Source organism: Zingiber officinale, chromosome 11A (genome assembly GCF_018446385.1).
Source record: "Zingiber officinale cultivar Zhangliang chromosome 11A, Zo_v1.1, whole genome shotgun sequence".
Classification (NCBI taxonomy): Eukaryota; Viridiplantae; Streptophyta; class Magnoliopsida; order Zingiberales; family Zingiberaceae; genus Zingiber; species Zingiber officinale.
In genome coordinates this window covers 80877022-80949110 of record NC_056006.1, presented here as the reverse complement: position 1 = coordinate 80949110, position 72089 = coordinate 80877022, and the positions used below count along the sequence as shown (strand labels likewise).

The following is a 72089-nucleotide window of genomic DNA, read 5'->3' as shown; positions in this document are numbered from 1 at the left end:
GATCAAGGTCTTGGAGTAAGAGTCTATCTAGGTTCCAACCAAATAACCAAGCAGGTCATTTACTTTCCACCGCATATTACGATCGTCTTTTAAAACATGAAAAGAAAGTTTCAGAAGGCGATTCACCCCTCTCTATCGACTCATTTGATCCAAAAGTGACTACCAATCAAAGTCAAGAGGAGATGACAATCAAAGTCAGGAGTACGTGTCCAAACCGACCATCTTATCCAATTTAGTTTCCTCAGACCGCCTAGTCTACTTATTGGTCTTGTTGGAACCCCAAGGCTCGGCGTCCCTAACTTCAACTACTCTCAACCAAGACAAGCACCGGTTGGACCCCCACTAGTCGCTTCCCACTTACGCCTACCTCTACGGCTCGGGCGGACTTCTTCACTTTTTCTGGGCACAACTCCCTCTATTCTGTTTGGCCCAAGTGTTGGGAAGACTGGGGCTCAATCCCCATCGGGCATAACTCAGTCTACTGCCTCACCTTCATGTCGGTCAAACCATCGCATGTATGGAACAATATTGTCGGAATCACAACTACTTGGGCGGAAATAACACCCATTTGTTACCACATGCATGTTGCGGAACCTTCCTTCACCCAATGGAAGTTCATTGTACATCTTCCATCATCTGAGATATCCTAATATCCAACATTCTCTAATACCTTATTATTACGGAGGTTATGAGAGACGGTATAAAAAAGGGGGTCTTCTCTGTTGGTCAGGTATATGTGTACACACGCATCTACTACAGTACTACTGTCCATCTGCTTCCTATACTTTTTGGCTATGTTCTGACTTGAGCATCGGAGTATTTGTGTCAAGGACTCTTTCCCTGGTTTTTGGCCCTAACGCTCTTCTGTGATTTGTCGGTGGTGTGCGCAGATCCATGGGTACCATCCTTGATCGTTTCCCCTTGCTTGGCTCGAGGATCTAAAGCCTACCACGTATCCTCGGGTCATAGGGCCTAGTCCTCTTTCTGTCAACACCCTCACCCTCGTCACCGACCCCCCATCCGACTTAACTTCCAGATGGGATCAAGATATATTTATTTGTTTATAGTTTTTAGGACAATTTAGTGATTTTTCCTTTTCTATTTAGGGTTTAGGGTTTTTTAACTTAATTAGTTATATAAGACTTTATACTATATATTTCTAAGAGGCTTTTTGGATTCAATAATATGACAAGTTTTTTCCTCTTCTTAATTTCTATATGGTATCATATCCAAGTTCTCATTCTTTGACCTAATTTTTCTGCCACCCCCTATTGCTGCTACCGCCTCCTAGATGATATCCTTTTCTACCGATTTCAACTCCAACTCCAACGCTGACGGCCGCTTCCTAGACGATGTCCTTTGCTGCTAATTTTGGAGCTAACTTTGACGTTGACTGCCGCCTCCTATTGCTGTTGTCGACATAGGTGATGATGTCCTTTTCTATCGATTTTGATGCCTACTGTAGCCTCCTACTACTATTGTCAACTTCAACAATGATGTCCTTTCTTTTTTTGTCAATTTTGGTGCTGACTTTGACGCCAACGTCCTTTTCTACCGATTTCAGCATCGACACCTTATGTTGCTAATTTTGGTGTCGATGCCCTGTGCTGCTGATTAGCATCGACGTTTGGCGTTGACTTCAATGCCGACATCCTTTTATTTATTTATAACTTTTAAGATAATTTAGTCTTTTCTCTTTTCTATTTAGGGTTTAGGATTTCTTAACTTAGCTATATAAGACCATCTTTTTGGATTCAATAATATGGCTATCTTTTTCCTCTTTTTAATTTCTACAAAGAAGAGTAGCAACATTATCCATCACAAATCGAGTATCTGATTCGTTTGAAGTAATTCCATGGTCAATGAACTGATGTGGAATGGGGATAGACAAACGTTCAGAAGTCGATGAACTAACATCCAAGGAACTTTAGAAGTGAGTATTGGGACGATATGATGCTCGTCCACTACCTTCATATACAATTGGCATCATGCTGACCAATATGCAAGTGTTCATTTCCTTCAACTCTTTTGCCAACGGTGCATCCATCGGAGAAATTCTTAGTGTTCAAAACTTGTAGCATACCGTCACCAACTTCATCGATTTCATCATCATCATAAATTGGATCATTAGTCACCTGCAGCATACCGTCACCAACTTCATCGATTTCATCATCATCATAAATTGGATCATTAGTCACCTGCAGCATACCGTCACCAACTTCATCGATTTCATCATCATCATAAATTGGATCATTAGTCACCTTAGTCTCATCTCCAACATCTTCCTCAATCAACAAATTATTGTTCTGCGGTGACGGCTAGATAGAACATGAAAATTGAGTTGACCAACAGTTCTATGACTTTTCACCATCTAGGACATGTTAGGAACTTGCTATAGGATTGAGAAAGTGCTAGAGGGGTAGTAGAAAGTAATACGATATTGCATTATCAACTACTGAAATAGAGTATATAGTAATGGGGGAATATATAGTTCAACTATGGATGATGTATACACTAAAAGACTTTCAATTAAACTACAAAATACCAAAGTCTTAATTGACAACATAAGTTCAATTAATTTAACAAAAAAAAATCCAATACATCATTTAATAACTAAGAACATAGAAGTGAAACATCACTTTGTAAGAGATTATGTAGTTATGAGTGATATTATATTTGACTATGTTAAGTTCAAGTTAAACCTAAAAACATCTTCACTAAATCTTTTCCTGAAGCTAAGTTTAACACACTAAAAAAAATAATTAGGAATGTACACAATAGAATAGGATTTTTTTACTAATATTTTTCAAATGTATACTTTTTTCAAAATTTATATTCTTCAAAAATTTATATTTTTCAAAATGATGCTTTTAAAAAATTGAAGGTTTTCAAAAACTTATTTTTTTTTTTAACTTATGAGTGGACTTAGCCTAGATTTTATTATAGAAATCATGAACTTATAAATTTAAGCTACTAGCATTTCACAAACACGTTAGGATTACCTTGTTTATATACTAAGATACTTAGAATGATGTGAGATGCTTATGATCAAATCTAAATTTTAGATTCTTATATCAGTACTGATCCGGTAGTAAGAGCGGGCCCCCACCTTTTTTCTTGCCAAGTCAACGCCGTGGAAGTCACCGGAACAGTCACCGGAACAGTCACCCGCCCAGAGGAGAGTGTGGTCCGACCGGACGGACGGCTGTAGACGGCCGGTCCGACTGAATTGCTGGCCCACCATAAGTTCAATTAATTTAACAAAAAAAATCTAATACAATATTTAAGAACCAAGATCGTAGAGTGAAACATCGTAACCGAGCTTATGTAATTATGAGTGATAGTTATATTTGACTATTCAAGCTCCAGTTAAAGCTAAAAACCACCGCTAAATTTTTTCCTGATAAGTGAAGTTTACATGCCAAAAAAGATAATTAGGAATGTACCGATCAGAATAGGATTTTTTCTACTACATACCTTTCAAATGTATACTTTTTTCACAAGTTATACCTAAAAATTTATATTTATGCACGGTGATGCTTTTCAAAAATTGAAGGTTTTCAAAAACTTATTTATTTTTTTAACTTATGAATGGACTTAGCCTAGATTTTATTATAGAAATCATGTACTTATAAATTTAAGCCACTAGCATTTCACAAACACGTTAAGATTATCTTGTTTATATACTGAGATACTTAGAATGATGTGAGATCCCCATGTGCAAATCTAAATTTTAGATGCTTATGGGATCAAGTACATTATTATAAATTTGAGCTAAAATATAAATTACAATTAATCAAGTTAAGTAATCCTTTATAGTAAATAACTAGTTGGATATTTTTACCTAACTTAACTAATTGAGTGAAAACTATTATCTTCTAATAGTTAGCTAGTAATAAAAGTGAGACACTTTGATAAGAGCACTTTAATTGATGATTTATGTTTTTCACTTTAAATTCTACATGCTTAGACTTTAGGGTTCATGTTTATTTATTTTTAATATTATTGCAAGTATTAAAATCCTAAATTGTTATTTAAAAAAAATCTTTGACCTGAATTTTTTTTCATTCATGGTCAAAAGTTATTTAAAAAAAAAATTAAAAAACTTTCTATTTCAAGATTAATTTTCAAAAAGTCATTATCAAAATTGTCATCTTAAACCTAATAACTTCCGTATTCAAAATTCTCTCTTTTAAAATTATTTTACTTCAAATCCCTCTTTTACAACTTTTAATGTTAAATATATATATATGTTCTCTATTTTTTTTTATATACATGTGAAAAGGGGAGAAAAGTATAGTTAAAAGTGTAAGTACAATCAAGTTATAGTTAAAAGTTTAAGTACAATTAAGTTATTTTTTCAAAACTGCTTTAAATATTAATTTCATGGGGAGAGTTTAAATTAAGGGGCATTTTTGAAAACTTTTTGCATGTTGTTTTTAACTTGTTAAAGTGTTTGTTTTTAATGTTCTCTTTATCTTCTTTTTAACTTGATAAAAATGTATTTAACATTGTCATCTAAGTATTATGTTTACTTAACTTTGAACTAGGTTACCATAAATAAAAAAGAAAGAGATTGTTGATATTGAAAGTACCAAATAATCAAACCTATATTTTGATAATTGATAAAGGTTCAAAGTTAAGAGTTATTATGATCTAATGAAGGTTGACTAAGTATGCAATTATCTCAACCAGAAAGTGTTGGATCGAGATATTCGCTAGAGGAGGAGGGAGGGGGGTAATATCGAAAAAATTTTCAGTATGAAGCGGAAAGCAAACACTACTAAGTTGTTTAACTTTTTCGGAAGTGACCTACTCAGCAGGCAACTCATTAGTACATTCGGTGACATTAGCGAGACAACAATAATTAAAAGGAAACAAAAGAATACAGAATATATCGGCGTATTAGCATAACCGTGTCACGGGGCGAAGTAGCGGAGAAAGCGTTGGAGGACGCTGAGGACTGTGTTGTTGTTGACCTTCACCCCCTTATATATAAGGCGTGTGGCATACAGATAGATTCGTGGCCAGCTGCTCACGTGAGCGGCTTGTTGTAAACTTTGCATACACCGATCCTTCCGCTCGGATCCTCTTTTTCGGATCTGTCGGCGGATCCGCCAACCCAAACACTTCAAGCAGAAAATGCAAACTACCGCAAAATAAAGTGTTAGTTACAAAAGTTAGAGGTAATTAGATTCCGCTCCTCGAGAGTCAGAGACTAGTCCGAACTTAGATCTAAGTCTATCACGCCTAATGTTCCTTCACGAATGGTCCTGGCACTTACTTCACTTAACGTCCAAACGTCCTACCGGCTCCGGGTCCGTGCTATCTATCCGTTAATGCCGAGCCAGTCCGGTTAATGTCCAGGAAATTGTATCGACTATCATGGTCGGGCGGGCCTAGTCGAGCTTTCGTGCTCGGAGACTTATACTTACCCGGTCAGAGTGTTAACATAAACTAAACTTAACGTTTTCATTCATCAAAACTTGAGTTAAACTAGTGATTAGCAACAATCTCTTCCTTTTGATGCAATGACAACTTTCAAAGTTAGTGGCTAAGTAAAGCATGTATAAGAAGTTAGTGATTGTCTTTAACTTAAAAACCACCTAACCCTCCCCCTTTGACATTCATCAAAAATAAATACAGAGCAAATTATAACTTAAAATGCAAGGAAGACTACAAATGTAAGTCAGATTAACTTAGGAGAGTTTTAAGTTTAGAAACATAGAAAGATAATTTTTTTTTAAGCTTTTATCTTTTATCTTTTTCAAAAAGTGTTAAAAAATAGTTAACTGTAGAAAGATGAAAAAATAGTTAACTTTAAAATTTGTAATTTTAACATAATCTTTCGAAAATAATTTTACAATTTGAAAACATAATTTTCAAATATAGCATTTTTACAAAAAAAAAAAATATTATTAGGGCTAAGTCCAATTTTCAAATCAAGTTTTCAAAATTGAGTAAAATCTGGTTACAAACTATGTAACCTTCAATTTTTAAAATAAATTTCCAAAAATATATTTTTAAAATCAAGTAGAATATAATTTTCAATATCTAAGTTACAAACCCGAATAAAGTTTATTTTTCAAAATCAACTTTTTAAACCAAAGTTTTGAAGATCATAATTTCAAAAACTAAGTTTAAAAGAATATGAATTTCAAAATTAAATTTGAAAAGTTTAGAATTTGAAAATAAAACCAATTTTCAAACCTAAGTTTAAAACAATCCAATTAAGGATATCTAACCTTTAAAACTAAGTTTAAAAAAATCCAAACAAAATTTTAAAACACTTAGTTAGTGTTAAATTGATTTAAAAAGAGATAATTTTTAAAAAATTAATTTCAAAATAAAAATAATTAATCCTCCCCCTGAACCGAACATTACAAGAACTGTTTAACCAGTTAGCTACTTACTGATTATTAGAGGATAGCAGCTTTCACTTAGCTAGTTAGGTTAAGTCTAACTGTAATCAGTTAGTGTTTGACTAAACTGAATGGCTTAACCTGATTAATATCTATTTGGTATTTAACGCCCAGACTTATGTCGATGCACTGAAATAAACATCTTAAGTCCAGGCATTTTACCTATGCATCTCACCCCGTTCTATGTTCGGCAATCACAAACAAAGGAATCCTAGGGTGTTGGTGAGATGCTCAAGTACTAGCCCTAAGGGAACATGCTTTCTAAGGAATTTTTCCAATCTAAGGCTAAAATTGATTTAAAACTCTAGAAATGGAAGATTTTACAAAAAAAATAAAGATTTTATCAATTTGAAAGAACTCTTTTTGAAAACCCAGTTTTTGTAATTTTAGTATTCTAGTCTATTAAACACATCCCTAATTTTCTACGTAGATTGCTAAACTCACTTTCAGGGAGGGGGTTGGTAAATATGTCAGCTAAATTAGATTTGAACTCAATATACTTGAGTTCAATGTCTCCTTTAGTGACATGATCCATGATAAAGTGGTGTCTAATTTCAATGTGTTTGGTACGATTTTTTGTTAAATTAATTGAGTTAATATTGTCAATTAGTACTTTTACATTTGTAATGTTTAAGTTGAAGTCTTTTAAGTGTGCATCATCCATAATAGGCAACAATTCCTATAGCTATATATTATTACGGTTGTGAGCGACACGTGGCAGTTGCTTTCTACTAAACGGTGACAAGTGATGGACCTAGTTGACATCCACCACTTGTGCTTTAGATCTAATTGCACCAGATTAAGAGTCGTAATACCTATTAATTCAAAATTGTTACTTGTAGGATATCAAATTCCTACATTTGTTGTTAAGGTATCTAAAGATTCTTTGACTTGAGTCAAATGAGATTCTTTAGCAGATTTTGATACTCAAGAAATAAAATAAAATATTCGACTTGCATTTAGATGAGGCTACCTATGACACTCTGTAGTATTTTAAATCAATTGGTTTTCTATTTGGGTCATCAGTCTAGTTGTCATGGGTGTGTTTATTTCTTTAGTATTTTCCATCTCGAATTTTTTAAGTAATTTTCGATAAATATAATTTCCCTCATTTGTTTGTTTGATTTACAATCCTAAAAGTAAGTTAATTTTCCTACTAAACTCATTTCAAATTCTTGTTCCATCAGTTTGTGAATTCTTCTAAAATTCCGAATTAGTTGAGCAAAAATTATATCATCTACATAGATTTGGGTTATAAATATGTCCTCTTTTATTAATTTAATGAATAGGATTATCAATTTGACCTGGTTAAATTTTATTAGGTAAGAGGTTAACTCCTTACGAAATCCACAGGTGCGCTTAAGTCAGTATAAGGTTTTCTTTAATTTAAAGACATAGTCAGGTATTCTAGACATTCAAACTCTGGTTGGCTTGGCTTAGACTTCTTCTTTTATCATGCCATTTAGAAAGGAAGATTTGGCGTCCATTTGATCTGATCCGAACCTTTATTAGGCGTAATCGAGTAACATTTTAATGGACTCTAACCTAGCTCTTGGCATATTCATCATAGTCAAGTCCTTGAAACCCCATAGGTGATTAAGCCTTAGCTTTATTTCTAGTAATTTTCCAGTTTCACTTAATTTATTTCTAAATACCCATTTTGTTTCTACTATTTTCTTATTTTTGTGTGGTGGTACTAAGTCTCAAACTTCATTACGCTCAAATGAACTAGTTCTCTTGCTTGCACCGGTCTGGTCCAAGTAATGATTCAACTATGATTTTGGGTTTAATTTTTGAAATCAGGAAAATTTGACTTAGGTTTCTAAAAGATGACCTAGTCTGAAACCTTACATGGATCACCAATTATCTAATCAATTGGATGATTTGGGTTTACTCTTATGGTTCTAGGAGGTTGATTCTCTAGATGTTCTTCTTCTTTGTGACCATTGGTTCCTTTATTATTATTTTCTTGAATAAATTCAATTGGTTGAAGTTGGGTTTGCTCTTTTTTTGATTCTCAAATTTAACATTAGTAGTTTCTTCAATTCTTAGTGTAACCTTATTATATATTACGATAGATCGATTGAGGGGGGTGAATATCACGCCTTTAAAAAACTTTTACTTTGTGAAATCGAATCGTGTACGTGCCGGAAAGTAAAGAGACAAGTGTTTACTTGATTCGGTCTAGGTCGACTTCACTCGAAGGCGCTCATGATCCTGATCGCATGGGCAAATCACTATAACTTCTTTAAAGATCCTCGGGAAAAGAACGTACAAATGAGCAAGATAGTAACAACCTACTATCTTGCTTAAGTGAATGCAAGCATGAAAATATAAAAATATCAAGTAAATTTGAAGCTGGTTGGTACTTAGGATGGTGTGGTTTGTTGAAGACTTGAAGACATAGCTTGCTTGCAGAACAAACTTGTGTCAATAAGAGAGTATCTATTCGAGACTTGAGCCTCCTTTTATAGGTAGTATTTGGACGTTGATTGACCTCTGTTTGGTCTTCTTTGACACTCCTTCCTTCCTAGGGTGAGTGGCCGATGCTCGAGCACGTGGCTGGTCTTTAATGGTTGATCCGATCCATCTTTTGATCAGCCAGAACAAGCTCTTTTCTTCCTTGTTAAGTGAAATCGAGATCTTTATTTAACGCCTTTAATGTTGATTGGATCGGTGGTCGATCCCGATTCCCTCGAATCGACTCTACTTTGCTTAGCCGATCGATGATGAGTAGTTGGCTACGGTCAACTTGGTTCGATTGGTCGTCTCTACGTTGGATTGACCAATTGAACACGCAACATAAAAATTAAACAAAGTATCCTACGCACACAAAGGTTAACACGATAATATATATAATGCATGAGTAATATTTATCTCCAACTTGATCTCAACCAGAAACCTCAGCTTCTTTGGATGATCTTAAGTTGTTCCTAGGAACCGCTGCTCCTTGATTGTTTACTCAACTTACACATGAAGATAACATCCTCCGTGTTTGGACTTTACTAGTCGATCATCCGATCCACTAAGACCTTTCTGCAATACTATATTAGCCAACAACAATAATAACAATATATAATGGTAAACCTAATCCTAGATTCTGAGATTATTTGATGCAGTCGAGTCGATCGTGCCGGTGTGGAAACCATCCGATCAACCTTGCTTGGAGTTCACTTCTCCAAGACTTCCTCTCATACCTAAGGTTAACCCACCGACTCACTCACCAAGACTCGGTATTCGGCCACGGATCAAGTCCTCAAACCTATCCACAGCTCGATATCTGAGATTTCCCTTGCCTCAAGGGTTCTCACCTAGGGATCAAGTCCCACGAAACCTAGAGATTTCCCTTGCAGATTCGACTACTTAGGGATCGGAGGTCATCCGACCTATCCACGGCTTTAGTGATATACCGAGTTTCCTTGCCTAGCCTACAACTAGGACTTCCCTAGATCAACCTCCATACTTAAATATATTTATCCGACATTAAAACCCTTGGGTCGAATTGCACCAACAACATATTCTGCCCCTTCATTTAGGGAGTATCCTACAAAGATTCCATCTTCCACTTTAGAAGTGAATTTTTCTAAGTGTTCTCTTGTGTTTAAGATAAAGGCAAAGAGACACTAGGTCATCCGAGGCCCCTGATGCAATTTGGGAGGCTTGGAGAGCCATTTGGGTTGCCTAGCATTGTCCAATTTAATGATTGCTTGAGGCAATCTCAATTTAGAGTCTACTGGGCCAAGTACTGGATCCACAAAGTATATTACTAGATCACGTTCTATCGTGGAGCATGCCTTTAACTTAGTAAATTTAAAATTAAGTTATATAAAAATTTATTATATATGTTTTTTTATTAGTTTTAATGTACTTGCATTCTATATACACATGCTATTGAATTTCGTCATCTGTGTTATGCAATATTCCTAGTTTAAGGTTGGTGAGCTTACTTGATCGGTTTGTTCAAGCTCGAGTCTTGATGTTTGTTTCATTTTGTTTGAAAATACATAGAGTCAAGACATGGGAGATTGTGTGCAATTGCTCATGTGGTGAGATTGTGAGGAAGGAAGTCAAGTATGTCAAGGTTGTGATTGGATACTTGGGTGAAGTCCTAACTAGGAGGTGAAGATATGGGAAAGTGAGGTGACGGCTGAAAATCTTGGTGGGAGGCTGAGAGCGGAAAGTCCTGGTGAGCTGGAGCCAGTCTGGTGAGTGAGGCAGGAAAGTCCCAGGAAATGGTAGAGAGTCGAAGGTGAAAGACCTGAGTGAGTGAAGCAAGATGGGCGAGTCTGGCGTCTACTAGTGGTGAAGCTAAGTAAGAAAGTCACAGTGAGTGAAGCCGGAAGGATCGGATCATCGAGGATCGGACATACGGTGTTAGCCAAAGTCATCAGCGTTAGGAGTCCAAGTAGTGGATTGAGGGAATCGGACACTTGGTGGCGATCTAGGTCAACGAGGTGTCTAGGGGCACGAATGTACCACAGTGTGCGGATGTTGGTTTAGGTTGGAATGCAGGAGCCGGATCGATCGATCGGCTCAAATCGATCCGGGACGATCGATTGGGTGAGTCCTCACGACAGCTTCCTCCCAATCAATCGGTGGATAGATTGGGAGGCTGGCGCACGACGCAGTCACTGGATCAATCGATTTTAGTTGAAGGCTCCCGATCGAGGGCGATCATACGTGGAGCTACAGCATAAGATCGATGGGTGGTCGAAGCATTTCCAAGAAACGCAAGTGCTGCGGAATCGATCACTCGATCCAAAGCCCCAATCGATTGGGAGCAATCCGAAGATCCGATTGGGATCAGCTGGCGCCGTCGTATTAGCTCGTTACCGGTTCTCTCGATAGAATTTCTGACTTGATTCTTCTCTTCGCCGATCTTCTGACAGAACTCCACAAGTTCTCACAGATCTTGAGGGTTCTTGGGTATTTCCAAGTCAAGGCGGGAAAAGAAAGAAGAAATCTAGGGTTAGGGTTTTGCTTATAAGCTTTTAGCTTGTATTTTGTTCCCTTTCCCTCTTCTGTGTGAACTTATGGACTTTTCCGTGTAGTTACCATAAAGGAGTGTTTTCATAGTGGAGGTGCGTGATGGGATCCTGGATCGGCCACCTCATCTTGAGGTGGATACCGCAAATCCTTTTTGTTAGCGTTGTATGGTTTGTTTCTTGTATTTCGCATAAAGCATACAACAGCGTCAAGCACGCAGAGCTATTCACCCCTCTAGCTCCATATTTGGTCCCAACAAGTGGTATCGGAGTGAGCTCTTCACCGATGTCGCAACAAAGCTAGAGGGTATAGAAGTTGGAGCAAATTCTATCAAGTCAAAGACTTCATCATCAAGCTCAACTTCAAATGGAATTCCAAGATGGTCTTGGATTCGACACAAGGGTGCCTCCACCATATGTATCTACAAGCTTCGATTCTTGGAGATCAAGAATCAAAAATTTCTTGATGATGGAGATAGAGCAATGGTTTTACTTCGAGAGGAGAAAAAAGACAAAATCCTCAAGAAGAGCAAATGGAGCCAAGAACAAATTCAAAGGTGTGAGACGAATAATAAGGTAACCAAATTATTGGTTAATTTATTGCCAAGCACCATTCTTTGCAAAATTGGAGATTTTGAAGATGTCAAAGAGCTATGGAGCAAAATGGCAAAGATTCATAAGATCCCCTCCACTATACCAAATCAAGATAAATCCAAAGAGGGTGACTCATTAGAGCAAGACCAAGAGAAGGAGTTGAGATGCTCAACTTCCAAGAAGAAGTCAAGTCATCAAGAAGCCTCATCTTCAAAGGAATGCGAAAAGCAAAGAGGTGCATACTCTTGTTTCTTGTAGAAGATGAAGATGAAGGAGCTCACCTCTAGGATTGAGGGCATTCATGACACCGGATCAAGAAGAAGGAGAAGTCTCCACATCCGGGTCAAGAGAAGAAGAGGATGAAGAAGCTTCCACCTCCACAAAGCAAAATCAAATGGAGGATCTAGTGTCATCTCTCATGAAGGTATAAATGTTTCAAATAAAAATAAAAATCATATCATATGTTTTGAGTGTGAGGGAGCATGGCATTATAATGAAGCCAAATTGGCGAAGAAAATTGCCAAGTGGCACCAAAGGGCAAGAAGCCCAGGCTGTCCTCACACACATTGTGTGCTTCTCTTGCAATCAAAGGACATTATAGGAGCCAATGTCCCAAGGGAAGAAAGCAGTCAAGGCTCATGGAGGAAGCAAAACTCAAGGGGAGCCTCAAGGTAAAAAGAAATGTATCATTTATTGAGCCTACTCCCTTGAATAATGGTAAAAAATGCTAGTTCTAATTTTATCATTTTAATGCTATTTACCATAAGAATAGAAAGCATGAGAGCTTTAAAGAAAAACATGTGGCTCTACATGCTAAAACTACCACACCTAGGTTTAGAAAGGTAGATAAAGAAATCTGAGACAATGAAACTAAGAAATTTTAGTTGTGTCTAAAAATAAAAATCATGAATTTAATGAAAACTAAGGACTTAATGGAGGAAAATCAAGTCTTGAGGTCAAGACTTGATAAATTAGAAAAAGACCTTAAAAAGGATGGAAAATATCCTAAAAGGGCAAAATGAGCATAACCTAGGTTTAGGACAACAAAGTCATCCAATGGCCATAGAGGTTTGGGATACAAACCAAAGGCTGAAGGATGTAATTTCTTACCATAGTGTTCCATATAGTTATGGAACCACCCTAGGTCAAATGGTCAAGTCAAAATACTGAGGAGGTTATCCTAAGAGCATTTTTGCAACAAATGTGAATAAGACTTCTAAGAAGAAAGTCACAGAGGTCAAGGAAGAAATCCTAGAGTTGATTTAGAAAATGTGACTTCTAAGAAGCCTAACAAGGTCACTAGGAAGGTATCTAGGAAGTTATCCTAGTGAATACCTAGAGCATCCAAGGAGCACCAATAGGTTTGGGTTCTAGGGCATTTTCTCTACATTGAAAGGGTAGTTAACCTAATAATGATGAAGTTGACACTTAAGGAGCATTTTCAAGGTTATTATTAACCTTTGAAAATGAAAAAGATTATCATTTACTCTTAATTGGAGTAATATGTGCTATGAGTTTAGAAGTTTTGATGTATTTTCAATGGCACAACAAAATATGAGTAAAAGAAATGCCAATTTGGAATTTTGGCATTTTCTTAGAAAGTTAAGGGCAATTTAGGCCTTATTTTCAAATGGTTACTCTTGGAAGAGTAGATTGTGCTATTATTTGAGGAATATAGTTAAGTTCAATTGGCACAACAAATTAAGAGTAAAAGAAATGTCAAGTTGGGAGTTTGGCATTTTATTAGGGACTTAAGGGCAATCTAGGACTTAAATTTTAAGTTAGCCAAGGTTTTAGGATACTTAGATAGGTAATCTAGATATTTTATTTATGCTAAAACTTGCCATGATTGTTTGCCTTTTATATGTCATGACATCATATTTATTTGCTTTGGCATTCATACCTTATTATGAAAAATACAAAAATATCATGTCATGTCATACATACATCATATAGTCATAGGAAATTTTCTTTTGAAAATTATTTTTCTTTGATGTATGCCATAACATTATCATGCATTAGTTTATTCCTTGCAATTAAGGACTAATGACATTTATTAACAAGTAACATCCTTGGTGGATGTTCATAACCTCAAAATGCCTAGGTAGATATGCATGATCCCTAGATTAGGGTAAAACCAAAAGTTTACATCTCACTAAGAACTATAAGATGACTTGTATGTGGTTTCGTACACATTAAATACAAGTGAGATGTTAGGATGATGAACAAAACTCAAGATGTTGAGTTAGTGCATTCTTGTGAGTTTTAAGTTCATCAAAAGACATAGTTATGTGTTTTCCAATCATTGGGAAAGCTAATGTACAAGTCATGTGCATTGAGCCCAAGGAACATGGTTGGATATTGGTTTTGAAAATCATTTTAAAATGCTTTTGGAAAACCTTGGTGAAGACTATCTTTTGATAGTAATCATCATTGAAGAAAACACTAAAGTGTTTACAAGTTTTCAAGTTTGTGTCAATCTTTGAAAAATATGAAATATTTTCTTAGAAAACTATTTTTCTATGATACTATATGCCCTAAATAATGTCTACAATAATTTTTATGATTTTTGGAATTTTTGTAGATTTTTCTAGGGGTTTCTAAAATTGACTGAAATGGAATTTCAACTTTTTCAGAGCTTCAATCGATCACTCGATCGATTGAAAGGTCTCAATCGACGGCGATCGATGAGAACAACTTCTCCGCGAGCAGGCTTCTAGATCGATCCACCGATCGATCCAGCCTCTTGAATCGATCGGTGGATCGATTGGAGGTTCAAGCTCGATTGGGACCAGACGACCCCAATCTGGGAATCTATGATTTTGGTGGTAAGCTGATTTGACATTTGGACCATCTTTAGTCTAGGTAACCATTCTTAACCCCTCAAAACATACTTATACTTTTTAAGGGGTTTCATGGAACAAGGATGGATTGGTTAAGGAAGACTAAGTCGAAGTTTAGGTTGAGGTTTGGTTTCATTATTGAATTTATGAACCTCAAAACTTCTAAATTTAGGTTTCCTAAAAGGTTTGAGGATTCAAGTCATTGTTGGTGCAATGCGGAGTTCGCAATGCATGTCTTTAGGGGAGTTCCTCTTTAAGGACATGACAATTTAATTTTTCATACACCTTGGAAGGTGGTTAACCTTCTTTTAGCGAAAATGCTCAAGGTTAGGCATTTGAATATAATGGAGAGTGGATATCTTCATTATTGGTCTGCTCGAGGATGAGCATTTAATGATAATGAAGGGTATGGACCGTTATCGGGTTGTGAGCAGTGAAGTTGTGGTTGTAAACCTTCTTCAGGAAGAATTTATTTTTTTCTTGATGTGTGCTAATAGGGGAATGTGTGGTTAAGTTAGACCTTCATTACCTAAGGAGAATTTTCCCTCTAGGAAGAGAATGAAGAAACCATCATTCTCATATGCATGAAGGAAGTTCATGCTAGGATTAACCTAACACAAGTGGTATTGTCAAACATCAAGGGGAGATTGTTGGTGTATATTGAGGTCCAAGTCAAGGGTCGATTGGTGAGCTTGAATTGGTTCAACGCTTGAGTCTTGATGTTTGAGTTTCGATGTTTGAAAATACATGTAGTCAAGACATGAAGATTGCAGATTGCTCGTGGTGAGATTGTGAGAGGAAGTAGGTCGAGGTTGACTGATACTGATACTTGGAAAATCTCGTAAGTGAGATGTGTGAAAGTCCTAACTAGGAGGTTAGCGGTGATCTTCTTGGTGAGTGAAGCCGTAAGCGGGAATAAGCAGAGTGAAGTCCCCGGAAGGAAAACCTAGTGAGTTGAAGTTGGTTTGAAATCCAAGAGCGAAGCCGGAAAACAGTGAGTGGCCGTGGAAAGCAGTGGGAAGAAGATGGAGTGAAGTCCGTGAGCTGAAGAAATGAAGTGAGTGAAGCTGAGCGGTAGTGATTGAGTGACGGACGGAGAAGGAAGTCTTTATTGAACAGAAACCGGATGCCGGTTAGGTCAGTTAGAAGTCCACAGGCCGAAAAGTCCACTGGCACGAAGGAAAAGTCCGTGGGGTCAAGGTTCTAGCGGTCAGGGTGGATGCTGTGATGCAGTCATAGTGCGGATGTTGGTTTAGGGAGTTTGGCTTGATGGGCAAAATCATGTGAATCGATCATCACCGATGCCCATCGATTGGGTGGCGCGACAAGCTTCCTTCAATCAATCGATGGATCGATTGGGAGGCTCAATGATAGGATCCTCGATCCAGAGCGGACGAGGCGCGATCAAGGCGTGCGCAATACGGATCTGAATCGATCGATTCCAGATCCGGATCAATGATGCGTCCGATCGATCCGATCGATCCATTCCCCCAATGGGGAGCACCCCATCCGATCGATTCGATCCGCTGGCATCAGATGAAGCGATCAAGTGTTCTCTCAGTAGAACAGACCGCCTTCGATTTCTTCTTCGCGATTCTCAATAACTAAAGTTCTCACTGCTAGATCTTGAGGGTTCTTGGAGGTATTTCCAAGTCAAGGCGACAAAGAAGCGAGAAGAAATCTGGTTAGGTTGTACTAACATAAGCTTTAGTATTTGCTCTTTCTTGTAGTGAACTTGTAGGGCTTCTCCATCTTCGTAGGTAGTTACCATAAAGGAGTGTTTTCAGTGGAGGGTGAGTGTGTGATCCTGATTTAGTCACCTCATCTCGGTGTGGATACCAAAAATCCTTTTTGTTAGCATTGTATGATTTGTTTTGTGTTTCACGTACATATCTTTGAAAGACAAAAGCAACGATGATGCGAGCTATTCACCCCCTCCTCTAGCTCCATATTTGGTCCCAACACTTGCCACTTGTTGGGAGATATTTAACAAGACCCATAAGAAGAAGGATAGTCATTTGTCAATTGACGTTCCTTAACAATTAACTTAAGAATATTAACTTTCGTGAATATATTTGTAGTCTTTATATTTAGATTAATAAATCATTATTTTTACATAAGAAGTAATGCCCACTAAAGTTGTACAGACGTCTCTGCCTGGTGCAGAGGGAGAGGGTTCACAACCTCTTTCCACTGATGAGGTTAATGACATGATGTCATCGGTGGAAGGAAGAAGACCTCCCTCTATGAGTTTGGCTCTCAGGACAAAGTTGTCTTTTACCGGATGAGAGCTCCAAGGATTATGGGGCATCCGAGTTCCTCTTCCTTATCTAGTGAGGTACAAGAATTGCGGGAGGAAAATCAAGATTTGCGGACTTGACTCTCGTCATTGGAGGAGACGATTGTTGAGAGGGGCGTAGAGGCACTGGAGATGCGCGAGCGACAAGCTGAAACTATGGAGATAGTTTGCCATATGCAAGCGTTTATAGCATCATTCACTTCGAATTCACAAATGTTGTGTCCGATATCATTTGGAGTCTTAGGAGATCGAGAATTTCGACCATTCCCCTATTGAGTTGATCATTTTGAGATATGTTATAATTTATCTTAACTTTTAAATTTTCTCTGTATTTCAATCAAAAATGTAGCTATTACTTTTTTTTTTAAAATTATATCCATATTTAATTGTATTATAATTTTCCACGATAATTTTTAGATTTTGCATACTTCTATCACTATATCCAGATATCCAAAATCTAAAGTGAAGTATATTTTTTGATTTTGTATTAGAGTTTCATTGAGATGTCTTGTATGGATGATATAAACTTTGTGCCCAAATTTTAGATGTATTATGCAATAGATTTCATTTTTGGTTGTTATCTTTTTGTGTATTGATTGTATTTTTAAGTTTAATGTTTGTTAATGTGATTTTGTATTGTGAGCTTATTGATATGGATTGTAGTATGAGTTTGTTGTGAAAATCATCATTTGTAATGCTTTGTATTTGATTATATTTGGTTGTAAATAGGAAAAATAAATAAAATTCAGAAAGTTTTTTTGGAATGAATATAACAACGGATATTAAAATCCATCGGTAATATATCGATACGTTCCGTTTATCAAATCAACAGCGGATATTAATGTTCAGGTGTTAATTAACGATGGATTTATATAAAATTTTCACTAATGTATTTATGGAATCTAAATTCCATTTAGGAAATCAGTTATGAATAATAACTTATCATCACTAATTAGCGACAAATTTAAATAAATCTGTCGCTAATTAGCTTACGGAATATAGCAATGAATATATATAAAACCATCACTATTTTTAGCAACAACATATATATTCTGTTGATAACAGCGAGGACGTTGTATATTTCATCACAAGATACATCAGGGGCAGAAATCTAAATGATGGACTATATTTCATTGTTGATCTATTACTAATGGCATTAGAGATGGAAAATGTTCATTGCTAAACGTAGTATGTTTTGTAGTGACAAAGATGCCCACTCTAATAGAAACATCATAGCTGAGTTATTTTCTTTAACCTCAACCTCCGATCGATCCTGGCAATCACAGCCGTTGTACCCTACAGTCCATAACTATCCCTAATAGGACAATCTGCATCGAATGTGACACCTAGCCAATGCCCAAACCAAGTTAGGCATACGACTCAGACATTGTCATGGATGGATCTAGGAATTAAAGGAGGGTTAGGTTGATCCTGAGTCCGTCGAGTTCGCCAAGTCCTTCTAGTCCGCCGAGTTCACCGAGGACGTTGTAAAAGAGATCTTAGCTCACTTAGTGTGAGCAATTACCATCTCACATTTTCCTACATTTAACCCAATGTTAAATTTTGATTGAATGATTTTTTTTTCATTATTTATGAAATTGGCAGAAGGCTTAGTCATTGATTTCGACATTAGAGATTGTTCCCCCGAAGGTGATGTAGAGATAGTTGGGGGCGAATGTAGCACAAGGTCGTGTTTAATTTGAGCGTCTCACGTAAGGCCTTGCTTGAGTGTCTCGCATAGGACCTCAATCCACATCGCCGTCGGCGTCGACGTAACTCATAAGGTACACCAACGTGGAGGACACATCAATTCAGTCATGGCAGTTGTGGCCAAGGGTGGTCATGTTGACGACTACGCCTTGAGGGCCTAGAGTGCAACAACAATACCTATTTGAGAAAAAATTGATCAAATGGACAATAAGATAGTGATCCGATGGTAAGGATCAGGGGCCCACATAGGAAGGGGTCAACGACACGGGAGAGTTAAAATTCCGGCTGAGTGGGGAGGAAGTCACCGGGCGACTAGAGAGTTCCCTGAGGCCTCGGGCCTCACGAAGACAACACCCTGGTCTGAGCTTACAGCCAAGCTCTAGCCGCTTGGCGAAGTGGTCAACTGCCTACTAAAGCTCAAGCAGTAATAGCCAGCTTGTACCTCGTCCCATTATGTGCGAGCTACTCTCTCGCCGGTCGGTGCACACCGACTGGAGGCGAGCCACCAGGCCGACTCCAGCCCGTCATTAAAGTAGACAAAACTTGAAGAAGTTATTATTAAAAGGGGCAGCTAGTGATATGTCTCAGACACCGCCGTGACAAAAAAGCATGGTCCCGGGCCGCAGGATCGCACGGGAAGTTTCCGCCGCGGCGCAGATATGGACACGCGCAATGCGTCGCATGCTTTCGACACCACCATTCGAGAGGTATGCTTGAGGAGCGCGCATGCTCTCTGCGATGCTTCTGAGTCCTATAAGACCCCTGTATCACTGGTATGATTTTTCTCCTCATCTATCGTGGCTATAGTCTTCTATTCTCGGCCTTTCTATCTTCTCGCCATCACCGTTTCTTGATCATCTGAGGGTCCGGAACCCTCTTCTGACCCGACTACAGGTCCACTCGTCGGCTTACCAATCGCTGGAGAGTTCATCCCGAACTGCAGAGCGCCACGATCCCCGCTTATCGATTCAACGACAGACATGACGATAGTAATAATAATTTCGCTTAGCATTTCTTATTTTTACCTTTGAACATGATCTCTGCCTTTCAAACTAGGTACAATAGAAAAATTTATCAAGACCTATACTAAGTAGTGATGGAGGGCCCAGAGGAAAAAAGGATTAGAAAGTCCGAAGGCTATGGCTAAAAGTCACGAGGAGGTGGCGGGTCACAGTCATACGACTTAGGCGCAAAAAGGGGCCGGGCAGGTTCAATCGCGTAAGCGTGGGAGCGAGAGTCAGAGCGGGTTCCACGTGCCCGCGAGCCCGGGTTACAGAGTACCCGGAGCCGCATAGGCCGCCGTGGCCTGGCAGAGCTGAGCTGAAGCCACCAACCACAGACTGCGGAGGTCAGAAGTACAAAGTGCAAGGGATGCTGAGTGCTAGCGGCAGGGCAAGAGTATAGGCCAATGGGTCGCGTAGCTGAGCAAGAGTCAGTCCGGCCAGACCACGAGACTGCTGCTGAGGGCCGAAGTACAGTGCGGTCGGTGCAGAAGCGAGGTAAGCCAAGAATCGAAGTATCGGCCAACGTTGTCATTGGCAAGCTGGAGCGGTACAAATGAGCTATGAAGTATGAGGCCGTGAAGTACAAAGCGTTACTATGGCAAAGATAGAAGTGCTATGCGCCACTGTAGCAAGTCAGAAAGGCCGGCCAACGTATGTTTTGAGCAGTCGATCGTGCAACACCGTGAAATCGCGCCGTTGTGTAAAATCGAGCCGCTAGTGTAACGGCTTAATTTTACAGAGGGCGTCGATCACCGCATGTTTAGTAGCTGATTGGGTAGGCGGGGTTTCAAATCACGGCTTATAAAACAAAGCTTGGGAGCTTGGTTTGAGTTACCAAATTAGACTGTTAAGGTCCACTAGTAGCCCGCTATGCTCAAGAGTTTTCTTTGTGTCCAAGAGGTCTTGTGAGTTTGTGGTGAGGTTTCTCCACCCACAAGGAGTTCCGGGAGTAATCCACCGAGGGATAGGGATCGGATCCACCTTATTACGCCGTGGAGTAGGAGTTTATCTCTAACCACGAAATGATCGTGTAGCTCGTTTGCATTCTCTTGTGTCTTATATTTTGTTTAGCTTGTTTATTTTTTATTCTCAAGCGTAAGTAGGAACGAAAGTTAGCGATTTGGGTGAGCCGCTTATTCACCCCTCTAGCGGGCACATCGGTCCCAACAATTGGTATCAGCTCTTCTACTTGACTTGAAAGAGAAGCTGGGAAGAAGAAGATGGAGTCAGGACCGGCCGGATTGGGATATCCGAATCTCCCTCCGTTACAAAGAAGACTTCAATTATCGAGGAAGCGGAGACATGGTTCCAAATGATCGAACCAATGGGTTGTCTTGAGGACCCATTTGAAGCTCCTACGGACAAGAAGGTAAACACCTCGACTTTCGGCATTGGACCGAAGACACTTGAGAGCAATCGAGGCGGCAAGGAAATCTAGTAATTTTGAATAATTTACTACCTTCTAATATTTTGTTGGTGTAGTGTAGGTGAAACTATTAAATGCAAGTGATCTTTGGAAAAGATCATTGCATCATGAAGACCCCATAAAAATCCAAGAAGTGGAAGAGCCCAAGGAAATGGCCTTTGGTCCAAGAAAAGAAGGACTAACTGATGCTGACAAGAGGTCAACATTCGAGGAGGAAAGGAAGGAGGAGGAAGAGACAGCAGGGGAAGAGGTGAAGAGAGAGATCTTCCATCTCAAGAGATGAAGAAGTGGAAGAGTCCATCTTCAAGTGAAGAAGAAGATATAACCGAGGAGGAGATTTGGAAGTTCAACCCTGGTTCAACTACCAAGAAGACAAAGGACCACATCAAATGTTTTGAGGTGGTAAGATGGGGCACTACAAGAGTAGGTGTCCTTCATTGGGTTAGTTAAAGAAACCCTAAACTCACTAAAGTTAATTTAGAAACTAATGTGAGTTGTAGGAAGAAGAAGAAGGAGAAGAAGCACATTAGGTGCTTTTACAAGGGTGAGGGTCACTACCACACAAAGTGCCCAAGGAGAGGAGAGCTCAAGAAATTGGCGCACTTGAAGAAGTGGGAGAAGAAGGGAGCTTCCAAGGTAAAAACCAAGGTATCATTTAATGAATCCATTCCGTTGACACATGATAAAAAGCATGCTAGAAATAACTCTTATCATCTTAATGCTATTTATCATGAGAATAGGAGGCATGATAACCTTAAGGATAAATATATTCCTCCTTATGCTAGATTTACCACACCTAAGGTTAGGAAGGTAAATAACAACTTAGGCAATAACACCAAGGATTTAGATATATGCCTAAAAATAAAAAAGCTCAAAGATAAAAGGAAAAACCAAAATCTAGGGATTTATGGAGTGAAAGTCAAGTCTTGAGGACAAGACTTGATGATTTAGAAAGGACCTTGGCAAGAATGGAAAACAGGCTTAGGGGTCAAAATGAGCATAATCTAGAAAAGCTAGACAAGAGCTATCCAATGGCTATAGAGGTTTGGGATACAAACCTAAAGCCAAGAAGGATGTGACTTCTTTTCATAGGGTTCCATATAGTTATGGGACCAACCCTAGGTTTAGAGGTCAAGTTAAAGATACTAGGGAAGGAATCCCTAAGAGTATTTTTGGCAAGACCAATGTGACTAAGGCTCCAAAAAGGCCTAATAAAGTCACAAATAAGGTTACAAAGGGAGTTAACCCTAGAAGTGACCTAGTGGAAGTGACCAAGGCTTCTAAGAAGCCAAGAAAGGTCGTTAGGAAGGTATCTAGGGAAGTCATCCCTAGTGAGTACCTAGAGCATCCAAGGAGCACCAATAGGTATTGGGTTCCTAGGAACATATTCTCTACACCCTAGATGGGTTTAGAGAGTGTCAACTCCAATTGGAAAGGTAGTTAACCCAACCTTGGGAAAGTCGATGATGGAGAGCATTTTCAAAGTGATTGTTAACCTTTGAAAATGAAAAGGATGATAAGTGTTACTCTTTGAAAGAGTAAAATGTGTCAAAATTTGAGGAGTTAAATCTAATTTAAATTGACACACTAGAGAGAAGCAAAAGTGATGCCAAATTTAGAATTCGAGATTTTCTTATGGAATTAAGGGAAATGTAAACCTTAATCCAAATTGTCACTCTTGGAAAAGAGTAACATGTGGCAAATCTTAAGGAATTATGTTTGAATTAAATTGGCGCAATGTGGAAAAACATAAGAAATACCAAATTGGGATTTTGGTATCTTCTTAGAGTAATTAAAGAAAAATCTAGGTCATAATGTAAGATGTTCACTCTTTGGAAGAGTGAAATGTGTCAAACTTTGAGGTTTTGAACTTAATTTAAATTGACACATTTAGAAAAGGATAAGAAATGCCAAGTTGGGGTTTTGATATTTTCTTAAAAGGTAAAAGGCAAATCTAAGTTTTAATTTGATTTCATTTACTCTTGGAAAGAGTAAAATGTACCATACTTTGAGAAATTTGTTTAAGTTAAAATGGCACAAATTTAGAAAGGAAAAATAAATGTCAAAATTGGGTTTTGGCATTTTCATGGAAAATCATGGGCAATTTAGGGTTAAATTTTGAGTTAGCTAGGGTTAAGAATACTTAGATAGGTAATCTAGGTAAATTTTATTTATGCTAACTTGCCATGTTTTGTTTGCCTATCATATGTCATGACATCATATTTATATTTAGCATTCATATTTTATTATGAAAATACAAAAATACCATGTCATGTCATACATACATTACGTCGCTATAGCTTGCTTTTCATTTTGAAATTGCTTATTTGATGTATGCCATGTAACATCATGCATTACTTTACCCCTTGTTATTTAAGGACAAAATGACATCTATTATAAAATGGTAAATATCCCAACAAGAGGGATTATATCAAGTGGCATCCTAGATGGATGATCATGATTTTTACAATGCTTGATAGAGATGCATGATCCCTTAGTTTAGGCAGAATTAAATATACATCTCACAAAGAACTATAAGGACTTTGTATGTGTTTTTAATACACGCGATACAAGATGTTAAGATGGTGAACTAAACTCAAGATGTTGATCTAGTGCATCTTGTTGAGTTTTAGTTCATCAAAACACATAGTTATGTGTCTTCCAATCATTGGGAAAGCTAACAAGTCATGTGCATTGGAGCCCAAAGAACGGAAGTTGGATATTGGTTTTAAATGATTTCAAAATACTTTTGAAAAACCTCGTGAAGACTATCTTTGATAGTAATCATCATTGGTTAGACACAAATTAGGAGAAAACACTGAAATTTTCAAGAGTTTTCAAATTTGTGTCAATCTTGAAAATAGGAAGTATTTTCATAGAAAACTATTTTTCCTTGATAAAGTATACTCTAAATAATGTCTACATGAGTTTTCATGATGAAAACAAGTATGGTTTGGTTAAGAAAAACCAAAGTGAAGTTTCGGTTGAGGTTAGTTTCATTATTGAATTTTTAACCTCAAAACTTCAAGTTTTGGTTTTCCTAATTATTTAGGAACCCCAAGTCATTGTTGGTGCAATGATAGAAGTATAACCATGTTTTTAGGGGGAGTTATTCCTTTAAAACATAAAAAATCTTTTCCAAGACCAAAAGGCGCGTCCAAATGTTATCATGTATCAAGACACATACAGGTCAGAGGTGTTACCAGGACAAGGGAGAGTCATCCAAGGCCAATAAGAAGGGAATATGCTAGGGTAGTATATAATTATAGCAAGGATGAGGGTGTCCAAGATTAAGGACAAGAAGAAATTAATCAAGACAGTGTCAAGGTTAAGAAGTGAAGGTGAGTTTAGTAGGCTGTCACCGGGGTGCATCAGACCTTAGCTAGTGGATGAGTCACCAAGGGAGATGACTAAGGTTACTAAGATTCCTAAGGTTAGAAGAGCCTTTGGACCCATGGTAGATGTTATCAATGTGCCAAGTGGTTAGGCTGAGACTTAAGTCTCTCAATACAGGGTACAAACGATGTCGTTAAGTCGTTTACGAGATATGAATTGGGTTCATATTGCATGAAAATTAGTTTTTGATATATAGATGCCATATAAACTTAATGCTAGTGATGCATTATGGTTTAGTATGGCAAACACATCAAGAGGAAGCCAAAAACTAGGACTTTGGTCAAGGTTCAATTGAACTTTTAGCTAGTTTTGTGTTTTTGTCAATCTTGGGATTGGTGATAGATATATTTTTATATTTTTCCAAGTAGATATTGATATAATAGACCCTCCACAAAATTTGGGGATTTTGAAGTCTATGGCGCAAGTTAGTTGCGCCGAGGAGGAAGTGCTGATTTTTCACGACGATTGAAGCCATCAATCGATGATTTACGAATCGCTTTAAGCCCTTATAGGTCTTGGATCAGCGGCCGGTGGTACTTCGTACTTCTCAATAGTATTGCGACTCTGCTGATGGCTCGTTGAATATGGGGGAAGGTCTGATTAACATGATTTAGTCATTGTCAAGATTCCAATAATTGGATATTGTTGAGTTTTTTAAGGGGAAAGGTTTGTTTAAGGATGGGAGTGGGAACTACGAAAATCACGGGGGGAGCTTCGCTCCAGAAAGTCATTATTAGAGATAATCCTAACTCGGAAAGCTTAGGGGGTTTCCAGGATTGGGTTCCATGATTAGATGATAGATGTATGTGTTTCGCACTGCATGTTATGATATAACTATCTATTATTGAACTATTCGAACATCGTTGGCGACAGCAAAAAAGGTAAGATTGTCGAGCGTAAAAGATTGGGCTCGCAATCAAAGGCAGCAATTAGGTATGTTATATGAGTGGTTGTCAGAGCGGGCGGTGCAGGAAGTCCCATGTAGGGCGATGGAAGAAGTCGAAGACGAGTTGCGAGTCTTAGTGTAGCCATGTAGTCTTGCGCAAACTTGGTCAAGGATGTAACATGGATGAAGTCCGGCAAAGAGCGCCCAGGCACACAGGACAAGGCCTGACGATGGATGGTCTCGAGACGGGGAGAAGACGCGGACATTGAGAGACGCGGGCGAAGGGCCAGGTCTAGGAGCTTCCGGGCAGGTAGTTGGGTAGGCGAAAGTAGAATGAACTCGGATTGTACTCGGGAAAAAATATTAAAATTGGTTTCGAAGAAGATCGTTGCAGACAAGTAGGCGCATCGTAGACCATTTTTAGCGCTCGCGGCGAGCAGACTTATTTTAGTCGTAATGCTTGGTGGAATCGACCGGCCTTGCCGTAAATTGAATGGTAGTTGCTAGGGTAGCATACTTACACAGGGCGCCGATCATGTATGCAGCGCCGCGATGCATTTGCAGTAGTTAGGGTCAACAGCAATGCTAAAACAAAGCTTGGGAGCTTCTCGAGCTGTAAATTAGACTGAAGGTCTAATTAGTAGTGTACAAGTGTGCTCAAGAGTTTTCCTTGTGTCCAAGAGGTCTGGTGAGTCATGGTGAGGCTCTCACCCACAGGAGTTTGAATGGAGGTCTAGTAATCCAATCGAATGAGATGATAGATCGGACCCAGGGATCATTACACCGAGTGAGTTTTTATCTCCCAACCACGAATGATCGTAGCTTGGTAACTTCATTTCTCTTTGTCTTATATTTTGTTTAGCTTGTTTATTTTTGTTATTCATTTGAAGTAAATAACAGTAACAGGAAAGAGCGAGCGACGCGATTTGGCATATTCACTAACACACGCCTAAAGCAAGCGTAAAGCCCCACCGATGGAGGGGGAAGGATCTGGCGGCTTGGCGTTGGGCGAGAGTAACTTCCCCTCTCGATAGGGACAGCGTGGAACCCCAGGTAGTACACCGGGAGCCTTCACAGGAGGCCGACGTTCCTCGCAGCACGCCTTAGGGCCTCGCAGGGCAACCGCTACTGCTGCTGCTCGACTGCCACTCCTTGATCCGTGAATGAATCGAATCGTCGTCTCCCAGAGCAAGCTGCATCAATTCCCCAGGCCGTCTCGCCTGCAGCACGCCTCGTCTTCGACGTGTGCCGATATCCGACCTTGCGTTTTGTCATGAGCTCACGCTGGTTAATCAATCTGTGGCGGCGTGGCAGGGCCGGCCACTCATAGATCTGGTGCCAGGTTTGTCCCGAGGTCTTTGCTCATGATGGTGGGTGTGGAGATTGATTCAACCGGGACTGCAAGTCAAGGTCCTGACCACGAATAAGGACCCCATTAAAACAAACTATTCAAGGAAAAGAACAAAGGTACACTTTTAGGCCAGACTCGAGAACCTATCCGTTTGAGCTAAGGGCTAATACTACCCATTTTATTCATGCTCAGAGGCCGCAGCCACGCCACATGGCAAGGGGCAAGGCGTGTACAACCCTTTGCCGCGAGCTTCGAGAGCCGAGGATCCTATAACAACGCAGGTGTGAAGAGAAGCCGGAGCAAGCCCGGATGCTGAACTCGGGAGTGGGCCTCGGAGGAGTGGGCTACGACTTTGCTTGTGACGGCTGTGTCCACGAGGAATGGGGGTGGAACGGAGATCGGAGAGTCTCGTGCAGGGGTTGAGGGGGAGCCCGTCTGCAATAGGAGATGATGTTAGAACTGCAGTGGAACCGGCGATAGATGGAAGGGAACAACATCAGTCTCGCGAGACTTGAGACTGTCGCCTCTACTGCCTTTCGGTCCCGTCAGGCGGGTAAGGGCCGCTAGCCCCGAGTTGAGTACAACAATTGGAGCGACGACTGACCCAGGCCAGCCCCGCGATTAGATGCGACCCGTTTCCCTGACTGACCTGCCCGGGGGGCGATCCCTGCATGTCGGGGCTGGCGATGGCCTAGTGCGTCTGGAACGAATAATCCTTTCGCGGGGATCGATCAGTGGCAGAAGGTTTTGCAGGGAGTGGGGTGGAGGAAGTGTCGTGGGATCGCCGCAAGTAGAGGTAAGTGGAGACTTCTCCGGCCGGTCCATATCCGATCGGAGGCATTGTAAGATCGACACGATCTGGGGCTGATCCTCCTAATGTTGTCAAACCGGGAAGGTGACAGCAACAAGCGAGAAGCGAGAAGAGAGAGAGCTTGGAGAAATTAGGCCCAAGCAGAAGACTGGGAGCCGACGGCGGTGTCCATGTATCGGCCAGAGTTTCGTATGGCAAGGATCCAAGCAATCCATGTCGTCATCATCCTTGGTAAGTCAGACATCTCGAGGAGATGCGGCGAAGCAGTTTGCGCGAGCTGATCATGAGCCATTGCAAATTCAAAGGGACCACCATTACCATGTTGACGCGGCCGAGCGGAAGCGATCCATGGACCTAGGTGTAGTATCTAAGCCTAAGGCAGTAGAATCTTATGACCCTAAGCACCAAGAATCAACGTGGGAAAGAAGAAGCAATGACCATAGGAAAGGATGTGGGACGAATACAGATGCTAAAGGTTCGACACGACGACCGAACCCGCAGTAATTTGCAGTATGGGGTGATAGCTAAGAGGACAGGACAGGATCGTTACCGTAGGGTGGTGTCCCAATCCCGTTTGAAGTTTGAGAAACACAGAATGCTCATAACGAGAGGCCAGAAGAGAGCTATGGAGGAATAACACCTGTAGGACGGATGATGGAAGAAGTCAATCGATGAAGCTAAAAGATGGAACGGGACGCAAGTCTCGAGAAAATTAGCTCCAGCGTTGAGTGCTGCTTTGTGGTGAAGGGCCGGAGTGATGATACTTGGGTATGGTGGGAAGTGGGACATTTAAGAAGTGTCGAATGTGTGTGAGAATCACGGTCACGGTTGGAGATCGCCGAGGCTGAGACGCTTCGAAGATAGCAGAGTGGACAAAGCCTCTGAGCACGGAGAAGTATTTCAAAGCAGACAAAAGTGTGCACGGAAGGGTCCCCGGGCGTATGGATAAGTCAATAGAACACGCCGACGTGGCCTTTTGCGAAAGGTGTGGAGAAAAGAAGCAAATCGTGGGGATTAGGTAGACAAGGAAGTCCGCCGATGAGCAGAAACTCAACAATGATTAATCTACGCTACGTACACGAACACACATAAGCGCTACAGTAGAGCGTACGATGCACGGTTGAATTGAATGATGGAGGAATCGAGATAAACAAACGCCAAGATCGTTACACAAAATACCACAAGGAAGTATACATCAAAAGCAAAGCACATAACATGGTTCTAGTTACTTATTACATCTGAGAGAGGGAGAAGGTAAAGTGGGGAGTTCAAGTCGTGGAGCTGTTGTGCTCAGGGAGGCCCTGCCGGGACGCAGGAAGATCCCCACGGAATTGAGCAAGAGGGACTAGAGGCGGCGGGGGAGCTGCGTGATGGAGCGGGAAGGTGTCCGCGGCATGATCCGCCTCAGTAGGATCATCCAAGGGGCAGGGACAAGGCCTCAACTCCTGCCACAGGCGATGAGCAGCACCATGTAAGGCATGTCAGGAAAAGGAAGAACGGGCGCTACAAATAACCAAGGCTTGTCACCATTGCTCAGCCGTATCGCGGCGGCACCATACCGAGGAGTCCTATCACCGCTGTCACCGCTGTCCCCGGCAAGGCCTCTGAAAGCATGATTCACGCCACGGTAGCGTACTGAGTTGCGACGCGGTGCACAGTGCCTGCGAGACTCGCCTGCTGTGTCCTCAGTGACCTCACTTGCCTGAAGAAAAATTTGCTCCGCAAAGATCCCGCGGCTTCATGGGTGGTTTTCGATTACAGGCTAAAGATGCCGCAGCCTGCGCCCCATCCGTAGAGAGCCGATCAGCATCATGTCCTTCTGTGGAAGAGCCAACCCTTGCGGGTGGGGCCAGTATTCTGCGGGCTGTAGCAAGTGCGGTCTTTGGGTTGGATGGTTCGCCGCCCACTGTTCGTTGTGCGTTCCACTTGGGAAGACTCACTCATCACCTTTAAGGCCCTCGATGCCCAGTGGCTGCGCTGAGAAAAGCGTCGCCAACCATCTGAAACCGGAACAGACCGGAGACAGGTGGAAATCATGGGAAGTCAAAGCTCTTCCTGATGCCGATTCATTCTAAGCCATCTGGACTCTGGACCGACTCGACTACCGCTACCAATGACTGTGGTGCAGCAGTGCATGGAGGAAAAAGGAGGTTATGCACACACGCATAAGAAAAAAGGAAAGGAAAGGACTCACTGCGACAAGTGAGCTCAGCATCTGGCTCCGGAGGTCAGTGCCTGGCGTACCGATAGGTTGTGAGCCGAGTAAGCGGGGTTGGCAAGTAAAGCTTCAATCTCCCCAAGGGGATGAGGTGGCGGTACAAGCGACTCACGCCATGCTCTAAAGTCCTGGCTGATGGTAACCGTAGGCGATTCTGTGAGGCCCCCATTCAAGAATGTAGAGAAGAAGTGCACAGGACGAGGAGAGGCCGGCATCCAGGGCCATCAGGAGGTGAAGAAGGCATTTGCTGCATCACGTATCACGCGTGGCAGTCTAAAGAAGGTCTCGGTTCCGCCTGACCTTACGGCTCATCGGCTAGTTGGCCCAAACTGTGGCGGTAGAGCCTGGGAGCCTGTGGAAGGTTGGCGTGAGAAGAAGAGTTGCGGTAGTGAGGTTGAGCGGGACATGAGGAGAAGACCATTTGAGCTATGGCACGCCGAGCAACCATGACGCTAGTGGGCATCTGGAGAAGCAGGCGGCCGCTGACAATGGTTGGACAATGCTCAATCGCTGGGGAGGTGACGACGCGTGGGACATCAAGAGGTGCGGGTCGAGCGGCAATTGAGACCGGCTGATCAAAACCGAGGAATAGAGGGTAAGGTACTTCGAAAAGAGGGAATCTAAGGAATTTTTCAAATTTGAACGACGACGGACAGAAACAGATAAAACGGGACCGTGAAATATACCCCGGGGATAGGGGGGACGTTCACCCTCCTGGCTGAAGGATGGGAGCGACGTTTTTATTTTCTTATTTCGTTTGTTTTATTTTGTTTCTTTTTCGCCGCGAACCATTTCCTTCCCTTCCGATTTCCCCTGCGACGCCGAAGCCCTAACCGCCGGCCACTCAGCGGTTCCCTCCTCCTCTCCCAGGCGTGAATAAGCCCCGGACCAAGGGAAGTCGGCACTTCCTTTCTCCCTCTCCGCAGCCGACTGACCTCCTTCGTGCCCTCGCCGTCAGCGACGCACGGAGCCGTGCCTTTCTCCCTTCTGCCCTAGCCGAATTCCTTCCATCGTCGGCAGCCGAGTTTCTCTCATCAGCCGTCGAACTTGCGTGCCCTAGGTGCTACCGACGCCGACGCCCTCTCCGATCTCCACTGTGCTGCCAGCGAGCTCCTCTCTGCCCTAGCGCCGGCCACTGCCGAGCCTAGCATCCTCTCCCGCCACCACAGCGACGCCACTGCTGCCGCTCGATCTCTTCTCCCCTCTGCCGGTCGGTCTCTCCTTCTCCTCCTTCCCGAGCCGCACCAGGCGCCGCCACCACCTGAGGCTGAACGGAGCAGCGCCTGACCAAGGGTTTCCGGCAGTGGGCTGATACATGATTTTTCCAGCCATTGCTGGTTGCTACCATCGCCAGAGAAGAAGGTCAGGTAATGGTATTGTTAATTTCAGCAGTGATGTAGATTTTTTTGGTATGCTATTGTAGTTCTTGTTTAACGTTGTGGATTTAGGTCTTGCTGTGGAGAAATTAATCGATGACCAGTTAAGGTTGATCAATAATTAGGGTTTTCCTAATTGAATTAGGTATATTGGTGATTATTATTTAGGGTTTTTGCCCTAAATAGTTTTAATTTAGCTATTCATTTGAATTTTAGCTAAATAAAATATACTCGGTATCACGACTCGATCGTGATTGAGCTCAGGTCGCGTCAATTCTTTTCGTACTCGTACTTTTATTGTCGTTGATGACTTATTGTCATCATCTTGATACGCTAGTAATTAAATTATACATACGTTAATATATCATGCTGCTATCATTTTGCATCTTTTTGCTTTTGATTGTATATCGTTTTACCCATTACATCATCTATGGGGGTGATATGCGATTCGGACCCTTCCGCTCGATACCGCGACGTATACATGGCAACTCGGGTCTCTAATATACGGAGTTTATGTTTACGGTAGGGACGCATCATCGATGATCGTGCCGCATCAGTAGATCGGATCTATTCCATCTCACACACTGGAAGGAGCTCTAGACGGATTTATGCCAAAGTCGCATATTGACCGGTGTTGTCCGATATTCGCGTGTGAAGACTTACGGGGGGAATAGATTTCTGATCTGATAACGAATCCGAATCCTCGTGAGGACATGCAGTCCGGACAGAAGAGATAGAGGGACCATGACGATTCATGCGAAACGGTACTCGGTTTCGTACCAGAATACTTGTACTACAGTGCGAGAGGTCTAGCCCCCAGGGGTAGCCACGATCAATGATTTGTAACCACTGCTGCCACGGTGACTTTGCGCATTCGACGGTTGGACTGACGCATTTAGTCGCATAGTTATACATGTTCAGTGTCTCCTGGTTTGTACTTTGACATTGCGTTGATACCCGCTGGTAATTATGGACATGTCACTGAGTACATGATTTTAGTACCGCCGTTGTTTGGTAAGGATGCAGACTCTGATCTCTCGAGTACAGTATTCAGACCGGTTCAGAGTCAGTCGCGTAGGCATGCTGGCGTGACAAGCGGTGTACAAGATTGTGCTTTAATTGTCGAGATTGTTATCCTGTAATTATTTGGGTTGATTTGATTATGTCGTGTCACGAGAGTGAGTTCCACCGCATGGAACCTGCCCGTTTTGTCGCTTTTTCGCTTTTTCCATTGCTCGCATTTTTTAGTTTGCTTTCTTGTTCGTACGGATGTTATGGAATCTTTCGTGATGGACTTTTGTACGGATGGACTACACACACGCTGGATGACAGTAGAAGTAAGTGTGAGTGATACCTGCGAGTAGCTGAGAGCAGAGGCCGCAGTAATGATCGAGTCGATTTTGATTACGTTTATTTTTTATTAGCTTGGTCGTGGTTGTGAAGTACGAGCGAATAGTGTATATAGCGTGACGATTTATTGTTATTAAATTACTGGCCGTCGAGTGGGTGAATGGCCATTAGAAAATACACTTGATACAGCGCGATGGATGATCTATGACAGGTAAATTTTCTCCGGGTGGTCTTTCCTGAGGTCGGCGCGACTTGAGGGCAGTGCTGGTGGACGTCTCCAAAGTGCAAGAAGGAACTGGAAGGGCCTTAATGCGACATGTGAAGGAAAAGACAAGCGCCAGAAGAGCCGTAGGAGTGGCTGGCAGATAGATAACAACTTACCAAAGGGGCCCGCCGGGGCGATCCGATCCGATAAGCATAGGTAAGTATAAGATGCGCTCAAGATCAACTGAAGCATCGACTGCGTAACACCCCATGACATCCTGAACAGAATGTCACCGCAGCGTGCGCAGCATGGTCGAATGAAGGTGGGAGACCGGTTGTCTGCCGAGAAGGCTAAGAAGCCCCGCTAAGAGAAGAGGGAAGAAAAATGACCTCCTTATGAAAAGGCGAAGAACTAAAAACCGGCCGCGTCGCTCGGCGAACCGCCACGCCGGATACCAGATAGGATACCAGATAAGATTTACTAGATTGCCCACGAAATCGTATACACCATTGAACACGCGGGAAGCCACGGCCCATAGAGGCTCTCGAGAGGCTCAGATATGAGCCTTGAGAATGCCCGTCCAGATGCCGCGATGAAAATAAAGGGATGCACGCATCGATCTTAAAGATGACCACCTCTCTGGGAGGGACGGGATGTATTCTGCTGGTCACGAGGAAGCTCGTGCGATCCAATATTGGGTTAGGTTAATTGCTGGGCGCTGTGTCAGTGTCAAATCAGTCTAATCAGATAAATAACGAATTGGGAGGTCCTTACCATCCATCGTCGTGTCATGCGAAGAAGCGAAGAAAGGGTGGGGCTAGAGAGGATCATGCGGAGGAGCGGAGTCATGTGATGGGCTGGACGCACGAAGGACTTAAGCAGACAGGGGCGACGGACGAGGAGAGGGGAGAACGGAGAAGAGAGCGCCGAAGGCATCGAGATGACTTTGAGGGTTTCATGCTCACTGTGCTCGAAAGATATTGGCCCTACCGGCGGTATCTTGTGGTGGAAGTCTTGAGAATGGCGCATTTAAAAGGTGTGAAGGAAGCTGCGGCGTATGAAGAAATAAAGGCAGAACTGACAGAGGTTGATCCGATAAGGCGTATAGAATACCTATTAAAGAGCCAGCGCAATCTGGGTAATCCGGGTTGGTGGTAATCAGGTGTGCTCAAAAAAGGCATCCCCAGAGTAGGGCAGAAGGGACGGATATTTTACAGTCGCAGCGATGATAACCTTGTGCGATGGTCACAGTTATGGCAATGGTGGCCGGGCTATCAGCACTTATGCGAAGGCAGCAGCTGAGAGGCCATCACTATCACACATCCCCGAGGATGAAATGTCTTCACCACACCTGGGGCTCAAGACCGAAGGCGTTTGTACCAAGGTACACTGCGGCCGAATACAGTTCATGTTCCTTCCTCTCGTTCCCATATATACCTATAGCGTCGAGTGGAGCTTGAATCTCAAAGGCAGGCCCAGAAGCGCAAGACAATTAAGCAATTAAGCATGGGGGCAAATGCAAATACAGCGAAGGAGCATGAAGAGCGAGCGAGGAGCAGTCAGGTGGTCCACATGGGACGTCGCGGCGGGCGAGGTCGACCGTGTCCCTCCGGGGTTCACACACTCTATCCGCGTCACAGGTGACCGGAGAGGTCCTGAGTGGTTATCGGTCTCTCCGACCACACCGGCGCACCGTCGATCATTATCCTCTGTCGCAGGTCGGCGCCACCATTAACCGGTCGACCGGTCCGAGCGGTTTGGGGCTAATGGTGCTACTACCGCCCCTAAGCTATACTCCTGACCTCGTCTTGCATCCCTTTTAGGTTTCCTCGCGGCGTTACCCCAGTCGGTTTGTCTCGTCACCGAACTCGGAACTGCCACCGTCAAAAAGTACGTGACGTCCTACCCACTCTCAAAAGCTCTTCGTGCTTCTGTTCCACATCGCCTAAGCCTATTAAGCCTGTCCCCATCCCCTGTGCAGACTCTGACCATATGTTGACCCGAGGCGGTTGTTTACGTAGCTTCCATGCTGCCTCGGTCTTACAACTCTCGTGCTTAATCGCGCCTCTGTGCGAAGTGAGGCTGCGTGCCGAGTTACGCGAGAATAAGTCGTGCTGAGTCGCACACCCGAATCGCAGTCACAGTGAACTAGTGCACTTATGGTCTGGCGCGAGCAATAGTCCGCTCTGAATGCCCATGACGATGAAACCTGCCGTCACACCGCTGAACATGTAGCTTTAGGTCGCAGAGTAGTCCTTTAGCAGTTCGACCGCGATGAAAGAAGTGAGCACGTGCCACGACCAGCCGCGCAACCAGCCTGACCTTTAGGCGGGTGCTCAGAGCCTGCAGCCTTGGCTGACGCCCCTGGAGGTTATGCGATGCATGACCTTAGTGGTAGTTCCCACTGGAATGGTTCTCATTCTTAGTCAGGGTATACTCCAGAGGTTTTAGGCGATGGTCCAGCTCGGTCCGCCTGGTTCGACCTCAAACAATGGAAGTGCATAGTCTCGCTGCCGAACTCTAGCGGTCCTACGAAATTATGAATTGTGACTCCGCACAGGCTGCGTGACTATTGCAGGCACCTACAGGTGGTGGTATGCCGTAGTGCCCACCGCTCTCGCTCCCTTAGTTATGTTAGCAGCGTTTGCGCATGAACTGACCTTAGCGAACGTCATAAGTGGACCTTTTGGTCCCTAAGGGAGGTAAGACCGGCTCACTACGACCTACGGCCCGGTCGATATAGAGCCCTCGTGCCTGGCTTGTCGGCCTCCACGGTCAGGCACTACTCTCGCCTTGTGAGTGTCTCTCGGTAGTCAGCCAGGTATAAGTTTAAAGTCTCGCCTCCACATGATAAGGTCCTACGCAAGCCGGAATAAAGAATAGCCCCGTCCATCACGCCGAACCTCATGACGACACCCCTGCACTCCCAAGAGACTCTCGCCCCCATAGTGAAGTGAAACCTCCACACAACCTAGGGGCCTGAGTAAGTGGAGCTGGGCGATACTGCGAGATTAAGGTCCAGTTAGGCTTTGCTTACTCGTCATGACGAAAGGGGCTCACATCTGGCCTCGCACAGAGCCCTCGTGGAGCTCGGGCCCGATGCACATTAGGAGGCCTCCCCCATGCCCTCGCCTGCGAAGCTTATGCTGCGACGCCCGACCAACACGGGCGACTGAGCTGAGTGCTGCATGCACGGTGCTCGGTGGTTCCCACTGCCCGCGGTCTCACGCGACAAGAGTCCTCAACTCGAAATTAAGTGAGCGGTGGTCACGAGTCCACCTATGCACCACCCTCCTGTCGGGTGTTCTTGTGGCGGTTCGACGGCGTTAGAGTCACAGGAAGTTATAAGGTGAGTGCTGAGCGAAAATGAGCTCTAGTCCGAGGTTGCACTCTCGTATCCGCCACCAAAATTGAGTCGGCTCCCAAGAGATCATCAGACCCTGAGCTCTGGCGGAAGCCAACCTGTGCAATTGGTCAGGTCTCCACGGCAGAGCAACGTGCCGAAATCGGGCGAACCTTGCGAACCTTGCAACCCGTTGCCTATGCCTACTACCTTTCGAGAGATGTGCCTCACCCAAAGTTCCATCCATAATCTGTGTTCTAATATTATTGGATTTATTTTACGTACAAGACGACATAGAATGCCACGAAGAACAGGGTGGACACCATCATCTTCCCAGGTCGCTAATTAACTACTGGTCGAGTTTTACCGCCCGCAGGTAACAGCTGCACACAGCCAAGCACTTACCATCGACTTTATTATCCTAAATACACAAAAAAATCACATGGCCTTGGCATGAGCAAAGGCCAATTTCTAAAAATATGTTTGTTAGATGAGAATTGAAGAGAAGAACGCAACGGAGCCGTTCGGCAGTTAAGTATGGACCAGGCCAAGGCAGATTCCAAGCAGTAATGGCGCGCAGGATACAAATGGCGCCCACCGATAAGGCTTGAATTAACTCAGCCTTCTGACCCGCTTGACTTTTAAGCCATCGGTCCGGGGAGATACACTCTTGGAAAGGACACGAGGGTCGGACATGGCCGATCCGAAAGGAGCGTTCGGACCGCGGCCACGGCTGACCGCCAGCGGCTCACGGCGACTTGCAATCGATGCGATCAGCCTGCGTCGCGGAGATAAAGCTTAGCTTCGGGCGAAGCCGACCTGACAGCGCCTTGCAGTAGCAGAGCGGGCTACTGAATCGGGGCCCTCTTCCTTCTTCCTTCGCCCTTCCAGCAGCGGCGCGGTTGCGATCGGGTGTCTCCATGGAGACGCTACAGGCTGATTAGATCCCGCAGCGGCGCTTTTTGCTTTTGACAACAGAAGTAAGGGAGTGAGTTTATCACCCGGAGGGTGGTTGGTCGAACTCCTAAGAAGGAGGAGGAGAATGCATGTGGTGGTGGTGCCGCCATAACGGCCAAGAACGAACGAAAGGACAGGATGTACAAAAAAGGCGGGCACGGGAGTACTATAGGAGAAGACGGAGCACAACCTTGGCCTTATAAAGAGGAATGAGAGATCATTACTAAGCGGGCTGAACCGAAAGAGATCCTTAAAAAGACCGACACAATGGTGGAGGCGGCGTACACAGGAGTCGCGAAGAAGCGAGGGAAGCGCGCAAGGACGGTTCTTTGCGATCGTAGAGACGCTATCTTTGGGAGAGATACCATGATACAAGTAAGGCGTGCCTAAGTCATGGCCGACCGGTAGGGACTATTGACTCGGGGGGCCGACTGATCGATTAGGGAGGCGAAGGGAAAGGATATAGCCCGCTTGGGCAAAGTGCCAGCGCGCATACACATGTGTTGCAAGTAAGTCATCACCGGCCGACCATCAGTGGACGTAGCGCTGGCGTTGAGCAGAAGCCGGGAGAGTGGAGCCGATCCAGGGGCTTGCGAAACGAAACAAACACAGTGGGGCTTAGAACGAGAGACATAGAGAGGCAGGCGAGCTCTGGCATAGTCAGCAGCATACGTGACTACAAGTCGACCGGCATCTGAGAAAGCTGTCTGATCGGAAAAGGCGACCCAGACGAGCTAGATTCTGCTCGTACGAGGCCAACCGAACTAGAAGATACTAGATAGTCCATGTCTGTGTAGGCGGTCAGGCACCAGTGTATGCGTTCGTACTTGAGCTGAGGGTGGTCCGCAGAGCGGACAAGTCAAGTCGAGTTCTCGAAGCAAGCAGGCTAAGCAAGAGGCGAGGCAGTAGGCCAAGCAGATAGGCGAGTGAGGACATAGCTGGTCGAGTAGGCGCAGGCCAAGCCACAAAGCGCTGCCAGTAGGCGAGGGAAGTACAAAGGCGCAAAGCTAGTGACTATGCGAGCACTGCTATGGAGCTTAGACAGCTGGCGGTGTGCGCGAAGTCTGTCGGTAGTCGCATTGAAAAGTCCTGTATACTGAGAGCTAGCGCACGCAGAGAATCTCAACGAATGGATAATCTCCTACATTGCGCTATTTATACGAGCGAATGCGGTAAGATGCATGAGGGTCTCTGAACATATAGGTTGACTGCCCTGTACATGACAAAACCCAAGTCAAAACCCAAGTATAGGCTACGGTCACTAGGCCGGTCTAGTACGATAAAGTGGTGTCTAGCTGAGACATGCCTGTGAACAAAAGGCCGAGGTTACGCGGATGAGAGGGGGGCACGGGGATACCTCGGTCTGATGATTCACGCTTCGCCACTGTTTCCCATTGGACACTCGGGACTTCGAAGGAGGACTCGAAAGCGCGTGACCTGACCGAGGGCTCGCGTCGGATCCGATCAGAGATTCCCTAACCAATTGTCTAAGAACGATCCTGAGGGAGATCGAGCAGTCGATCGACCCGGGTTCAGCGTCACATCGTGGCATCGGGCTCGCCGACTTTCACATCCAGCGCCAAAGGGTTCAGCTCCCGCCCTGCCGGGATCAAAGACATTTTACAAACTGAGAATAAAATAACAAATCAAGTCATAGCTAACAAAATCAAGGTGCTAAGGTGGCGGCCCTTATGGTATGTAGCAACTGTGATAACCATTTTGGCGCGATGACCCTTTGTTGTGTGCTATGGTGATGCGTACGTGGAGCCACAACAATGATGGTGTGAGTTAGTTGCTCATCTTGAAAGATCGCATGACTAAATCTCATGAGCTCACGGATGCAAATGGAATGGCAGAAAAGAGAAGAAGAAAAAGATTAAAGCTTAGGGTTACTTGATAATTCACTGTCCGCATGTCTTGTCTTTGGAGAGATACGCATAGCATGCAGCAGAAAGATACGTAAATATAGCATAATATTTTAAAATTAGATTTTGTTCCTTGAAAAAAATGTTTGGACTCGACGATAGGGCTAGGCTACCGCTTAGAATAGCCCCTATTTAAATTCACCTCCTTCCCAAGGATGAATGAAGGTAAGACGAGGTATGATTTTCTCCTAAGCGGAGACCTTTCTTCCTCATGCGAGCTTTCTCATTCTTTTATCTTTTCCTCGTGCATCAACGAGCTCCTTTCTCATCCCAATAGTGACTTGATAGTCAGAGGAGTCATGCCGACTCCTACAGACGACTAGACGAGTGTTGACATGTAGGTAGATCATAGGTTTGATCAGGAGATCTGCTAGAGGAGCAAGAAGGAGGAAAAGGAGAGGTCCGAGTACAGAGGACACCATCAATTATTAATCAAAAGATAAATATTTTCTTATTCTTTTAATTTATTAAACTCGTGATTAACCTCAATATCCTCTTAATATATTTTTTTTCTAAATAGTATTTGTCTATGCCTTATCCGGAGCAAATTAGGTCGATCCATCCACTATTTGAGAACTTGGATCACTTATTCTATTTGACTGGTCTTTAAAATATTAAATTTTGAACCGTCTTGCAAGGAAGAAGAAATTGACCTGACGAGTCAAACATATGAAGTTGGGAGATTAAACAGTCAACATACATCCATAGATAGGATTTGAATCCAATTGATTGAACCAATTGTAAGATTATTAAGTGAAATTTCCCAACCCTTTCCTAGAAGTTTGAACACCAACTAGGCTGTTGATCCGTATCATCAGGGAGGAAACATATCCATAAGAGTCCAAAGTAGTTTTTTTTCCCGGGAGAATGATGCGAATGATGCAGCCGTAGGTACCTTAACAACTTTTATTTTCCGAAAATAATCTGTTAAACTAGTTTGAATTTTATTTTTAGAAAAAAAATTGAAAAGTTGTTTAGCAATTTTTATGTCCCATTAATTTCAATATATAGAAAGTAATTTTAAGCTATATATATTTTTTAAGAAAAATGGAGCTCAGTGCAAACATCCAAAATATTTTAAATTGAAAATATAAAATGTCCTTAACTTCTAAATATATTATATATCAGTTTTAAATAAAAATTACTTAGCTTTGATTTCACGTGGGACTATTCATTATTTCAATTTCAAACCCCTTTCCCTGCTCGAAAGAAGAAACGTTCGACGATCTTACATTGAAAATTTACAAAGGGATATGGAGTTTTCGATGGGTTTAGATGGACTGGTGATGGTTTAACAAGCAATAAAAAAAAATGATAATTTCAATTAAGTTTTATTGATTATTTTTGAATGTGATCAATTCAGTGAATAAATTTTTTTTTATCGATTATCAGAATAAATCGAAAAATACATATGATAAAAAAAAAATTCTTATAAATATATCGTAATTAAGATTTGAATCACATATATATATATATATATATATATATATATATATATGTGTGACAGACTAAATCTTCTACCATGGCATCATGACCCAAGGAGCAAGGACTGATTTGACGAGCAACAAGCAAGACCTGGCTGTTGCTAATTCGGATTTCTTATGGTAGTTAATTTGTGGTCGTTACAGTGAACAGCCTAGTTATTTCAACGAATGGCCTTACATTGCATTCAGCATTGATAAATGTTTTTTTGTTATTTTTATCTCAAAAAAAAACTGTCATTTCTAAACAAATTTCAAATTAATTAAGAATATCAATATATATATATTTTTTTAATAAAAAAAATAAGGTAATGGAAGGAACGAGCTAATAGAAAGGGCGGCGATTCCAGCCGTCGAAAAAGCCGAAGAGCTCCGAACGGAACGGTAAGAAGGACCGCCGCGGCCCCTTGGCCGCCTTCCCGTTCACTCCGGGTTTTGGATTTGGGCCTTTGCTTTGTCTCGGACTCCTCTCCAGCGGCGGAGATGAGGGAAATTCAAGGAACATAGACTTCTTCTTCCCGTCACTGTGGCTCCGGCGGCTGAACAAGGTATCCCAAAGCTTCCACCGCCGGCTCGTCTCGGTGGACGTGCACTCCCTTCTCCACTCCGGGGATTGCGGCGCTGACCTCACGGTTCGTGGACGGTACTCCCGCGCCGCGGTCGACACCAGATCGTCCGCCTCGGACGACGACGACGACGAGATCGACCCAGATCTAGAGCCACTCTCCTCGACGAGAATCCGGCGAATGGGGATCTGCCTGGCTGGAGGCTTCGCCGCACTCTCCTCCGACGAATTGAGGGCAAGGGAGCGGTTGAAGACAGGGTAGACGGGGAGGATGCGGCCGTGGGAGAAGAGCTCATCGGCGGTGACGATGGGCTCATCGCGGGCGCCACCGATCGGGAAGGTGAACTCGAAATCGTCCTCGGGTTGAGAGGGCCGGCCTTCATAGCCGGAGCCGGCGGTGTCTGCGAAGGCGGTGCTGGCGGAGGGCCCGAAAGAGTGAGCCGCTGGGCGTTCCATCATGGTGCGTTTTGGGGCTTCCGTTCTGTGCCCGAAGTACGGGGGATTTATTCAGGTGAAGTAGAGATGGTTGCTTGCGGAGGAGTCCAGAGTATTTACTCGAACCACGTGTGTGCCTGCATCATCGCTGTCCTTTCAGAGGTTATAGCTTTTAGAATTCTACTGCATATTCTGCTCATTGCTGCCAAAATTAGTATTTTGGAATCACATGAGGAAATCCATGTCCAATTAAAAAGCAGCAGCGGCAGAACTTCAAGGATTATGCTGACGAATTAGATGACAACGGGACTTGATAATACGTCATTGATTAGGTGTTTAGGGAGAGGATGTGAAGCCGACACCCATCGTATCATTGTTTGGCCCCCAAGGAACCAGGAGCAATTTGAAATTCAGCACAAACTTTGGTCCAAGAAGTTCTTGGAGGCCAAATTTGAAAATTCCATAACAATAATAAAATAGGCCAGACAAAAGTGGTGTCAGCTCATACTGAAAGTTGTTTTAATTTGCAGATCTGTAAGTGTCAAACGGGCTAACCATACCTCGACAGCACATGAGTCATGTTAATGCTTCATTTCTTTTCACCCTATTCTTCTTCTGTTACTTTTGTGTATCCTTGTGATTAGGTGTACGTTCTGATAGGTCAAAATATCATCTGAAATTAGATTTATATTTTAGGTGTTGATACTGTCGGGAAGCGATGAGGATGGACCACCAATAAATTGACGTAGAACTTGATTAGGAATAAAACTTTAGTTGAAGAACTCTAGAAATTATCTGTAAATACTAGCAAAAAGAAGGAGAAAAAATCGTCAACAAGCGAACTAGGAGGTCTTGACATAGCTACTCTAATGATCATGTCATGCATGTAGCTAAGATACGACAGTCCAATTGACTAGTGCACGTCATCAATCCGTGGATCCAAGTGCACGAATAATGGAAGATACTTAAAATTTGTTAATTCTAAATCCTAAGATAATATAAAACAGACGATACTATCAAAAAATATTATTAATTAAAAAAATTTCTCTTATATCGATTTATATAGATTTCAAATCCTAAGATAATAGAAAAGAAAAACTCTTAACGGATTCTAAATTTAAAAAAAAAAAAAACAGAAATTATTAAAAAAAAAACCCTATAGTAGATGTAAAAAAATAAAAAATTATTAAAAATAATAAATTATTAAAAATCTAACGTCATTATCTCTTGTATATGAGTCAGATTCCTGAATACCTCCGACTCCAAGTCGATTCCCGAGTGCCTCCGGATTTCGAGTCAGATTAGCGAATATGGACCCTGAGTCTGATTCTGGAGTACCTGTTGATTTCGAGAGTTTGAGCACTAAACATGTCATGTGTTCCAGGCTCGACCCTTTCTAAGACTCAAGTATCGAGCCCTATCTTTTTTCTTATAGCTAGCCGACTTCTTGTAATTGCAGATTTTTAAGGGAGTATCTATTAATTACGAATTACGAATCTCCAATATATAGCAATACTTACTTGCAAGAGCTAACAGCGAGGGTCTTCGTACTATTAAATAAAATGGAAGTAAAATAAGGATAAAAAAAAAATCAACACTTCAAAATCTCTAGATTATATTGCCGGCAAGAGTACGTAGTTTAGTTCTAGATTTATACAAATCTAGAACTTGACGTCGACACCGATGGCGAGGCTGCCGTCGAAGTTGAAGATGCCGCTGTGCTTCCCTATGTCATTACTTCCGCCTCCGCTCCCGGCGAACATATTCGACAGGTAGACCTCCACCGCCTGGTTCGGCTGCTTGGGCGTCCCCTTGGCCTGAAGCACCCACGAGACGATCCCATCCAGGAACGCCGCGGCGTTTGAAGGCGAGGCGACCTGGTTTCCGGTCGTCGGCCACCCCGTCCCCGACACTAGCACCTTTATCCCCGGGTACCCTTCTCTCTCCATTGCCGCCTCCAGCGCGTCAATCATCACGTCGAATATGTTGGTGTACTTCAGGCCGCCGTCGGTCACGGTCCCCGCGTTTGCTTTGAAGAGGAAGAAGTCCAAGGCCATGCCCTGGTGGTTTTCGAGGAATCTGAGGAACGGGGACAGGTTTACCATGAACGGCGACCCCGTCTCGGAAGAGAACTTGAGTATGGGCCACACGACCGCGAGGCTGAGCGGCGAGAAGGTGCCGGCCGAGGGCGGCATCAGAACGCTGAGGATGTGAGAAGAGCACGGCGAGGAGATTTTGATGGAGGAGTCGAGCTTCAGGGCCTGCAGCGCCTGGTGGAAGGCGCGCATGCAGTCGATGAGGTGGTTCACGATGGCGATGTTGGTGCTGAGGACCTCGTTTCCGACGGTGATGTACGTGACCTGCTCCGCGTTGATGTAGTTGAGGACGCTGTACTTGATCCAGTGGAGGCAGGCTTCGACTCCGCCGATGGATAACTGGACGATGAGGTCGTTGGGCACGCCGACCATAAGGCCGATGCCGGTGCCGTTGAGGGCGCCGATGAGATCGGGGATGGGAACGAGGAGGCGGAGATTGGTGATGTTGTGTGATTTGAGGATTTGGAGGATGGTGGAGGGCGAGGGGAGATTCTGGCCGTCGTACCCGAGAGTCACGCCGATGGATCCTCTAGCGTGAAAGCCGATGGATGTCGACGATGAGGAGGAGGTTTTTTTATCGTCAGTGGAATTAGTCGCGGATGATGTCTGGTTGCTGGTGTCGGACGAGGATGACGGCGATGGCGGCGAGCCTTGGTTGCTAGTGTCCGATGAAGATGATGGTGGCAGCGGCGTCGAGGAACCTTGGTTACTAGTGCCGGATGACGAGGAGGATGACGAAGGCGACAGCGAGGAGGAGGTTTTGTCGGCAGATCCATTGCTGGGATTGTGATGTCTACGGCATCTGCAGACGATGGTGCCATTATGGGCCTCAACTGCAGTGACGAGGAAGAAGAGGAGGAAGAGGAGAAGCGTAGAAATGGATGACATCTTTTGATTTCTAATAAAAAAAGTCACATTAATCGAAGATGTTCCTAATCAAACACTCAATCGAAGCATGCCTACGTATATGCATGTGTATATAGTGTTGGATTTCTACATCTCGAGTGGGAAAATTAATCGTGGGAAAATTAATCGCCGGGAACGTCGGGAATGACCGATATATGTTCGAATTGCCGTTGCTTTCTCCCCTCTCTTTGCTTGTCCAAGACTTGGATGCCAATCTCATTTATGATCTTTCAATTTCACAATCGTTCAATTCCCAGCACCTAAATATATCAGACACTATAATTTGACTTTGCCTGTCTCGAACTCCAAGGACTTCAATGTTACAATATCTAAATTAATACTAAAAGTCACCCAAAAAATTTAAAAATAAATGATTTAATGGTTTCTCTTTTTTTTATTGGTTCTACATTAAAGAAGATCGGACTGTTGTCCATATATATTGTGCTTTTGGTTCTTTCCATTTATCTCTCGGGCACTTCTTGTGCTTTTGATTTATGTTTGATTGCCTCAGTTTCACACGGACAGATATTATACTGGAAGAACAGACCTGTACCTAACAAACCGTTCACTAATTACATGAGCCTAGGAAGACAGGTAATATTTATCTGTTTAATGACGAGTAGTTGCATACGTATTTAAGTTACTAAAGAGTAGTAGTTACATCTCAACAACTTTTCACATTATGTTCAAGCTGATTCTAGGACAGTAAACGAGCTTAGACATTTTATGAATACTAAACCAAACAATTCAAGTTGTTTCCTTCTCAGCACAGCTTTCGAATTTCGTGAACTTGATTTCCCAGCTTTATTAATGGAGCTTTAAATACCTGAGCCTGCAACATGATTAGTCGAAACCATTTGTAACTCAGTCTGAAAGCTAAAGATGGAAAGGCACATTCAGACATTGAATTATCTGGAAGATCATTGTACATGGATTTAATTAAAAGCATGCAATATACGAAAACTGATGCATGAATGATCCAACTTTGAAATGAAGTATCTGAGTCTCGGCACAAGTTTCTTAGAAGTGATACATGACTAAAATGACTAAAATAGTTAGTTGTTCTTTAATATCATCGCAATTAGTGCAAAATTAAAAGATGGATGGTTGGAGAAACAATGATGAGAGGAAGGGGGAAAGAAAGTCTGTTTACCTACCTTTGCTCTTCACTAGCTCCACTTTCCCTATCACCAGATGCCTTATAGCTGGGATATGGTACCAGGCCTGACTCAATGTGTCTGAGGTCCTCCACTAGTAGCTCATAGTGTTTCTTCACTTCCTCAGCTGTTTTCCCTCCAACAGCCCTAGCTACATTCTGCCAACGGTCTGGTGTGTCCTTGTCATACACTGCTAGAGCTCTCTCAAAGAGCTTGTTTTGCTCTGGGGTCCATAATGAACCCAAGGCTTGCGCGAGTGATTCGGATGCCATTATAACTGAGTGGAAGGAAGAAGCAAGTGGTAAGATGTTGATTATCCTTCTTTGCTTGAGGGTGGATTGATATGGGGAGTGATGACTGGAGACACTTCTTATAAAGACCAGAGAGAGGCGTGGTGGCACCAATTGTATAATAATGTTTGAGAAGAGGAATTGGAGTACTCTCCAAATAGTTTGCTTCAAGACCTCAAAATGGAGCCAAGGAATAAGCAAGGGCATTTATCTTATTAGCATGGCTTTGAGCTGAAGATTCCTTTGATTTTCTATGGTTTTACTGATTAGAAAATGGTTCACTAGAAATATGGAACTTTTAGTCTCAACAATTCTGATGGATATGTAATTACTACATACCTCTTCCTCTTGATAACTACAGATATATCATACCTTTAGTTTTGCCACTCCTTTGTTAACCACCAAATGTATTTTTTTCACTTGTGATATCTTCCAGATAAGACACAAGGCAATCAAGAGTAGTATAATAAAGAAGTCAGCTTGAGAATGTTATCTAAGAATTGAGTTTTGTCAGCTAGGGAAAGTCTCACTTGGCAAGTTTGAGATCGAATTTAGTGGTTAAATTTTGTTTAGGAAAGTTTTGGAACACCACTGTGTGAAATCTATGATCAGTTGGAAAACAATTTTCATCCCATCTGCCAACAATTAAAACTCCAAAGTTCCTCTAAGAAACTCAGTTGAAATCTCTCTGTTAATACACTCAGACAAAGGCATGCTTTGGAGTACCTAGCAACAATTTTCATCCCATCTGGCAACAATTAAACTTCCTAGCTTTCAGGTACTTGTTTATGGAATCAGTTCTGCGTGCTTTTCCAAAGGCATGCTTTTGTACTGATGCTATATTGTGTTGAGATGATCTTTATATGATTGATAATCAAAAGATGAGATACAAATCTGACGAGATGATAAGATAGTTAATGCATTTGAAAAGTTTGTGTAGAAGTTGCACTCGATAGCTATTAAATCTGTGGTTCAGATCATTAGGATAAGCCTAAAGGACAATAATTGTGGACAAATTTGGAGTTAGATTTACTTTGAGTAAACACTGTCCATCCTTTTTAATATTCCTTTTTTGTTATGACATGCATTTTCATAAGAAACCAGAATCATCATGATTTAGACTCGATCTGAAAAAGAAATTCAATATTTTTGATCCACTCCTATTGGTTCGGCCAATTTATACTGCTGACTGCGAAGCTCCAAATAAGCTGGTTCATCCATATCATGTTTCTCTCTACTTGTTCATCCCTATCATGTCTTTTTACTTCCACACTTGTTATTGGAAGGTACTTTAGATTTGTGAAAGAATACCAGAAAGAAAAGTGGAGGCCCACCATGATATTCCTATGCTTAAATAATGTTTCTTGGTTGGTTTTGATGCAACAGTTTTCTAAAGACTTGTTAATTCAGCAGAATATTAAGCAAATAGACATCTAAAAATTTATCATTTTGAAAAAAAAAACAGAAAACTTGAGAAAAGTTGATTGATCAAAACAGCGATTCTAAAATCAATTAAACAAATAATTTAAATAATCTCAAAAACCTAATGACGTAAAAGATAAAAATAATCTAAAAAACAAACTAAAATTCAGTTTTTTAAGGTGAACTATGTTCTAAAACGGTCCACATAAGTTTTTTTTTTTTTAACTGATAACTATATTTGCTTTAGCTAGAGGTGAACTATGTGAGCTAAATCCATGTCATTATTGGGAATATGTTCATAAAACAGATATTTATTATTAATTGTTAATTTAAATAAAAAATATTTATTTTATTGTTTGAATGTTTTATGGTTACTTGTATAAAAATGAATATCTATATAAAATCCATAATATATTAGTGTAACTATGATTTTAATATATAAGAGGATTAAAATCATAGATAATATATTTTAAAAGTCCATGATCCATTAAAATATGGATCTTTAATTGGTAATGATTAATATAGTTTGTTGACATTATGAATATGACAGTTTCATCTAGACCGTGTAGTAACACTAAGCAAAGATATTTTATATAATATAATTCTAGAAGACGAGGATTAGATGTGATTTTAGAGTCTTTGTTTAAAGTACCATTACAAAGATTCGAATCAACATCGCCAAAATGATTATATGTAGATCAATCTCAATTCGGAATAGTCATAGACTCTTTGCTTGTATTTATGGGTCTCTTGATTTGTTTGTTAAAACATATTTTAATAATAGACGTAACACTTACATTTTAAAGACTTGGTTATACATTCAGTTGGGAATATGATTTATAGATACAGAATCCATAACTTCCGAATGATGTTAAAATGGTTCTCTAAGTGTTGATTCTAGCACTGAATAGTTTGAACACTCTAATTCATAATTAGATTATGAATTAACTGTTTACTAGTGAATTAATGGTAGTTAGGTTTTAGATACAAACAAAAAGGGAAAACAATAATTTCACTCAACTCTATTTGTAAAAAAAAAATAGTATCGCCACATTAGCGTCCCCCTCACAACTGCCCCACGCCATTGAGAGGGAGTACACGAAGAATCCAAATTGGCAAGTACATGGGCGAAGTCCACGGAGATGTTGAAATCCTCTGTCGAGTTTCGATCCCCCGACCACTATAATCATTATCCCATGCACTTAGCAACTATGACAGTCTTGGGGGCCATTCACCCAGCTCTATTTGTAAACCATAAACAAAGGGTTAATCGACATGTAATGATTATACCAATATACTGTTGGATCAAAAGCGCTAGAAGGGGGGGTGTGAATAGCGCTTGTGGCTTTCACTCATTTCGGAATCGCAAAACTTTAGTAATAATACAGCGGAAATATAATAAACAACACACGCGAACACAAGTGATTTACTTGGTTCGGAGCCTCGACGACATGCATTGATCGCTTTGAGTAACAACAACTATAATATCGAAATTGTAACAAAACAATAACCAATGGCAGAAAAATAATAATATTAAGTCTCGGTCATCCCAAGCATGACGAGATCGTCTAGTTGCAATTTATGCATAAAAGATGGCTCATGAGTTGTTGTTAGCTGTCAACCCCTCTTTATACGATTTGGGGCGCCTCCTCTATGCCCTCAGTGCTATCGGTCGTGCCCCGAAGTCGGGCCAAATCCTGGTGAGTCCTCACCTCGTCTTCCTACCATAATCCCTCGGCCTCAGGCGCCTGCAGCGCCTCCGACAGCCGCTTACGGCCCTACCGCCTGACTTTGGCTATGGAGAGGCTCAACTCAGCGCCAGAAACCTCTCTTTTTGTCCAAGCTTAACTTTGGTTCTGTGTTAGATGTTAGCTCAAAACAATAACCTACCATGCAAGACAATATAGCAACACATAAAAGTATATTGAGTTTTCGGCCTCCGATGCATTATCGAGAGGTTGCAGGTTGACCTGGAAGCCATTTTCTGACATACAGGAGAACGGCGCCTTCACCACTCAGAGAGTTTTGCCTGTCTTTCGCCTAGGTTACCACCCCCTAGGACATAGGGTTACCGCCCCCTGGGGGTTTTCTCCACCTAGGATTACCACCCCCTAGGACCTAAGATTACCCCCTTAGGGTTTTCCTCCACCTAGGGTTACCGCCCCCTAGGACCTAAGGTTACCACCCCTTAGGATTTTCCTTCACCTAAGGTTACCACCCACTAGGACGTAGGGTTACCACCCCTAGGGTTTTTCACCTGCCTAACCGCAGTTAGGACTTTCCTGCAATCTCATTTGAGCACATCGGATAACAATTAATCTAAACTTTGAATCCCTTTGCCATTATCAAAACTAAGGTTCGATCGTCGGATGCTTCCCGCACCAACAATCTCCCCTTTTTGATTATGGCAACCGAAATTCAAAGTTAAGGAAAAGGATGCAATAAAGAAAGACATAACTAGCATAAATTTAGCACAAGGGAAAAAATAAGTTAGTCCAAGAGTTTTATCAATTTTGTGGAATGCTATTCCTTAATAAAAGCTCTCCTTAAACTTATAAATTTTCAAACTTTCTTTAATTTCCTTTTAAATTTCTTCTACTCATCCCCTTTGCCATATATCAAAAATAAATAAGTAAGAATGATCAATGGCCTTAGCTTATTTTGAGAAACTTAACTTTTCAAAAAAAAAAAAATTGAAAACATAACTTTTTCGTTTAAAACTAGTTAAGATAAAATTATATTGACTTTGAAAAGTAACTTAGCTAATTCTTGATATCAAAATATTTAGTTAAACTTTGAAAAGTCTAAGTTTTAAAACCAATAAATTTGGTGTTTAGAAAAGTTTACTATAGACCGACATTTTTGTAGTTTTTTACTTAAAAAATGTGAAGAACTTTTTCTTACTTAGCTATCATTTGTGCATAGTTGGGTTAAATTTTGAAAAAATTGACACAAATGCTTTTCAACAGGCAAGTTTTGAAAATAGTAGGCCAACTTTTCAAAGAATTTTTCTAAAGTTTTGAATTTTTAAAGCCCATTTAATTAGTTTAAAAGATTTCAAGACTAACAATTGGACCTTAATTTAAATGGATACCTAGTTTGAGTCATTCAGTATTAGTTGGCTAGTTAGAAATTTTTAATAATATGAAAAATCCTTAAAGGCAAGGGAGGATCGGTAAGGTTAAAACCCTAATGTCCAAGCATGAGTTTGAGTATATAATTATTACCTTTAGTGTATCGAGGCCTTAAGGTTCAAGCTTAGTTAATTTGAAATTTTAATATCCTTAACCACTAACGCCTCTAACCTTTAGCTACTCAATACCTAGAGGGCACCGCTCACTTAGTCAAGCTAGTAATCGATTAGATTTGATCTGGATCATTTAACTTGATTAATGTAGAGTTAGTTTTAACGCCTCCGGACGTATGGAGATATAAGCATTAGAATCCATCTTTGTACCCTACATCTCGCTCTAAGTTTTTTTCAAACACAAACAAGTTTAGTGTGTAGTGAGTTTGTGAGATACTCTAAGGGAACATAAGTTCTAGGGGGAAAATTCTAGGCTAAGTTCAAATTTTGAAAGATTAATAGGATTTTTGAAACATTATTTTTCCTAGAATTTTAAAATTAAGCAATTTTGAAGATAGAAATTTAAAAAGATCTATCCAACACATTCCTACTTGTCTTCTAAGTGTCTGAACTCGAGTTCGGAAAGGTTTAAAATGTCGGCTAGGCTAGATTTGACTCAACATGGTAAATGGGTTTCCTCTAGCTACATGATCCTAAGTACAAAGCCTGTTTTTTAGATCTAGAGGTGAATGGTGAATTGGATTTTTTAGATTAATTGAACTCATATTATCAATAAAGATTTTTATTTTTATATTCTAGTGATAGTCTTTTAGTGTGCATCATCCATTGTATTATAGTATCTTACAGAGAACGAGAACTCAGCTTCCTATTGCTTGCGAGCTAACGGGCTTTCTGTGCTGCACGATCTTAGTAGTTATATTGCGAGCAGCAGACTCTATTTGTGTACTCTATATATGAGATACTTCTTTTAATACATGTGACTCTTTGGAGATTGATATCTTGCACATCACATCTACTATAAATAGTATGTCGGGTCGAATTCGATAGCTAGATAGAGTGTTATGCCTATATGGTACATCCTTTCAATATTAGTTGACATTGGTGTATTTATTATTTTTTAATTTTCCATGCCAAATTTTTAATTAATTCCTTGACATATTTGGTTTGGTATATGTAAATTCCATCCTTTGTTTGCTTAATTTGTAGACCTAAGAAAAAGTTAATTTCCCCTACTAAACTCATTTCAAACTCACTTTCCATTAAGTTCGTAAATTCTTTTAAAAATTTTGATGAAAATTCTAAGGTTTTTACAAAAAGGGTTGGATCTACTTGTCCTTGGTGGAACCCTTTTTCTAAGAGATAATTAGATAGTCGTTCATACCAGACCCTAGGCGCTTGTTTTAGTCCATATAGGGCCTTTTTAGTCTAAGGACATGGTTTGGATACTCTAAGTCTTCAAATCCAGGGGGTTGGCTAACATACACTTCTTCTTTAATAAATCCATTTAGGAAGGCGGATTTTACATCCATTTGGTAGAACTTGAATCCCTTATGTGCTGCATAGGCCAGCAACATCCTAATTGATTCAAGTCAAGCTATAGGGATGTATGTCTCATCATAGTCTAACCCTTCTACTTAGTTAAACCCTTTGGCTACTAATCTTTCTTTGTTTCTAACTATTTCACCTTGATCATTTAGTTTGTTTCTGAAAACTCATTTAGTATCAATTATAGTTTTATTAGTGGATTTCGGTACTAAGTCCCAGACCTGGTTTCTTTCAAATTGGGCTAATTCTTCTTACATTGCTAATGTCCAGTCTGGATCGGGTAGAGCTTCATCTACAGTTTTGGGTTCAATTTTAGATATCAAGGCTATTTGGCTACTGTTTCTATAGGATGACATAGTTTTAACTCCTAGAGATGGATCACCCAAGATTTGGTCAGATGGGTGATTTGTGTTTGTTTTTGTTGGTCTTAGGGTTGAGTTAGTGATTGGTTCTTCAGATTCATTGGGTTTAGGTTGAATTTTGTCATCTTCTGTATTTAGTGGGTTAATATTTCCTATATTATTTTCATTTGTTATAGTGGTTTCCTTATTATCTTCATCAAATATTACATTTATTGTTTCTTCAACTTTTAGGGTATGTTTATTATACACCCTATATGTCCTACTAGTTGTTGAATACCCTAAAAATATTCCTGTGGTTGTTTTTTATGAAAATTTTCCTAAATAGTCTTTAGTGTTTAAAATATATACTTTACATCAAAAAAACTTTTAGATAATTTAGATTAGGAATTTTATTGTAATATATTTCATAGGGTGTTTTGTTGTGAGATTTGTTAAGTAAAATTCTATTTTGTATATAACATGCTGTATTTTTTGCTTTAGCCCAGAATTGGTTGGATAGCTCGTATTCGTTTAACATAATCCTAGCGGTTTCTTGTAGGGTTCGGTTTTTACGCTCTACTAGGCCATTTTGTTGGGGGGTCCTAGGGCAAGAGTATTCATGTTTGTACCCATTAATTTCACAAAATCAGTAAAGTTGTGATTTTCAAATCCTCCTCCATGATCACTTATAAATTTTATCCAAGAGAATCTTGAGTAATCATCGATTATTACTAAGCAATATTGATTTTACTTTGTGATTTGGCTCGATGCGAATCAAACAAGTCTAGGTGAAGGAGCTCAAGTATTGAGGTAGTTCTATCTAGGTTGGTTAACTTATGATTTGACTTGGTTTGTTTACCTTGTTGACAAGCATTACAGGTTGAGTTTTCAATAATTTTTAATTTGGGCAGACCTCTAACTAGACCATTTTGACTCATTTTAGTATGAGTGTGACCCAGTCTTCTGTGTCACAACTCAGTTTCCTCTTGTTGTGTTAGAAAATACTTTATTGAGGATGTTGGTAGGTTAATGGTGTAGACATTATCTTTCCTAGTGCCCTTAAGTATGATTTTAGGATTATCAATACTTTTAACTATACATTCAGATTTGGTAAGTTGACTAAATAACCACTGTCACATAATTGACTTATACTGAGTAAATTAAAGTTAAAGTTTTCAACTAATAATACTTTTCGAATGATAAAGTCGGAATTGAGTTCGATGTTACCTCTTCCGATTACCTTAAGTCTGTCGTCGTTGCCGAATGCAACAGATCCTAGATTCTTTAATTTAAGCTTTGTGAACTTCAGTTTATCTCCAATCATATGTCTGGAGTATCCACTATCCAATATCCATTGATCCAATTCTTTATGTTCCTACACATAAAGTGATTGAATTGGAATCTCTTTGATGAAAAGATAGTGAAGTTATTGACTCATTTAGTTATTGGTAGGATAATTAGGTATTAAGTTAATTAAAAAAATTAAGTTTAATCAAATTTTGAAAAATATTAAAGTTAATTGAATTTGAAAAATATTAAGTTAATTAAATTTTGAAAAAATATTTAAGTCAATTAAATATTAAAGTTAATTAAATTTTGAAAGAATATTTAAGTTAATTAAATATTAAAGTTAATTAAATTTTGAAAGAGTATTAATTGATTAAATTTGAAAAATCTCTAGTTAATTAAATTTTGAAAAAGTATTAAGTTAATTAAATTTTGAAAGAGTATTAATTTATTAAATCTTAAGTTAATTAAATTTTGAAAAGTTAATTAAATTTTGAAAAATATTTAAGTTAATTAAATTTGAAAAGTTAATTAAATTTTGAAAAATATTTAAGTTAATTAAATTTGAAAAGTTAATTAAATTTTGAAAAATATTACGTTAATTAAAATTTTGAAAAGTATTTAAGTTAATTAAATTTTGAAAAGTTAATTAAATTTTAAAAAATATTTAAGTTAATTAAAATTTTGATTAATTTAATTCAGATTTAAAAATTAGTTAAACCTAACTCACCTTTAAAATTTTAGAAAAATTATTTTAGAAAATTTTTAATTAACTTAAAAACCTTCATTTGAAAATATTTTCAATTAATTTGCAAATAATTTGCTACAAAAGCATTCATTTAGAGAATCATTCTTAATACAGTTTTAAAAATCACATGTTTTGAAAAATTCTCATATTTTTTCAAATTTTAATTCAATTTAATTTTAATTTAATTTAATTTTAATTTAATTTAATTTACATTTAATTTAATTTTAATTCAATTTACAGTTAATTTAATTTTAATTTTAATTTAATTTGCATTTAATTTAATTTTAATTTTAATTTTAATTTAGTTTTAAAGTTTTGTCATTAGTCATCTCACCCGATCTAGATTTTTCAATCAGGGAATCCTATAATTTTGTGAGATGGGTTAAGTTTAATTGTAGGGTTTGTTTTAATTTTGTGTTAGATTCAGATTTAGTTTTGGGCTCAACAAATGAGCATTCTTTGGATAAACTTCGCGCATGAGTACTAGACATCATTAAAGTAATAATGCCTCGAGGTTTTCCATCACTAGAACCGAACTTAGTATAACTCGCTTAGGATCCATAAAGGGTAGCTTGAGCCAGCATTCCGCTTCTACATTGTATATTCTATGATGCATAGACTAAGCCTAATATTTGTCGTCAACATATCATTATCCCTTTTAGTCGACTCTAATGCAAGAGGTTTAAACCCCGGTTACCTGGGGTTTGTTTTGTTAGATTTTCGGTATCACCTATTCCGAGCCTTTTTTAATATTAATTATTTATTTGTTAAGATTTTATTTATTAATTATTTATTTGTTAAGATTTTATTTATTAATTATTTATTTGTTAAGATTGTTTTTATTTATTTATTAATTATTAAGATTATTTTTATTTATTAATAAAAATAGTTTTTCTTTTTTCTCCCCCTGGATCATAACCTTGATTAGGTTTTTCAATGGGCTCTATTTTCGGAAGATATGTGTAAATCCCTTATCCCCGTCTCACCCTACCTACGCTTAACCCTTTAACTGCCATATCAGTTCGTGATTAACCTCGTGATACCTTGGGCGTCCAGCGTGGCAGCTTTGCCCATTGATTAGGTTTTCAATCCTAATATACTTGATCCTTGGGATCAATTGGATTGGGAAACTGAACTTGGGCATGTGATAGTTATATAGATTGACTAAGGATGATCTTTTTTGTAACTAGTCGGCGGCTGAAGTCTTGATCTTCTGTTCTTGCCTTTAGGGCAATGTTCTGACTCGTTCCTCAAGCTTTTGGACTTGAGTTGAATTTTCATTTGAGCACGTGAGCAAGGTTAGTTAGTCACTTTATGGGAAAGTTACTTTGAAGTGACTTGATTCGAACTTTGGACTTAGCTACTTTATGATAAATCGCTTGGAGAGAGGGGGTGAATATCGCGCTTTTTAAACTATTCTTTCTTTTATATCAAAAGCTGCCATGTGGAAAGTAAAAAGATGTTCCTTGAAGCCTAGCTCGCTTCAAGGAAGGCTCATGCTCAGTCTGATCGAACTCTATGATGCAAACGTGATTACCATTATAACTTCCATAACGCATTCTTGGAGCAAGATAGTAACACCCTACTATCTTGCTTAAATGAATTACAAGCTTAAAATAAATTTACCGACAACAATGAAGATGTAGCTTAGGGTCACTCGGAGATGATATAGCTTGTCTGATGAGATGAAGACAAGAGGCGATTGCAGGGTGAATTTTGATCGAAAAGTTATTCTCCTGACTTGAGCCTCAATTTATAGTGATGGTTGTTGACCGATCCCTCTATTCGTCGACTCACCAGCCCTCCTCTCTGAGACGGCTGCGATATTTTGCATTAACTAGACTTCAATGGTTCGACCGGACCCTTCGTTCTCCGTTTCCCGACCGATCCCTGATCGATGCTGCTTCTCCTTCCCGCTGAGATTTGGTGATCTGCACCCACCGCGCTTTTTAATGATGTAGGTACGGCACCGATTCGGTCGCACCGATCATGTAGTCTTCCGCATCGATCGTGCGCCGATTGCGATCTGCTGAGTCATCTTGGTTCGATCGACCGATCCTCTCCGGGTTTGGTCGATTAATGCAAAGCTCCAACACCGCAAGTATCGGTTAGGTTAGTATAGCATAATGCATGGAGTAACAGATTGGGAGCCTCTTGATCTCAATTTGAAACCTTCCGGTTTCTTTAGTTGGATCAATGACCTTAGGTTGTTCCTTTAGGAACCCGACCTGTCTCTCAGATGCTCACCTTATTTACTACCAAACATGATCCTCCACATGATTTGGTCTTTGTCTGCTCGATTGTCGATCGCCGATCCACTAAGACTTTTCCTGATACCATATTAGCCAACAACAATAATAGTAATATAAAATAATAGTAAACCTAAACCTAGATTTACGAGATCCGCTGGTCCGTCGTCTGCATCGGCTGATCGAAACCATCTGATCAACCTTGCTTTGAGTTCACTCCTCCAAGACTTCTCGTTACCTAAGGTTACCCCACCCCCTAGGATTTTCTCCACTTGGCTTTGTTAGGATCTTCGGATGGCTAGAGAGGGGGGTGTGAATAGCCTCCTCTAAAAACTTAAGGAATTTCTTCACAAAACAGTTAGCGCACGAAAATGCATAATGTACGAAAAAGAGACAAAGCACCACTAACAAGATGTACGAGGTTGGATAACTTGCCCTACTCTACTCCTCGGCGTGTCCATAAGGTGGATTCCTTGATCGTAGATCACACCGGATAGATTCGCTGATTTCCTTCTTCTCCTCTCTACTTCTGAGATAAGTAGAATGAAGCATGTGACTTACAATGATCAGTGGCTAGAAAGGAAGAAAAATCTCAGTCCAGTCGATGACACGAGCGCAAAGAAAACATGCCTTCTCGGCCAAGACTCCCTTAAGCCGAAAAAAAAACTCTTGTTGCTTGATCGACGCTTTTTATCTCTTCATCCTTCTTCTTATTCCTCTCTTCGCATCGAATCCTTATCACAACCTCGCAATTCTGCTGCAGCCAAGCTAAGGCATGTATCACTCTTCCTTCTCATCTGGTTCGAACTCACACCAATAGAACCCATGTTCTGTGTCTGACTCGAACCAATAAGCAAGATTCTCACAGATATGATCATCGCAGCGAACGTTGATGACGCATCATGCAGCTGAAACATTGAGAAAGAATGCTTTGTCTTATTCTCCGATGGAAATCGATGAAAGTAAGCATTGGATATTAATTTGCATTAAGCAGATGGTTAAACGCATAATAAAAAGCAAGGAGATGCATCGCGGAGAACTTTCATTCATGTTGGATCGGTCGATCCACGGCGATCCACGGCATAGCGCTGGGCCAGGTCTGTCTAGAGGCCTGATCGGGTCCGTGGACTATAGGTATCGGTAGTGATCATCCATCACTATTCCATTCTTTACTCCCAACTTCCTGCATGACCGGTCGGCGACCGCACTGTTATTGATTGGTTAATGATCGGCCGTGACCGATCCGATCGTCAGAGGTACCGAATGGCCGGTCAGACCGGATCCAAGAGATTTAGGTCCAACCCCTAAAATCCCCGGTCTAGAGCGAGCTATCGAGCGAGCTCGTCCCTATCAGAGCCACCGAGCCCTCTCCGACCAAGAGTCGCCGTGCCAGGCCCTCTCGACTCGTCCGGACGAGCCAGCGAGCTCTCTCGGCCGTCGACAGCAGCAAGAACCCTCGACTTCCACGTCCGGTCTGAGAACAAGCTACCGAGGCCTCTCGACTCCGAGCAGGAACAGAGCACCTACCGACAGATGCCAAGTTCCATTGACTTTTCCTTCCATCAAGTCACTTGATCGAAAATCAATCGAGTTTCAAACTTAAAAAAAACATAACCGTAGCAACAGGCCAGTCCCACTCGATTCGCTTCATCAAGTCCTCTAGATTTATCCACCGGCCACGACATACCGAGATTTCCTTACCTAGCCTCAAACTAGGACTTAGTATTCGGCTACAGGATCAAGTCCTCGGACCTATCCACCGCTTCCGATACATACGAGATTCTCTCCTTGCCTAGCCTCCAACTAGGACTTCCCTAGATCAAACTCCATACTTAAACATACTTAAGCATACTTAAACATATTTGTCTGACATTAAAACCTTGGAGGTCGATAGCACCAACACTTTATGCATTAAATAATTGATTAAACTATACAAACGACTTTTACTTACATAGGGTTTGGTCCTTTGGAAACGGATGCGGATCTTCGGACTGACTTCGATTCATCCTTGTGTGTTCCGGCCGGTACATGCGAGGAGGCTTGCTTACACTACTTTGTCGTGTCGGATTCCTCCGAAGAAGATTCGCCCCAAGTGACCTTGAGCCTTTCCTTCGTTTCTTTAGATCCTTTGGTTCGGTGGCATACTTTATGTCTGCCTAACAGCACCCGTAGCAAGTCACCTCGAATGACCTTGAGCTTGATTGGGCTTCTTCGTCCGATGGCCTTTATGCGCATTTTATTGAAGCCCTTCTTTTGTAGAGTTTTTCATCGTTGACAAATTAGCTTGTGAGATCGCTGTTGTCTCAATCTCTCTTCGATTCTTGTTCTGGTTTTATGTTTTGTTCTTCTTCCCACCTTGCATCTACAATCAAAGCCAACCCTTTCTCGGCCTGACGTGAGTTAACTGCTCATGAAGCTCAAACTCCAAAACAATTCATCTAACTTAATATTAGAGAGGTCTTGGAACCTTGTAGGCATCTACCATGGATGCCTAGGTTCCTCGGAGGAAGGAAAGACCTTATGATGTTTACCGTTCCATTGCACTAGTCCATTTAGTATTTCTTGAATGGAGCTCCGTGGCCTTACCTCTTGCAGATTATTAATAACATCTCTTTTGCATTTATTTATCTCTTGCCCTCTGGTGTGATCCTCGTCACGCCTGTTGAAGCTACGGTCTGCTGAGTTCCTCCTACTGGGAGTTCCTCCTTGGTCAACCTCACTTTTATATTAAGATGCGCTAGTTCGGGTATGATACTAATTTTGCTCGAGTCGACGGGAGTTCAAGTCCTATCTTGGTGATCATCCGTACTTTGAACTGGTTTGTATGCTCCATCCTTCCCTTCTAGTACCAAATCGCTCCAAGGTGAAGGCGTGGTGCTATAACCTTCTTGAAGTGCCATTTAACAAATCTACACACACACACGTAAAAATCTATCCCAAGACCGGTCTCGATTAGTAGTGCGGGATAAGTTTAATAAAATAACGAATTCGAGTGGTGTTGCAATCGAGTTAAAATTGATTCGAAGGAAAATAATTAGAATTTAGTTATTAATTCTAATTGACCTTAGAAACTGAAAATACCACGAAAAATTGCTTGAATGGGTTATACGATTCAAAGCGACCCTCGATACCAATTATGGATCGAAACACTAGAGGGGGTGAAATGGCGCTCACTCGCTTCTAATCACAAAACTCAAGTAATAACACGGAAATAAAATAAACAACACACGCGAACACAAGTGATTTATTTGTCGCCTCGAGCCTCGACTCTCCTCAAGGCCCGCCATGTTGATCGCTGGTGGTAACAACTATAATATTGAAATGAATTATGTTAAGTACAAGGAAAACATTAAACTTATACCAATGATGTAAGAAAATAATAATATTAAGTCTTGGCTAATAATTTAACAATTTGTGCCTCGCCCGGGTGGCTGTCACCGGCAAGTGAACCGCCTGTCGGATCGCCCTCAACAATGTAAGCTGATGTCTGCCGGGTCTCAGCGCTTGAGGCCTTCTTCAGGTCGCACTCGTGAACATTAATCGGTCCCACGCCCGGCCTCAGCCCACCTTGGAGGCGCCTAGCGCGCCTACAGCCCGAGGCCCGCCCCTCAACGCTCCTGCCATGGAGGGCCTCCAAACACTACTCATCCGAGGCTTAACTTTGGTTGTACCAAGATGTGTTAGCTCCAAAACAATAACCTACCTCGCAAGACAAATATACATATAGTAGTATGACAATGTAAAGCGAATCGGTTCAGGCGTACTTCTCAGATTTCCGGACCCTAGATTTCTATTCTATTCCTTCACTCCTCTTCTTACGAGTTACTCTGCCCGATCGGTCTCCTTCCTTCACTTAGGTTCAATAGGGTTTTCTTCACCTAGCTTCTGGATCCTCTAGACTACCTCCCTTAGGGTTTTCCTCCACCTAGGGTTATCACCCCCTAGGACCTAAGGCTACCGCCCCTTAGGATTTTCCTTCACCTAGGGTTACCACCTCCTAGGACCTAGGGTTAACACCCCCTAGGGTTTTTCACCTGTCTAACCGCAGTTAGGATTTTCCTGCAATCTCATTTGAGCACATCATATAACAATTAATCTTAACTTTGAATCTCTTTGCCATTATCAAAACTAAGGTTCGATCGTCGGATGCTTCCTGTACCAACATATACTATTCAAATCTTTTGAGTAAACACGTTTCATAATTATCCAGAGTGGAATTTTGAGTTTTAGTAGAGTAATCTTAGAGTTAATAAATTAGATAATTAATTAAAAAACTTTAATTAATTTTATCTAAATTCATTTGAACGCGAAATTATGAGTCTAGGATTCGTAAACCATCTTTATGTAATCACGATGGATACTCTTAAACAATTAATTTGATTAATTATTTATTCTCATAATATTTATTAAATAATAAAATTATTTATCATTTAAACCAAGGAATATTCTATTTGTAATTTGATTATAAATAAAATATTAAAAAAGAGAAGAAATAATTTTAAAAATCAAATATTTGGCGATTAATATTATCTGAAAGAAAAATAAATAAAAGAAGATCTCTCTCCCACGTCTTAAAATATATCCTCCTCTCTTTTTTCATGAGAATTTTTGTAAAAGATTCTATTTTTAATTTGTGAGAAAAGTTAAAAGAATTAGCTAACACTTTTGTTCATTGGTTGATTAGGAAGATCGTGGTATTGAAAGGATTTCGGTGACCTACAAATCTCAAACACCTAACTTAAGATCCAAAAGGTTTTTGGTAATGTTTCTAATCTCTTTGTAGAATTGTAAAAAATATTATACGTTTACATGTTTAATTACAAGATAATTTATAAAATTCTTATAATTAAATTAGATCGTTTGCTCCATCTTAATAAAATTGTTTTGTTGTGAAAAAAAAAAAAAAATTAAAAGTCGTTTAATCTAATTTTTCACACTTTCCTTGGCCCATCAAACATTAAAATCCAACAGTAAGGTTTCCCAGAAAGAAAGAAAAAAGTGATACAAAGCGGCTTTGACAGGATCAACTAGAATCTTTGTTGACTTTGAACTCTCAAGTCACTTGTGAGCTTTAATTACAAAATGAAAATTGCACCTTTCTACGTGATTCAATATGATTTGACATTTAGTTGAAGGCCATCTAGGCTTGTGGTGGACTAGACCGACTGGTGGTTGTTTATTTCAGGAGTTAGGACTTGGGTCATGGCTGTAAGAATTGAATCCAATAGAAAAAGTTGCCACTGGGTCATGGCTAGTTCAATTTGTTTGTGTGTGTCAGTGTGCATCTTCCATCCTATTCTACAACCGAACGAATTAGAGGTCAGATCTTTTCTTTCGAGAAAAACTAGAAAAGGATTGCAAAAGTAGACCCACAAACTCATTCAGCAAGGAGATAATGTAAGAGGCGAAAGAAAGGGAAAAATTGCAATTTCAGTCCCTTTTGTCTGCGCCCGTAATACTTTTGGTCCTTTTTCTTTCGCGGTTGGCACTTTGGTCCTGCGCGTTTGTTGTTTTTGGCGCTTTTGGTTCTTTTCACCGGTAGCAACCAGTAAACAGGTAAGTTGGGGCATTTTTGCAAAATTTAAAAAATATGTCTCTTGAAATAATATTTCGAAAGTTAAAAGAGGCAACCCTGGAAGTAGAGCTCCTCCATTTCCGAATCAGAATCACATGCATCAAACGAAATACGTCAAGCTTTAGCAACTCAACCTGCGAATGTGGAAGTGCAGCCAAGGTGCAAACTAGTTGGAAAAAAACTAACACTGAAAGGAGGTTCTTATCATGCCCTAAATGGCCAGCGAGTAATTATTTTACTGCTGCTAAATTCTTATTCTTTTTTTGGAAATTTGAATTGTAACAAAGAAATCCTTCGGTATAGGGCTCTGATACATGCAGATTTTTTGCTTGGCTTGCCTAAAATGTGCAAGAGGAAGACCATTATTCCTAGATTGCTACGTAGAATTAATGAAATGGAAAAAGAAAATGAGAAGCTTAAAGTCAAGCAAAGGCGATTGGGATGGATAATTGCGATGCTGGTTTTGATTGTTTTAATAATTTACTATCTTGAAGAAGCTACGCTCGTCCAATGTTGATGTAGTTACGCGAATTTGATGGAGTGCAGTAGTATCTACGTGTGTGTAACATTTTGTGTTAGGTATGATGTATTGCCAAACACTTGAAATGCATGGTGTTTAGCACACTTTATGTAGTCTTCTATCTTGTATGTAATGAAGCCAATGTTGGGCATTTTGTCTTGGGCATTTTCTCAAACACTTGAAAGGGATTGTAGTCTTCTTACTTATATGTGTAAAATGAAACCAATGTTGAGCATTTTGTCTTGGGTATTTTCTCAAACGCTTGAGAGTCATGATATTTGGTACTATTTTATTTGTATGTAATGAAGCCAATGTTAGCATTTTGTCAAAAACTTAGTAATCGATTTGGTGTTTGGCACAATCAAGAATGAAACTGAAATTAACGAGAACTGTTTAATTCAATTTAATATCAAAAGAAAGTTTTCAGCACTTACCACAACCTACAACAATTTCAGCACTTCACAAAACCTGCAATATTTTCACCACTTCCACAAAACCTACAACGCTGAGTAAGAAACATAAAAAACTTATGCACATACAAGTTCTTCAAAAAAGAAACCATTCAACCCAAAATCAAACTAGTAGATGGATTGAAACTATAGAAAATGTCAAACACAAGAATCCATCCAAAAAAGGAGTTTCACATCAAAGCCTAATCAAGCTTTATCGACTTTTTTTTGGTTAGGATCTTTCCAGCAATATCATCCTTGTGTGGATTTGAAGTGTTCGTAGATGATTGTGTGCCACCTAAAAAGGTTGGAATTAGCAGACCAAACTTCTCATACACACTCTATTGATGTCCAACTTGAACTGAGGCACCCAATGCAGGAACAGTTATATCAAAAAACTCAAACAACTGTCTAAAACCAGCAGTTGTCCCATCTTAAATGCAATTCAAGCGTTTGTTTGCATTCTCTCTAACCACATTCATACATATGTTCATATCAGGATGCTCAATACCCTGATCACTGAAGGACTCCGGCATATAAGTATTCCGTGGACGTTTTGATGAGATCAACGAAGTTAGAGTTAGGTCCTGTTATGTTTTGATACCCTGTGTATAAGTGTAAGAATTTAGAAGCATAGGAAGTTAAGCGAAAGATGCAGCTAGCAAGAAGGACGACACGAGAGAGAGTCGTCTACGGGCTCGGTGCGTCCGAGGGACAATGTGCTGCGGAAGAGTTGTTACGATTCCGCAAGTGCACAGATTCATCGTCAGTAATATAAAAGATTATCGAACCTACAAGGACTGGTTATAAGCATTAGTGATGACACACTTAGGATTAGCTATACTATCGATGGTTGTAAGTAATCTAAGAAAAGATATTAGAAAGCGGTGAATGAGAACTAGCAACGAGAAGAAATCAACCTGGTTAATAAAGAGTTCTAGGAGTTCGGTTTTATTGTGGTGGTATTGTTGTGTCTCATGCTATCCTATACTCATTGTCCATCAGCATGTATTCGCCGGAAGCTAAAGCAACCATCCTTGAGCACCAAACAAAGATGATCCCTATGAAATCCTGTTACGATTAACCCCTGTCACTAGGGAGCCTCGGTAGATCATAAGGACACGACTCTTATTGATGTTATCAAGGATAGAATTAAGAAGTCATCTTTTCTTTCAAGGAAGTACCCTAGATGTCCGTGAACGGGTTACCCCTGTCACTAGAGCCCCTCGGGTGTACGATCTAAGGTATTCCCTCTACGAGGTTAGCAATTCCTACACAATCAATCAACACGACAAAGAGATCGAGTAGTCGAAACAAAGCAAGCGAAATCATCCAATGAATATAAGCATAACATGAGTTTTACATCAAAACCAATCCACAATTACTCCCTTATCCTAGAACAAGGACTCTACTCCATAGACGCCGGAGAAAAATCCGAAGACATAATGAATCTAAACATACAATCCTCAAAAGCAAAGAGAGAAAGAAGAAGTATGCTTATCCAACGACGATGAGTGATCTTCGGATCCAATCATTTGCTTCTGGAGTTGATGTGGTGATGAAAGGTCGCTGGATCGATGTCCTACACGGCATGGAACGACACCAGAGTGATTCTCCTCTTGATGACTCGCCTCCCGGCTCTCCCTCCCTCGGAAAAAGGGTTAAAACCCCTTTTATAGGCTAGGCGCGGTAACGTATGTGCGGCCCAGCAAGGTGGCTCCTGTTGTTCGCTATCTCGATGCGTACAGCGGCCGATCTGCACTTCCGACCTGGACGCTGCGGGACTCTGACAGGGACCACGCGTTGCCTAGTGGTTGCGTACCGGTCGGCGACTGCAGCCGGATGCTGTGTGCAAGGTCACACGATCGTGTTCTCGACTCCTCCTGCGGGTGGGCCGGTATAAGTGGGTTGTATGGTCGTGCACTCTTTGTTACCATTGCGTTCAAGGTTTGCACGACTTTTGCTCTCTCCGTCGTCGACAAGCTGTTGTTTCGAAAGTTGTTCAACACAAAACCAAACAAAGAGTAGATATCCGTGCAAAAGAGTATATATGAATGATGATATACATGATAAATCATACAAAGAAAATAAAGCGTAAGAAGAAGCGTTAATGAAAGTATGCATAAACTATCATATTTTACACATCACACCCCTTGGAACCTTCGCTTGTCCTCAAGAACACTACAAACAATGTTCATGGCCATGTGTTTCATAATCCCTAGTGCATTACTAACTCTATCAACTAGTTTCATTGATAAGCATGATTGTGGAGTTACCTAAGTATGGCCTAAGCATAAGTTCTTTGTGGTTTCGCAATACCAAACTCTTCAAGTTTAATTTTTTGTCCTAGTTAAGTCATCATACAATTGAGTTCTTAATGTTCCTGGTGATAGCCACTTACCCGCCACACACTTGGTTCATTTTCAAAGGATGCTACTCGGAATCAAGAGAAACATAACATTCATTTCCCCAGTAACCTAACTCAGTCTCAAAGGGGTGAATTGTTAGTTTCCACTTACGACAACTATTTTTTATCCCTTATTTATTTTTTTTAAATTTTATTTTATTTTTTTAATTTTTTGGTGCTATAGTGTAGCACTAATCACACATGTGGGATGCATATGTTGGGGTTTAGATTTTTTCAAATGAGCTTCCATGATCCGAGGTCATCCAGTAACCAAAATATAAAAAAGAAATCCCCATGGGAACACAAGTACTAAACAATTTGGATGAATCATAACTATTCCAAAAGTATTTCTACTATTCAAGTTTAAGTACTTAGATGTAGTGTAAATAAGATCCTTAAGGTTAGGCCAAAACTTATACCAAACACCGTACAATACTTAGCTTGTTTCATGCTACTAGAGATAGAGAAAGGAGATACACCAAACATACTAACACTATCTTAACAACTCATAAACTAAGAAAATGCTAGTCATTTTGCTATCAGACAAGTAGCAGAAAAAGTAGAAGGTTTGATGTTCTCAAATATGCCTCAAAACTAGAAATGTGAATAAATAAAGCAAAGTGTAAATGAGATGCAAATAAAAACATGAAACTAGTAAAATGCGAATAAGCAAAATAGACTAATAAGAATAAAATGTGCAAAGCAGAAAGAAAATGCAAAATGAAAAGAAAACTTGACTCAACTCAGGTTGTGCAGACAGACACAACACCCCCAAGACTTAGACTTTTCATCGTCCCGATGAAATCAAAATGGTCGATGAGGCCGAATGTCGGGGAGATCTGGAAGCTCAGGATAAGTCTTAACCACCTATCTCAGATCCCTTACCCGTTTATGATATGCAAACAACTCATCGATATTACTCTGAAAGTTCCTCATGTACCATCTAAAATCTTCGTTCCAAACCATTCTCTTTCTATGAGCCTTTATAAATTCAAGCATTCGTGTGCATAACTCTCTCTCACTCTTAAAACAGTCTTGTAGTTGTTTAAACCATTCATCCTCCATGTAAAAATTCCTAGTAAGAAATCCATTATTTTGTTCAAGTTCATGGTGAAGAGAGTCAATGATAGGGCTAAACTCTTGAATATCAAATCGCAAAACATCCCGACTAACCGAAGGCATATCTCTACGAAAGGAGGTTGGAGGTTGCCTAATCTATTGCCTTGCTAACGTCAAACGCCAATTCTCCTTAACATGGATTGTAGTCAAAATCGGATTGGGCAATCTAAGGGGAAAACCATCCTTAATCACAAGACTATACCCAAATTCCTCCTGCGAATCAAACGAGTGGTTAAACAAAAATTTAGATCTATTCGAGAAATATCTTCAATCATTTCAAGACCACTCAAGTCATAGCCCAATACTACTGCAATGTGAGTAAGCAATCCACCTAAAACAATGGGGGTAGGGGAGGAAGTTTTCCCTAATTTTACCAAGTGCTTCAAAAAGAAATATCCTGAATTAATAGACACATTTTCTACCATTCCCCATAAACAATACAAGTTTGAAAGCCTTACAATTCCATCCTTACCGCCCCTTTCAAATATCGTGTTTCTCATTATCATATGGACATATCGAAAGATTGGGTTAACGATACTACTACCATTAGAAACGTGTGGATTAAAGTCAGACTCTCCACCAATTTGCTCCCATAAATTTGATTTTTCAAAAGCAAGCAGGATTATGTAAGCTCCGTTCCTAGGCAAATCATAGCATATATTAAAATCCTCAAGGCTCCATTCATAGTCATCATTAAATAGATGAAATTTTAGTTTCCCTCCTCCTTGAACATTATCAATAGAAATGAAGCTTAAAATTTCCAAGACAATATGAGGGTAAATTGGGTACCTTAGGGCCATTATGCTAGACTAACCTATTCTATCAAGCAACCAATCAATATCATTTCCAAACCCCAATGCTTCTAAGGTATCTCGGTCCATAAATCTAGTGCTTAAAATGGGGCGTTTAGATAAAGAATGAAAACGATGCAATTGATTACCATTAGAGAAAGAAATACCAAAGTTGTTCGATATACCTTCGAAGCGTGCATTCTCCTCGTTTGAGACGACCACCACTTCTTTTCCTTTCCTTTGATGAGAGTTCCTTTATGCAAAGTCCGACATCTCGAATGATCGATTGGAATGAGATGAACATGGGGGAGGAGTGGTAACACCTTGGGAAGTTGGAGGAAGAGAGGAGAGAAAGGAGGTGTGGGGGAGAAGGTTAAATGGCACAGTCGTGCCAATTGGCACGACCTAGTCCTTCCCCTTCTCTGGTCATGTCTCACGGTCATGCCAATTGGCACGGTCTGAGCTTTCTCCTTCTCTGGCAGTCTCGCACGGCCATGCCGATTGGCACGACCTGTGTCCTTCCTCTCTCTGCATAGGCCACACGTCCGTGCAAGGTTGCACGGATCGTGGCCTTCATCCTTCTGTTGGCTTCGCATGGCCATGTGGGATCACACGACCGACTCCTTTAGGCTCACGGTGACTCACCTTTCACTCTTTTGGTTCCTCCGACGTCCCTACGCCCATGAAATGCTCACGGCCAGCTCATGGAGACTCTGCATATCTTGAAAGCGAATACCCAGAAATAAAGAAATAATAAAAGTGTTCGACTTAAACTCACTAGAGAAATAAAATGACAAAAGGAATGATGAACTAAAATGAAAGAAAACCTTTGGGTTGCCTCCCAAGAAGCGCTTGTTTTAGGTCTTTAGCTCGACCCCGTTTTAACTCATTTAGGTGGGCATGGATCTGAGAAGTATATCAACATATCTTCCTCTGCCGGCACATCGTGGAGGTATTTTTTTAAACACTGCCCATCTACTTTAAATTCTCCGTGCTCCTTGCTCCAAATGTCAACAGCTCCAAACGGGTAGACCTTTTTGACTTGGAACGATCCTGTCTATCTTGATTTTAACTTTCCAGGAAAAAGTTTCAGTCTTGAATTAAACAGCAACACTGAGTCCCCTTCTTTGAATTCTCTCCGCATGATATGTCGATCATGCCATCTCTTTGTTCTCTCTTTGTAGGATTTGGTATGTTCGTAAGCATCCATCCTCAATTCATCAAGCTCATTTAATTGGAGTTTCTTTCTATCTCCTGCTAGCTTCAAGTCCATGTTAAGCTGCTTTTTGCCCAGTAAGTCTTGTGTTCTAATTCTATTGGAAGATGACACGGCTTTCCATATACAAGTTGAAATGGGGTTATACCAATTGGAGTCTTGAAAGCAGTACGGTATACCCATAAAGCATCATCCAACTTCAATGACCAGTCTTTGCTGGAGTTGGGCACTGTCTTTTCTAATATTGCCTTGATCTCCCGGTTGAAAATCTCTGCTTATCCATTGGTTTGGGGGTGGTAGGGTGTTTCTACCTTGTGGCTAACTCCGTATTTCTTTAGCAAATTTTCAAATTGTCTTTCAATGAAGTCCAAACCCCCGTCGCTAATAACTGCCCTAGGTACGCCGAATCATGGAAAAATTACCTTTTTAAATACTTTAATTATTGTTTTGGCATCACTAGTAGGAGAAGCTATGACTTCTACCCATTTCGACACATAGTCCACTGCCACCAAGATATAGCTATTTCCACATGATGAAGGAAAGGACCCCATAAAATATATTCCCCATGCATCGAACAGTTCTACTTCGAGGATGCAATTCAGTGGCATCTCATTTCTTTTAGTGATGTTCCCGGTCTTCTGACATTGGTCGCAGGTCTGTACAAAATTCTTCGTGTCTTTAAATAGACTTGGCCAAAAAAATCCTGCTTGTAAAATTTGTGCAGCTGCTTTTGACACGCTCAAATGTCCGCTGTAAGATGATGAGTGACAGTGAAATAAAATGTCTTTGATTTCGTCTTCCGGCACACACCTTCGGTAGATTGTATCTCCACCTTTCCTAAAAAGTAATGGTTCGTCCCATATGTAGTGTTTGATGTTTGAGAAAAACTTTTTCCTCTGCTGCCAGGTGAATTTTGGTTGAAGTACTCCACTTGCAAGGTAATTAACAAAATCTGCATACCAAGGAACTCTCTCAAAATTTACTGCCAACAAATGTTCGTCAGGGAAAACATCATTTATTAGCGGATCAAAATCTACGTCTTTTTGCCCATTAGGCCATACTCGGGATAGATGATCTACCACAACATTCTTGACCCCTTTTTTATCTCTAATTTCCAGATTAAATTCTTGAAGAAGCAAGATCCACCTGATCAACCGGGGTTTGACATCTTTCTTGTTAAGCAGATATCTTATAGCAGCATGATCAGAATACACTATCACTTTTGAGCCTACTAGATAGGACCTGAACTTGTCGATTGCAGGTGTAGTATTTTATCCTTTCTTTGTCCTAAAACTGCACCTACTGCAAAATCACTAGCGTCGCACATGATTTCGAATGAGAGTTCCCAGTCTGGGGCTTGAATTACGAGAGCTGAGATGAGAGCACTCTTGATTTTCTTAAAAGCCTCATTGTAGTCATCATCAAAACAGAATTTAGCATCTTTAATCAATAGGTTAGTTAGTGGCTTGGAAATTTTTGAGAAGTCTTTGATGAAATACCTGTAAAATCCAGCATGCCCTAGAAAGCTCCTAACCCCTTTTACGTTAAGAGGTGGAGGTAGTTTCTCAATTGTCTCTATTTTAGCTTTATCTACCTCAATTCCTTGTTCTGAAATCTTGTGTCCTAAATCAATTCCCTCTTTGACCATGAAGTGGCATTTCTCCCAATTCAGAACTAAATTCACCTCTTCACATCTCTGAAGAACTTTGGAAAGGTTCAGAAGACAAGAATCGAAGTCATCCCCATAAACTGAGAAATCGTCTATGAATACTTCCATAATCTTTTCCGTGAAATCTGAGAATATTGCCATCATACACCGCTGAAATGTAGCTGGTGTGTTGCAGAGTCCAAACGACATTTGTCGATATGCATAGGTATCAAAAGGGCATGTGAAGGTGGTCTTTTCTTGATCTAGGGGATATATTGAAATTTGAACAAAACTAGAATATCCATCAAGATAACAAAAATAGGAATGCTTTGCCAATCTTTCTAGCATCTCATCAATGAATGGTAGGGGAAAATGATCTTTTATAGTCTCCTTGTTTAGCTTCTTGTAATCAATACACATCCGCCATCCTGTGACTGTCCTTGTCGGAATCAATTCGTTATTTTCATTTCTAACCACAGTCATTCCCTCCCTCTTGGGGACCACATGGACTGGACTCACCCATTCACTATCCGATATAGGATAAATGATCCCAACATCAAGAAGTTTCAATACTTCTTTCTCACCACCTCTTTCAAATTTGGATTTAACCTTCTTTGATGCTCAATTGAATTTTTATATCATTCTTCGAGCAGAATTCTATGCATGCAGATTGAGGGGTTGATCCCTTTTATGTCATCAATGGTGTATCCGATTGTTTTTCTGTGCGTTCTCAGCTCTTGGATCAATTTCTGAGTCTCCATCTCCGTCAAATTGGCGTTAATTATTACAGGGAAGGTGGAGTCTGGATCAAGAAACTCATATTTAAGGTTAGGCGGCAGAGGTTTTTAACTCCACTTGAGGTGGTACAATCTCAGGCAAGGCTGGTTCTTATTCTAATAATCGTATTTCTTCATTCACCACGACTCCTTCGGGCGCTCCCTCGATTTCTTGAGCCATTCCCTCAATATCATCATCATCATCCAAGTCCTCCTCTACACATGATGCTGAGGTAGATATCAAACCTCCCGGCGATTTTAGTAAGATCTCTCCACACCAAGGAAATATTTTTTGTACATCCTTAGACTGCACACTGATGGACTCCTCTAATTCTACCTGAACCTTATTTTCTATGTGTCTTGATTTATTTTCATCCATCAACACTCCCTTATCCTCTTCTGCATTGACCGGGTGTAGAGATAAGTTTAGCACGTCTTGTCCTGACCACTCGCTGAGATTTGACACCACCATATGGATTATTTCTTGTGCTTCATCTAAACTTTTTTTCATGAGTGCCCCCTAGCTGCTGTGTCCAGAAGGCTCTTGTTCTGGAACGAGAGTCCAATGTAAAATATGTGAAGAACCAACCAACTCTCAATACCGTGATGTGGGCACTGATATAGAATTGACAGGTACCTATCCCAAGCTTGATGCAATGCTTCTTCGTCACGTAGCTTGAAGTGCAGAATCTGATCTCTCAACTGAGCAGTTCTTTTTGGAGGAAAGTATCTGTTTAAAAATTTTCTCTCTAATTCATCCCACGTCCTGATGCTTCTCGACTGCAGAGTATTGAACTAAGCATTTGCATTACTTCTGAGACTGAATGGAAAAGCTATAAGTTGTATTGAATCAGCCAGAACCCCCTCAACTCTCAGT

The 72089-nt window shown here is 40.8% G+C and overlaps 1 protein-coding gene across 1 annotated transcript; it reads right to left on the bottom strand.

The window, feature by feature from the left end:
- Positions 1–40689: 40689 nt before the first annotated feature.
- Positions 40690–41768, bottom strand: LOC122032463. The gene has a single exon (XM_042591749.1). It carries the CDS (start codon positions 41604–41606, stop codon positions 40908–40910), a length of 699 nt encoding a protein of 232 aa, XP_042447683.1. The 5' UTR covers positions 41607–41768; the 3' UTR covers positions 40690–40907.
- Positions 41769–72089: the final 30321 nt, after the last annotated feature.

What these genes read in the sequence shown, in the direction of transcription:
- LOC122032463 (XM_042591749.1), bottom strand. Translation starts at nt 41,606, where the DNA reads ATGATGGAACGCCCAGCGGCTCACTCTTTCGGGCCCTCCGCCAGCACC.